Source organism: Aquarana catesbeiana, linkage group LG10 (genome assembly GCF_042186555.1).
Source record: "Aquarana catesbeiana isolate 2022-GZ linkage group LG10, ASM4218655v1, whole genome shotgun sequence".
In the NCBI taxonomy this organism is placed as follows: Eukaryota; Metazoa; Chordata; class Amphibia; order Anura; family Ranidae; genus Aquarana; species Aquarana catesbeiana.
In genome coordinates, this window is record NC_133333.1 from 132,172,874 (window position 1) to 132,244,962 (window position 72,089).

At 41.6% G+C, this 72,089-nt stretch overlaps 2 protein-coding genes across 2 annotated transcripts; one reads left to right on the top strand and one right to left on the bottom strand.

Moving 5' to 3' along the window:
- Positions 1-16,339: 16,339 nt before the first annotated feature.
- LOC141110899 (uncharacterized) lies at positions 16,340-55,696 on the bottom strand. Its single transcript, XM_073602673.1, has 3 exons — positions 54,581-55,696; positions 30,146-30,341; positions 16,340-21,606 (listed from the first exon to the last, which is right to left on the bottom strand). The coding sequence occupies exon 3, from the start codon at positions 18,325-18,327 to the stop codon at positions 17,212-17,214; it is 1,116 nt and encodes a 371-aa protein (XP_073458774.1). The 5' UTR covers positions 18,328-21,606; positions 30,146-30,341; positions 54,581-55,696; the 3' UTR covers positions 16,340-17,211.
- On the top strand, positions 24,144-57,223 carry IL11 (interleukin 11). Its single transcript, XM_073602674.1, has 5 exons — positions 24,144-24,567; positions 44,234-44,397; positions 47,151-47,237; positions 52,706-52,864; positions 54,544-57,223. Exons 1-5 carry the CDS (start codon positions 24,561-24,563, stop codon positions 54,709-54,711), a joined length of 585 nt encoding a protein of 194 aa, XP_073458775.1. The 5' UTR covers positions 24,144-24,560; the 3' UTR covers positions 54,712-57,223.
- Positions 57,224-72,089: the final 14,866 nt, after the last annotated feature.

The window sequence follows — 72,089 nt, forward strand, 5'->3', positions numbered from 1 at the left end:
CTTTCCTCGTGTGTTGAACGCCGTAGGAAACCTCTGCAATAGTGACGTCACACGTCCAGTGCGGGAAGCTTGGCACAGGTGCGCTGCGGGCAAACCCGCCCCAACCCCACGCATCTATACAGGGGGAAGGGGAGGGCGCAAGGAGCGCAGTTCCCGGAAGTGGACAGCAAAGATAGGAGCCCTGCATGTCCACTCCACACCAAATAGAGGAAGAAAAACGAAAGAAGCCATGTATATGATAGGATCAAGCACCTAATTATTAGCTAAAAAGCTAAAATGGGGATACCATCTGTAATAGCGCGCCTCCATCCCTATATTATACAAAGACAAGAGCGGGTTTATATAAGTAATTTATTGATTTTCACTAAAAAAGAGTAAACACTTTTAGGGGGGCAGAAAGCATAACCTCTTCATCAAGGCTTCAGTTAAAAAGAGAAGCTCATGCAGATGCTGCCGGCTAATGACTCTTCTAGTTCAAAAATTAACTTCCCTACATACCTTAACACAAGAAAGCCCTATTTTTAGTCAATTCAAGGTTCTTACTTTAACGAAATGAAGGAGAAATGTTTTCTGGCCTCGGAAAAGCATTGGCTGCTTTTTAGTCCAAACCAAAAATGTATTTGAACTTTTTTATCGTTTGCCTGGTGCTCCTTACATTGTTGTATGTTTAAAGTGGTTGTAAACCCTTACATATATCCAGTGACTGGCCTCAGGAGATAAACAGAGATTAAACAAATCATCCTTTATACGTTGTACCTGTTTATCTGCATTTTTCTCTTCTTTACATCTGTTGAAAGTTTTGAATCCTTAAGCCTTGTCTGAGCGTTTAGAAAAAAAATGGTGTGGAGAGCTGAAATTACACAATGCAGAGCTCAGTGAGGAGAGATAATTGGTGGGAAGGGACACCCCCGTCACATAGGTACAGAGCTAAGGCTGCCAATCACAGGCTGTGTGTTGGAGGTCCCTCACCCAGCCACCTTTTTTTTTCTTAGTGTCAGAAAAACTTGTCACAAGTGATTCATGCTGATAGCAGAGAAATGAAGAAGAAGAAGACAGAAATGACACTTAGTGCTTTTAATTGAGAAAAGTCCACACTATAGAGGGATGTGTTTTGTTCATATTTCATGTGTGAGATTTACAAGTACTTTAAGGTGGGTAAGGACAGAGACAGAAGCTATGGCAGAGAAAGAGTGCTGCAATCCCCAAATGATGCAAGAAGCAAGCTAGTGACTCAGTCTCTATGTCTGCACTTCAATGAGGTTTTGATCTTTTCCCATGCTACTGAAAGTGTTTTCATTGCTGCACGTGTCTCAATAAGAAAGCTTTCCCTCATTTCCTGTCTTGATGATGACTACCATTTTCACTGGGATGTCCCAAAAGGCACACAGACGGGCAATGAAAATCTGATTCTAATCCTTCCTTACTCCATCCAAAGAACAAACATAAAATATTTTGGCTACAGTTCCTCTTTTGATACAGAACATCACAGCAATTATACATTTTTATTATTACTGTTTTTGCAAGTCTTTATATTTTTTCAAAATAATTTGAAAAGTAAACAGATATGCTCAAGTATACATAGGGGAAATCAATAAACCTGCTGTGCCACTTTTCTGGTGTCAATCCCTCTTGTTAATGTATTGCTCCAAATTCACTAAGCATTTGCGACACTCTTGGTTCTGACAGTGACTCATCACCAAATTCAGGTTGTTCTAAAATGCGCCCCTTTTACATTGTGGTGCAATAAATGTGTTAAAATTCAAAAGAAAATACTGACAGTTTGTATCTTATAAAAGCGGAGCTTATTAACCGCTTCAGCCCCAGATTTTACCCCCTTCCTGACCAGAGCACTTTTTGCGATTCGGCACTGCATCGCTTTAACGAACAATTGTGCAGTTGTGCGAAGTTGCACCCAAACAAAATTGACATCCTTTTTTTTCCACAAATAGAGCTTTCTTTTGTTGGTATTTGATCACCTCTGAGGTTTTTATTTTTTGCGCTATAAACAAAAAAAGAGTGACAATTTTGAAAAAAATGCATTATTTTTTAATTTTTGCTATAATAAATATCCCCCAAAAATATATTAAAAAACATTTTTTCCCTCAGTTTAGGCCGATACGTATTCTTCTACATATTTTTGGTAAAAAAATTTGCAATAAGCATATATTGATTGGTTTGCGCAAAAGTTATAGCGTCTACAAAATAGGGGATAATTTTATGGCTTTTTCATTATTAATTTTTTTTTTACTAGTAATGGCGGCGATCTGCAATTTTTTATCAGGACTGCGACATTAAGGCGGACTTGTCGGACAATTTTGACACATTTTTGGGACCACTGGCATTTTTACAGCGATCAGTGCAATAAAAATGTATTGATTACTGTAAAAATGTCACTGGCAGTGAATGGGTTAACCACTAGGGGGCGATCAAGGGGTTAATGTGTTCCCTATTGTGTGTTCTAACTAAAGGGGGGAGGGGACTATGCAAGGGAGATGACAGATCGCTGTTCATACTCTGTATGAACAGACGATCTGTCTGTTCTCCCCTCAGGGGACCTGAAAATGTGTGTTTACACACACAGATCCCGGTTCTCGGTGTGACCCGAGCGATCGTGGGAGCCCGGCGGTGATCGCGACTGCCGGGCACTCGCATCAGCTCTGTGGGCAAGCAGGGGGTGCGCGTGCTCCCCCTAGTGGCCGTAACATGACGGCGATTCGCTCAGTCGAGCCATGTTGCCGCAATACAACTGTGGCAGCTGGTCGGCAAGCGGTTAAGACCAACTCTCTTTTGGCGTAAAAGGATAAACTGGAGCAGATAGATTTTATGAAAGTGTCCTGCAGCATGTGCTAAATCCAAGTACGAGTTCTAGACAAGTACATGAATTTGGCGCATAAAGCCACCCTTTTAGAACACATAAGAGAGCAAGATCTGTCTACCCCAGGCTGTATGAATTTCAGGGATAGTCTTCCATGTTTTTAATATATAGTCACAATAATTCAAAATATGTTTTGCCTACACCTCCCTCTGTCACAAGGATTGGACAGGAGTAAATCAAGATTCCAGCCAAACAGCTAAATACACAGATGGAAAACATGTGCATGCCAAAATATTTGTTATTCTGTTCAGTCAGTCTTTTAGGGGAATACGGTATATACGAATTTAATTCCGGGAGCTATATTAGCAGCATACAAAAATTAATCCAATCACTTGACCTCCGGAAATTGTGCCCCCTTTTATGACCAGGCTATTTTTTGCGATACGGCACTGCATTACTTTAAGCCCTCATTCACACTGAACCTGGGTTTGAAATTGTGCTGAACTCGCACGGTTTCAAAGCCGCATTTCAGTGCAAGTTCGGGGGCGATGTAAAAGACATCAGTACGGGTTCATGCACAGATGTCTATTGGAATCTCGCCTAAAGTCGCCAAAAGTAGTGCAGGATCTATTTTGTAAATCGGTGCGGTGCCGCAAAGTCGGCGTTACACCGTTTGGGACAGAAGGCTTAGATTTGGCAAGCGTTTTTCCACATGTCGAATCATGCCGATGTGAAAGGGGGCTTACTGACAATTGGCAGTCGTGTGACGCTGTACCCAAATAAAAATTATGTCCTTTTTTTCCCACAAATAGAGCTTTCTTTTGATGGCATTTGATCACCACTGCGTTTTTTAATTTTTTGCGCTGTAAACAAAAAAAGACCAACAATTAAAAGGAAACTATATTTTTTACTTTCTGTTATAAAACATATCCAAAAAAATGTAAAAAATCTAATTTATTCATAAATTTATGCCAGTATGTATTCTGCTAAATGTCTTTGGTTTAATAAGCGTAAATTGATTGGTTTGTGCAAAAGATATAGCGTCTACAAACTATGGGACTTTTTTTGTATCTATTTTTTATTAGTAATGGTAATGGCGGCGATCAGCGACTTATAGTAGGACTGCAATACTGCGGCAGTCATTCTGACACTAACTGACACTTTGTGGGAACCATTAACACTAGCACATTGATCAGTGCTAAAAATATGCACTGTCACTGTACTAATGACACTGGCTGGGAAGGGGTTAAACATCTAGTGTGATCAAAGCATTAACTGTGTGCCTAACCAGTGTTTATGTGAACTGTGTGAGGTGCTTTTACTAGGAGAAGGGATGGAATTTATTCCCATCCCCTCATGTCAAAACGGCGATCTGCCTTATTTACGTAGGCAGATCACAGATCTGTGTTGCTGCCTGATGATCGGCGGGTGTCAGCGAGAATCGAGTACCCAGCATTGGGTACCCAGCCAATCGGCTTCCGCTGTGTGTAATCGCACCGGAAGCGAGCCGTCGGTGGCATGCATGCGTTCCCCCTACCCGGAAGTGCAAGATCATGTATATATACATGATGCGCCCTGTAAAACTGCTATAGGGTGGACAGCAAGTGGTTAAAATAGTACTCCAGTTGTGGTTAGACTATCTGCTTTTATCTGCTTTTATTGAAGCCTGAGGGTGGGTGAAGGAGGATAGCCCTTGGAAGCCACACATCTAGGTGTTTTGTTGAGATAAGTGGAGTGGCAACCTCAGCCTGGACTCCGACCAGGCCACGTCCCCATCGTGTTTCACTCCGCCCCCCGGAGTTTAGTCATTGGGATAGGGAACTCATGCATATGGGGAGTGTTTAAGCATCACTTACAGTCACTTATTAAGTGTAAAAGAGCAACAGGTGTGTGTGATTCCTAGTGATTTGTGTATGGTTTTTTTCTATTATTAAAGCCAGCGTTCATTACTACAAGAAACTAGTTCGCTAAAGCAGATCTAATCCTTCAGTATATATATATAAAAATATATAAAAAATATCGCTGTCTGTATTCTTGTTGGAGGAACCTCCACAATTAAGACACAGACAGCAGTTGTTATCGGTCTCACTTCCCCATTCTAAACACAACACTTTACTGATTTTTAAAATACAACTCCAGAAAAAACGTTTTTAACCTCATGAGCTCTGGAACATTTTACCCAGTTCATGACTAGGCCATTTTGTGCTATTAAGAACGGTGCTATTTTAACTGGTAATTACGCGATCATGCAACGCTGTACCCAAACAAAATTTATATCATTTTTTTCACACAAATAGAGCTTTCTTTTGGTTGTATTTGATCACCACTGGGTTTTTATTTTTTTACGATATCAATGAAAAAAGGCCAAAAATTTTGGAAAAAAAATATTTTTTACTCTGCTATAAAACATATCCAATAATTTTTTTTAAAACCTAATTTCTTCATAAAATTTGCCTAAAATGTATTCTGCTACAAGTCTTTGATAGGAAAAAAAATCCCAATAGGTGTACATTGATTGGTTTGCGTAAAAGTTATAGTGCCTACAAACTATGGTACTGTATATACAGTACTGTATACTGGAATTTTTCATTATTGATTATTTTTTTTATACTGCCGATGGCGGTGATCAGCGACTTATGATGGGATTGCGATTGGAAATCTGACACTGACACTGGGGGGAACTGACTAACTGACTCTGACATCACCAGTGACATTAATACAATGATCAACAGTGAGAACAATATACACTGTCACTGAACTAATGACACTGGCTGGGAAGGGGTTAACACCTAGGGCGATCCAGGGGTTAAATGTGTACCTAGCTATGTGTAATGTGTGTAGTGTTGTAGCTGCATCACTGAAGTCCTGCCTGGTTCCATATTCGTTATTATTCTACTTCAGTGGGCTGCTTTTACTACTCGATCTCTCAGTTTCTCCTCCTGGCTTTGCTAGGATGACAGATCGCTCCCTCTGTACAGAGCTCTGTGTTGTTTATCAACACAAAGTTTTTGGCTGTGATTATACACAGTCAATCAGCAGGTTTCAGCAGTGGTTTATTTTGGTTTTGTGCTGCCCTAGACAAGACTAAAATCTGGCGCCCACCCATCTAAATTCACCCCACCCCTTCCTTCTCAATTTTCTATTTGGGGACTCTGGTGGATATGTGGGGTCTCTGGTTGCTATGTGGGGTCTTTGGTGGCTATGCTCGGTCCCCACGCTCACCCCATACACCCCCAGTGCCCACAGTCACCTCATACACCCTCAGTTCTCACATAACTCTGGAGGACAATTGTTGGCTGGGTGATGTAGTTGGGTTGCTGTAAAAAAGTAGAGATCCCTCCCTGGGGCAGGGAGCTCACCTGAGTCCTGAGCACTTAGTAAAGAAGTGTTGAAACTTGTACAGAGTCCAGATGTGCATTGATGAATCAGGAAGCGCACAGCTGCAAGTCCGCAGGGCAGGCATCCTCCTCCTCCCTCATTTTCCTTCATGGTAATAGGGAAAGGTATGGCCACAGCCACAGGTTAGGAATAAGGATGTGGCTGTGGAAGAGGAGGGAGGAGGAGCTACGGCCATGCCCAATCCCAGTGTGGGGCAGGGACAGTGCGGGGAAGGAGGGCATGGTCTCAGGTTTCACCGGATGATTGACAGCTTCACTCAGCCTGCTGTCAGGTCCAGCGTGAAGTCAGCGGCAAACAATGTTGGGAATGGTGCATGGATGGTAAGACGACAGCGCCACCTCCTGAAAATTGCCACCCAAGGCAAACCCCTTGTTTGTCTTGTGGTAGATACGCCCCTGGGCCCCAGCCATGAATCATTGGCAGGGACTTGCTGACAGGCTCCTGCTGTGTATAATCGCAGCAGGTGCAGGGTGGGGGGCATGCATGCCAGGAAACCCGGAAGTAGGTAGCGACATATGGGTATGTCCCCTTCCATACACCAGCCGCCCGTCAGCAGTACTTTACGGGCGGAAGTGGTTAATTCAGTTTTGAATGTGGTGAGGAAGAGGGCACATTTTCTGTAATGAAGAAGCAGATAAAACATTTGTCTTGGTAGTAATATAGAGCGAAAAAGAGGGGTATTGGGACTTTACATGAAATCGTGGTTTGGTAAGACCACGTATTTCCATCCCTGTCAATGTGAATAAAAAAGGGGGACCAAGCAAGCTTGCAGCAAAGCAAACGAGCCAGCGACTAAGAGGTGGGACTTTAAATGAAGCATCTGGTTTGCAATTGAATGGATTGATGGATAGATAAAATGTTTAATAGAGCATACACAGTAGATAGCATACATGATACTGTTGTAAGTTTTTGTAAAAATAGTTAAACATGATAATAACATTGACAACATCTAGTAAACCTGTGATAATAACAAAGTTCACCAATAAGATATAATGATAAACAATTACTGCGAGGTAAAGCCTGCAAGACCTATGGCCTCAGTATTCCTGTATATTGATTGGAGCATATGCCATATATAAGTTGCATCAGATAGGATAAAGATTAATTAAAGCACGGCATCTTGTAGCTCGACGCGTTTCGTGGCTATTTGCCACTCATCAGGAGAAAATGTGTGGTGCATCTGTAATTTAGAAGTGAAAAGGTAATCTATCATGTATCAGCATGAAAAACGGATGAGGTACAGGTAACCCCCCCAAATGCATGTGCACTCACTGGAATCCGTGTGCTGATGGCACACAAGCCGAGGGCGGTGAACCATCCGGCAACATCATAACCGGGAGCTGATGCGGGCAGCTCAACAATGACCACCACCATAGGTGGGTCCGAGGCTATGGAGCACTGGAAGAGTGAATAATGGATGACCCCCAAAGTGAGATTGCTAGGAAAGAGAAATGGTGGGTGCGAATGAGAGGGGTGGATAGTGACTGTATGAAGGGGGAAGTGAAATGGTGCAGAGGTAAGGGAGTTGTGGGTAGTGACTAAGAAAAGCGATGGAAACCGTGAGGGAAATGAAGGAGCACCCGCCAAAACACTCAACTCAAAATCAAAGTGATAAGTGAAGAAAAAACATGGATTATAAGTGCAAGATTACCTGAGGCTATATGAAAGGGACAATTTGCAGTGAAGTGCATGGGGTCCGATCAGTGAAGTACCCCAAGTGTTGGATCCCCCGGAAGGATGTCTATTTGAGCGCCACCGAGGGACAGCCCACCAACAGCACGCATACACGGTGAGCAGGAGGGAGGCGCCACAATCCGGGTGACCTGCGTCCAGGATGTGGCGCCTTAGGCAACTCTCCCATCGCTCGCAGACATGATGACATCACCACTGCGGGCGTAACAGCACCACAAAGTCGCCGCACGTCCGCAGCGGGAGGCATGGCATCGATGCGCAGTGACAGCCCTCCCACTGACTCACAAGAGACGGGGGAGGGGAGGAGGCCGACAGTGCGCATCACAACTCCCAGAACAAATGATGACCAGGCGGCCACACAACCAAGCGGCACAAATCACCAGCACAACCGGAAACCAGTGTGGCACATGACAGAAGTCCAAATTAAAGTAGTTAACTAATAATTAGTTGAGTATAGCATAATCATGTAGATATAATTGTGAATCTGATAGAACATGGGAGGCCAACAAAGGGTCGAATAAAGCAGTTATGAGTATAATGAAACTAAAGCAATAGAGCAATACCAAGTGCTTCCATCCCTAATTATAATAATATAGAGCGAAAAAGAGGGCTATTGGGACTTTACATGAAATCGTGGTTTGGTAAGACCACGTATTTCCATCCCTGTCAATATGACTAAAGAAGGGGGAGCAAGCAAGCTTGTAGCAAAGCAAACGAGCCAGCGATGAAGAGGTGGGACTTTAAATGAAGCACCTGGCTTGCAATTGAATGGATTGGTGAATAGATAAAATGTTTAATAGAGCATACACAGTAGATAGCATACATGATACCGTTGTAAGTTTTGGTAAAAACAGTTAAACATGATAATAACATTGATAACATCTAGTAAACCTGATATAATAACAAAGTCCACCAATAACATATAATGATAAACAATTACTGTGAGGTAATATCTGCAAGCCCTATGGCCTCAGTATTCCTGTATATTGATTGGAGCATATGCCATATATAAGTTGCATCAGATAGGATAAAGATTAATTAAAGCATGGCATCTTGTAGCTCGACGCGTTTCGTGGCTAATTGCCAATCATCAGGAGAAAATGTGCGGTGCGTCTGTCATTTAGAAGTGAAAAGGTAATCTATCATGTATCAGCATGAAAAATGGATGAGGTACAAGTAACCCCCCCCCAAAATGCATGTGTACTCATTTAAAGTCCCACCTCTTCATCGCTGGCTCGTTTGCTTTGCTGCAAGCTTGCTTGTGCCACCTTTTTTATTTGTCTTGGTAGAATGGGGAGGTGCTCTATGGTTGTTGACATCACTGTTGGGAAGTTTCCTGTCACTTCTAGTGTGGGCACAAAGGGGAGAAAGGAGATGAAATATCTCCAACAGAGAAAAAGCAATAAAGTAACTTCAAGAAGATCTAACCCTTCCCTGCTCTACCTAACGCTAAAGAAGATGGCTGGAGCTTATTTGTTAAATATATAGTTTGACTAGAGGCTTTTAGTATTTGTGTTCAAGAGATGAAAATAAAGCGTTTATCGCCTATCCAACATGACAAAATCTTTATAGGTTTTAATATTGGTACAAAAGTGATGACTCTATAGCTGTAGTGAAGTAATAAGAAAATTACTGCAGCTTTACACATTCATAACTTGCAACAATATTTACCAATGTAAGAAGATCTGAAGGAATGAAATGATGATCATCTTACACCAAATGTGTTACAGTCCAGAGGGAAAAGTGACATATTTCCTTCCACCTATTACCTTACTAAGCTGTAAGTTTAAGTTCTTGAGAAGGTGTTAAGTGTGAGGTCATTGGGATGTGAGCAACCACAATCACAGATAGAGGGATGAATAATGTCATTTTGCAATGTTACCCTGGTGGTGAAAATCTCTGGAATACCATAGCTAGGAATGTCTAGCATCAAATGATTCAACCATTAATAAATTAGTAGCAATCCTAGTTGTGGCAATTTAGGCATTTCAGCTACAAGAGGATATAAAATATAGAACTGAAGAAATTAGAAATTTGTACATTTGTAAATTTTTCAAAACCCAATTTATTTTGGTTAGTTAAAAGAAAGGATATTCTTATAGCCTAGTTTCAGCCAAACTGTTGTCACAATCGCAATTTAGGGCAGATTTGTATTGCTGCTTCTTGCATCTCCTGCGATGAAATGGGGGGTTGTTGGTGGTCATTAGGACAGGAAAGCACAAACAGGAATACAATATTACCAGAAAATCTAACTGTACTAAAAAAATGTTTTTGTTTTTTGTCTCTGCCACTGCCTAAGAGCCGGTTCACACAGGGGCGACTTGTCAGGCGACTTAGCCGCCTGAAAAGTCGCGTTCCGTTCTGTTCAATGGAACTCAAGCGGCTCCGACTTAGAAAAAGGTTCCTGTACTACTTTGGGGGGCGACTTCAGGCGACTTGCATTGACTTCTATACCGCTGAAGTCGTGTGCAGGTCGCCTCACAGAGTCGGACTGCAAGTCGTGTTGCCCCTATGTGAACTGGCTCTTACTTGAAATTAGGGGACCCACACAGGTTTTAAGTGAAAATTCACTTTAGGTCTGCTGGCCCCTCTTGTTGATGCCAACACCTCAGATACTTACCTTTGTCCTGAAGTGGGGTTCTCAGCAATAAAACCAGCTTCTTCCTTACTGCCATGTCCTTCTCTAAGCCATGACAAAGGGCAAGTTTTCAATGAGACAGACTCACTAATTAGCTGTCTTTGCCTGAGCTACCAATTATTGACTCTGCCTCAAACAGAATCCCGGAAGTTTGAATACTTCTAGCTAAGCAGTTGCCTTAAAGGGTAACTCCACTTTTGTGGGGGAAAAAAATGCAAATTTAAAACAATATATATAGCACATACAATAGCGTCTCAAGTCATAATGTAATTGAATGCTATTAAAAATGACCTTACCTTTTCAATCTGCAGCTCTGCGCTTTTCTGTAAAATGCAATGCATGGCTACCTGGGAGCATTCTGTCCCCAGAATGGGTACAGAACACCCCCCAGAAACATAATTTCCTGCCTGTGTGATTGGCTCACTGATTTTCCCAGAAATCTGCGCTAAGATATAAGTCAGATTTCAGGCATCCCCTGCAGCAAAAAAAAAAAATCAGTTTTGGTGAGATACTCTCAATAGGAAATCACGTCTAAAGGGACGCAGACCCTGCAATTTTCCTCATTAGAGTCCTGCAGGTGCAGCAGCTGATTGATAATTATGAAATCACTGCCATTAGATTTACTTTCAACATGGAGACAGGGATTTCTTCAGAATAATCAAAAGGTAGGCATCTGCAACAAAGCTTGTTAAAATCCTTGCAGTGTACATAGATAACCCAGAGGGGAATTTTTTTTTCAACAAAAGCAGAGTTACTCTTTAACTGGCCCAGAGACCAACACTTGGCCACAAGCTGTGGTTGGAGATGGACGCTACTTACAAAGGCCTAGGGCTTGTTTACACTTGCTCTGATTTAACACACATTAAAGCACCTACCTTCTCAACATGCATTTTAGATGTTTTTGATGCTTCTGTGATGCTCTTTTTAAAGTTTTAATGAAGCATGGCAAATGGCCTGTGTGCTGATTTTTTATTTGTTTTAAAAGGGGCTTAGTAGAATACTGGCTCAGTAGTACCCCCAGCTCAGTAACACCCCTGCTCAGCAGTTCCCCAACTCATTAAATCCCCCACTCAGCAGATCCCCTGCTCAGTAGTCAGCTCTGCTGATGCCCCATTCAGTAGTACCCCAAGCTCAGTAATACCCCTGCTCAGCAGATTCCCGGCTCATTAGTATCTCCGCTCAGCAAATCCCCAGCTCATTAGTACTCTTTTTCAGCAGATCCACTGCTCAGTACTATTCCCGGCTTAGCTGATCCCCCACTCAGTAGTAACCCTCAGCTCTGCTGATCCCATACTCAGTAGTAGCCCCCGGCTCTGCTGATCCCCCACTTAGCAGTAACCCCCTGGCTCTGCTAATCCCCCACTCAGTAGTAACCCCCAGCACTGCTGATGCTCTGGTTTGCTGATCCCCCTCTCTCTCTATCTTCAGTCCCCATTTACCTCCTGCTATATTGCCCCCATGCTGTTTACTACATGTGACATCTGCTAGTTTCTCCTGCTCCAGTTCCCCAGCTTTGCTGATCCTCTGCCGCTCAATATTCTCTCTCCAGTCCCCACTCAACTTCCGCTACAGCTTTCCCACCTTGCACACCATGTGTGCCATCTGCTAGTTGTTCTGCTCCAGGCTGGCATGCCAGAAGACCTGAGTTTTCCTCTGCTGCGGTTCAGTAACACTTACAGGTCTTGTCCCTCCCCAGCCTGTGATTGGACAGTGAAAGTTGAAGTAGCACACTGATCAGCTCATCTCTCTGTTACACTGCTCTCTCCTCCTATTAGCATGGAGAGACCATGGAGACCAGTGGGGAACCAGACAGTGTGTCGGATGCAGAAGATTCTTCATCAAGCTTTAGTTCCTGAAAGGAGAAATGATTAACAGCATGGACAGCAGAACAGGTATTAAATTGGTTCTAAAGGCTGATGTTTTTTTACCATCATGCATTCTATGCATGAAGGTGAAAAACCTTCTGAGTGCACCCCAGCTCCCCCAATACTTACCTAAACCCAATCTCAATCCAGTGATGTGCATGAGAGCAGCTGCTCTCACACGTCTAAGTCACAACCAGTGAGGAGGGAGCAAGGGCAGGGGCTAAGCCCTGTTCTGTATGTCAATGGACACACAGAGCGGGGCTCGGATGCGAGTAAGCCCAAGTGCCCCCATAGCAAGTGGGTTGCTAAAGGGGCACTCAGCATGGGGTAGGAGCCCAGAGCACTGGTGGGGGACCCAAGAAGAGTAGGATTTGGGCTGCTCTGTGCAAAACCATTCGCCAGAACAGGTAAGTATAACATGTTTGCTATTAAGAAAAGAATCCTTTAGTACCTCTTAAACTAGCAACAATTGCTTCAAGAAAGCAATGCAGGTAATCATTCTTTTATAGCAGCAGAAAGTGGCCATTGGAAATCGGCTCTTCGCTTAGCAAAGGAATCTCTGCTGACTTCCATCCAGCTATGTGCAAGCAAAAATAAATACTTTTTTTATTTCCTTGCACATGATTTGGTACTCTTTTCAAAGTTAATGTTCACTGCGCTCACTAAGGTAAGGGAGAATTCTCTTGCAATGGGAACAGCCTATTTGCCTTTAGTAAATCAACCCCCATGACTCAAGGTGGGGAGCTTATCCCATGCCACCCCTAGAGGGTTTCACCTGAGAAAATGTTTACTTTACCTTGTGGCAGAAGTGGTCTTTTTCAAATGTATACAAGGATATTCTTTAAAAAAGACAAGGTTGGTTTGCACACATCTCAGGAGGGATTTTGTCTCACTCCTCTTTGCAGATCCTCTACAAGTCATTAAAGTTCAGAGGCTGATGTTTGGTAACTCGACCCTTCAGCTCCCTCCACATATTTTCTATGGGATTGGCTAGGCCACTCCAGGACCTTAATGTGCTTCTTCTTGAGCCACTCCTTTGTTGCCTTTGCCGAGTTTTGTTGGTCATTGTCATGCTGGAATACCCATCCACAACCCATTTCAATACCCTGGCTGAGGGAAGGAGGGTCTCATCCAAGATTTGACGGTACATGGCCCCGTCCACCGTCCCTTTGATGCCCTGAAGTTGTCCTGTCCACTTAGCAGAAAAAAACCCCAAAGCATAATTTTTCCACTTCCATGTTTGATGGTGGGGACGATGGGGATGGTGTTCTTGGGGTCATAGGCAGCATTCCTCCTCCAAACACAGCGAGTTGAGTTTTTGGTTTCATCTGATCACAATACTTTCACCCAGCTCTCCTTTGAATCATTCATATGTTCAATAGCAAACTTCAGATGGGCCTGTACATGTGCTTTCTTGAACAGGGGGACCTTACGGAAGCTGCCTAATTTCAGTATTTCACAGTGTACTGTGTTACCAATTGTTTTCTTGATGACTATGGTCCCAACTGCCTTGAGATCACTGACAAGATTCTCCCATGTAGTTCTGGGCTGATTCCTCACCGTTATCATGATCTTTGAAACTCTACGAGGTGAGACTCTGCATGGAGCCCCAGACCAAGGGAGATTGACAGTTATTTGTTGTTATTCTGTTTCTCACTGTTAAAATAAACCTACCATTAAAATAATAGACTGATCATTTCTTTGTCAGTGGGCAAACGTACAAAATCAGCAGGGGGATCAAATACTTTTTTCCCTCACTATATAAACGTTATCTCAAATAATAACTCCATGTACAGCCAAAAAGTTATTGCATCATCATCACAATGTAATTATGTAGGTAATAAGTATATAAGCAGAATCATTGGCTTGCTGAGATATGCCTCAAATCAGAGTCCCCAGCAAACCCAACAATCAGAGGAATTAGTTGGTATTTCAGTCCTGGGTGATCTATGGGAAGATAAAGAAAGTCATTTTTTATCTTATTCCTAGAAGTGCTGCACTTTATATCCTTTCTATTCACACAGCACCATCTAGTGGCACAGGCGTGAAAATTCACATCTGCAGGAAGGCAAGGGATTCCTCTTTTTATCTATTTTTGTATGACTCAGATCTGCATGCTGGGATGTGCAGAAAGGGAGGAGAGCCACTGAGAAATGCTTCATGTTTAAGCTTTTCTGCATATCAGGAATGGTTGCCATCCAGAAAAAGTGTTTTCCAGAAGTAGTGATGTTGTTTTTCTAAATCCACTGAGATTTTCTAGAAGGGACAGTACACATGTTTTGTTTGCTGTAGTTCTTCTTTAATAATTTAAAAGCTAAACAGCTTTGTCATGCTCAAAAGCTATCAGCTAGAGCAACTCAAAGTAGAAGTATACAATAAACCTAACAGGCATATTTTGTTTTTTAACTTAATCTTTTTTATTGCATTACTGCAATCTATTATTGAAGCAATCAGTACTTCCAGGGAACCGGCTTCTAATAATCCTTACAGGGGTCTCAAACTGGTGGCCCTCCAGCTGTTGCAAAACTACAAGTCCCATCATGTCTCTGCCTGTGGGAGTCATGCTTGTAACAGTCAGTCTTGCAATGCCTCTTGGGACTTGTGTTGGGTAGTTTCGCAACAGCTGGAGGGCCATCAGCTTGAGACCCCTGCAACATCATTTACCTCTAACTTATACCTTTGGGTGGCCAGAACTCATAATGTCACATGTCATCCAATACAGTCCTTCATTAGGGAACTACAGCACTGCTTTACATAAACTGTCATTTCTGTGCACATAGCTTTCATTTTAAGGCAATACTAAAAAAGAAACATAAACAATAACAAAAGATAACAAAAGACAAATCTAAAAGTGAAAGCTTTAGCATTTGCATTACAGAAGAAATCTACCAACATATGATTAAATATAAGAGCAACAAATCGGTTTCATTTGCAGCCACCCACACGTTAAATTTTTTTTTTTACGAGTCTGAAAGACAAAACAAATTGTTTTACAATATCCAGGAGAGGTCTGAGTCAGATTCTACTTTTTAGTCTGCGAAGCTTCTCACAGCCACGGGAAATCAGTGGTAATTAATACCTGTCTTTCTTCTTACAAGCTTATTGCAGGGCAATATACTTAAACAATCATTAATAACCAATAAAGGGTGTCATCCACCCATGACTAATTCTCGCATTGATGACTATCTAAGCATGTCTCTGCTTCTGTGAAATCCCTTTGATAATTTAAAGAATATACATCAGGTGAATGTAAAAACCTCTGTTTATTTAAAGTGATTGTAAAGGAAACATTTTTATTTAAAAAAAAATAACAGTATATACTTACCTTCTCTGTGAAGTGGTTTTGCACAGAGCAGCCCCGATCCCCTGCTTCTTGGGTCCCCCACGCCGGCACAGTGATGTGCCCCGGGTCTCGTGCACTTCACTGGGTTGAGGCTTGGGTAAGTATTAGGTGGGAGCTGCACACTGAAGGTTTTTTACCTTCATGCATAGAATGCATGAAGGTAAAAAAAACCTCCAGCCAACTATTTTAAAGTAGAACAAAAGGCAAAACTTTTTTTTTTCAATTTGGATAAAAAAAGGAAGGGTTGTAACCCCTCTCAGTTTCTGTGCCAACTGTGTCCCATTTGGGGACATTTCCCTTGACTTCCTATTCCATAGACAAAACAGGAAGTGAGAGGAAATCCCTGGTTGTTACCACTAGATTTCCTCTTTGTTCATGTTCTGATAACAACTCAGAATTCGGGATATATACACAGTTACATATACATAGTAGGTGAGGTTGAAAAAAAGACACAAGTCCATCAAGTCCAACATATGTGTGTGATTATATGTCAGTATTACATTGTATATCCCTGTGTGTTGTGGTCATTTAGGTGCTTATCTAATCATTTTTTGAAACTATCGATGCTCCCCGCTGAAACCACCGTCTGTGGTTAGGGAATTCCACATCCTTGCCGCTCTTACAGAACAGACAGCATACTCCAGGTGAGGCCGGACCAAAGTCTTGTAGAGTGGGAGAATTATCGCTTTATCCCTGGAGTTTCCTTTTAAGCTTAATGCATGCCAATATTCTGTTTGCTTTGTTAGCAGCAGCTTGGCATTGCATGCCATTGCTGATCCTGTCATCTACTAGGACCCCCAGATCCTTTTCCATCCTAGATTCCCTCAGAGGTTCACCCCCTAGTGAGTAGACTGAATTCATATTTTTGCCACCCAAATGCATTATTTTACATTTTTCTACATTAAACCTCATTCGCCATGTAGTTGCCCACCCCATTAATTTGTTCAGATCTTCTTGCAAGGTTTCCACATCCTGCAGAGAAGTTATTGCCCTGCTTAGCTTAGTGTTGTCCGCAAATACAGAGATTGAGCTGTTTACCCCATCCTCCAGGTCGTTTATGAACAAATTAAATAGGATTGGTCCCAGGGCAGAACCCTGGGTACCCCACTTCCTACCCCTGACCATTCCAAGTATTCCCCATTTATCACCACCCTCTATACTTGCCCTTGTGGCCAGTTTTTAACCCATGTACTCACCCTATGGTCCATGCCAACAGACCTTACTTTGTACAGTAAACGTTTATGGGGAACTGTATCAAATGCTTTTGCAAAATCCAGATACACAATGTCTACGGGCCTTCCTTTATCTAGATGGCAGCTCACCTCCTCATAGAAGGTTAATAGATTGGTTTGGCAAGAATGATTCTTCATGAATCCATGCTGATTACTGCTATTGATACTGTTTTCATTACTAAAATCTTGTATATAGTCCCTTATCATCCCCTCCAAGAGCTTGCATATTAGTATATTGATGTTAGGCTAACTGGTCTGTAATTCCCAGGGATGTATTTTGGCCCTTTTTTAAATATTGGTGCTTTTCTCCAATCAGCTGGTACCATTCCAGTCAGTAGACTGTCAGTAAAAATTAGGAACAATTGTCTGGCAATTATTTGACTGAGTTCCCTAAGTACCCTCGGGTGTAAGCCATCTGGTCCTGGTGATTTATTAATGTTAGGTTTCCCAAGTCTATTTCTAATTTTGTCCTCTGTTAGCCATGAGGGTGCTTCCTGTGATGTGTCATGAGGCCAAACACTGCAGTTTTGGTTACTGAAGTCCCTTGATTCCCTCGTGCTGACTGAGGAGAAGAAAAAATTCAATACCTTCGCCATCTCCCCATCCTTTGTAACCAGATGTCCTTCCTCATTCTTTATGGGGCCAATATGGTCTGTGCTCCCTTTTTTACTGCTTAAATACTTAAAGAATTTCTTGGGATTTTTTTTGCTCTCCTCCGCTATATGTCTTTTGTGTTCTATCTTAGCCACCCTAATTGCACCCTTTAATATCTTGTAGCATTCTTTGTAAAGTCTGAATGCTGATGATGATCCCTCTGCCTTGTATTTTTTGAAGGCCTTCTCCTTTGCTTTTATATGCATTTTTACATTATAGTTAAGCCATCCAGGACTTTTGTTCGCTCTTTTAAATTTATTTCCCAATGGGATGCACTGGCTAATGCCCTTATTTAATATGCTCTTAAAGCAAACCCATCTCTCCTCCGTGTTCTTTGTTTCTAAGATTTTACCCCAATTTATATCTTCTAGCAAGGTTTGTGGTTTAGGGAAGTTGGCTCTTTTGAAGTTCAGTGTCTTTGTGTTACCCTTGTGTTTCCTATTTGTGTGATTTATACTGAAGCCAATTGACCTGTGATCACTGTTTCCTAAATTGCCCCATATTTCCACATCCATGATCAGGTCTGTATTGTTGGTAATCAGTAGATCTAGTAATGCCTTGTTTTTAGTTGGTGCGTCTACCATCTGACCCATGAAATTGTCCTGCAAGACATTTAGGAACTGGTGAGCCTTAGACGAATGCATGGTTCCCTCCACCCAGTCTATGTCTGGATAATTAAAATCCCCCATTATGATAACACTTCCCACCCTTGCTGCTAATCCAAATTGTGATCAGAGATCTGTCTCCCCCTTCTCCCTCAGGTTAGGGGGCCTATATCATACTCCCAGTATTATTTTCCCCTTAGCTTCATCCCTTTGGAGCTCTACCCATAAGGATTCCACCTCCTCCTTAGCTCCCTTATTGATGTCACCTCTCACATTCACTTGTACATTATTCTTGATATATAGGCATACCCCTCCCCCTTTTTTACTCTCTCTATCCCTGCGATAAAGGGAATACCCTTGAATGGTTGCCAGCCAATCATGAGAGCTGTTGAACCAGGTCTCTGAAATTCCCACAAAATCTAAATCCTCCTCGTTCAACAGTGTCTCTAGTTCACCCATCTTGTCTGCCAGGCTCCTGGCATTGGTGAACATGCCACGTAGTTTAGACCGGTCACATACTGTCCTCTTATTGGGTGTTCCAAGATTGCAAATAGGACTTGTTACTATACTTACCTCAGGTTTATGTGCTTTAGTCAACCTACCACGAATGCCCCCAATACTACCCTCTGGAATATGTTCATTGCTGACTATCTCTACCTCTGGACCCTCCCCCTTGTCGACTAGTTTACTTTCACTCTTGCTGAATGATGGTAAACAGGAAAGGAAGGTTGATTTCCTTAATGGGGATGCAGAAAGCAATACAAATCATGCGGGTGTTGTAATCTCTCTCCACGCTATAACTAAAATTAAAAAAGTGGACCTTTACTTTAACCATGCAGGGCAAAGCAAAAGGTTTATTTTAAAAGTCAACTCCAAGCTGGGTGTCTTCAGTCCTTAGCATCACATAATGATGTGGTGTCGCTCTGCAACATTATCCTGTAAAGCCAGGCCAGTGTGGTTGAGCCTTGATGCCCTGGGCTCACACAACATGGGTTCAATGACTGGAGCTGGACTCTGGAGAGTAGAGAATTACCTTAATGTTTCCACTATAATGTAACTCACTCCAATTCCGAACATTATATGAAACTGGGAGAGAGTCCACAGCACTATGTAGGTGGGGTGGCAGGAAACCCAAGTAAAGGCAAATATAAGGTGCTACATAGGCCACTTTAAATGACTCTATTAGTTTGTTCTGCATGGGCAAAGCAGAGAGTTCACTTTAACGACTGCCAAAAACTGTAATGCCAAAATTTCCTGCATCATCAGGCTAAGGGTGGTTATAAATGACCATGTCTTCCCCATAACTTGACAGGCCAATGCAGTGCTTGATCCAAAACTGAGCGATCTACACCTACTCTAGGGAGAGACTTTTGAGAAAGTCAAAAGCACTCATTATCACTCTAATTTGCAATGGTGCTTATTCCTCTTACTTCAATTTGAAAAGGGAAGAATGCGGTAGACAGTACATGTGCATATGTGCTGCATTTTGTTGCATGACAAATAAGTCACAGTACCTCAGTCTCCTCCAAAAAATGAGAACATCTACCACTGGACACAGGCTCCACCTCTGATTGGGCTTAATTCCTACCATCACTTCTATCACTTTAATCTCTGTTCCATTGTAAAAGATTTCCCTTTAGACCAGAGTCTCCTCTACCCTGGCTAACCAGATTTATCATCTTCAAACAATCTGACAAGCCTGAAGTGAAGTGCTTTGGGGCAGGACTGTACATGACGGGAGAACATAACTATAACCACATGAAAATGTTTATTTCTTCTGGAGTTTCTCTTTAATGTTATTTTCTTCTATTCTAACAAATACTTTTCATTATAATTCTTATTTGCAAAGTATGTCAAATTTTCTTATGCCTTATGCCCCGTACACACGGTCGGACTTTGTTCGGACATTCCGACAACAAAATCCTAGGATTTTTTCCGACGGATGTTGGCTCAAACTTGTCTTGCATACACACGGTCACACAAAGTTGTCGGAAAATCCGATCGTTCTGAACGCGGTGACATAAAACACGTACGTCGGGACTATAAACGGGGCAGTGGCCAATAGATTTCATCTCTTTATTTATTCTGAGCATGCGTGGCACTTTGTCCGTCGGATTTGTGTACACACGATCGGAATTTCCGACAACGGATTTTGTTGTCGGAAAATTTTATCTCCTGCTCTCCAACTTTGTGTGTCGGAAAATACGATGGAAAATGTCCGATGGAGCCCACACACGGTCGGAATTTCCGACAACACGCTCCGATCGGACATTTTCCATCGGAAAATCCGACCGTGTGTACGGGGCATTAAAGTGATGGTATGCTTATTCTCCTAAAATATTCCATCCACATTCACAACCCAATGGTCCTGTAATATATTTTTATTAAAAAAAAGTTTCCTGCTGTGTTTTTTTTTTTTGGCTATTGGTAATGTTCACCGTGAGGGGTGCATTTTGGCTGCTGACATGTACATTGGTCTATGCACACTACAAGTCCCATAGTCCATCTCGAAAACAAGAGGGTAGCTATGTTTCTACATACAATGGGACCACGGAGAACAAACTTTTAACAGGAAGTTGGATCACAGCAGCACTAAATAAATAACAGAAAGTTTGGAGATTTGGAGGAGCCTGAGAGCAATAGATGGTACTTTTTTCAGTTAATACATACTTGAATAATTTTTTTTTTTTTTTTTTTTTAGCCAGAGTTTAGTGTCACCTTAAAGTAGTTGTAAACCTCAGACATGAAATATGAACAAAGCATATCCCTCTATAGTGTGTACCTGTCTCAATCCAGAGAACTAAGTGTCATTTCTGCCTGCTGCTTCATTCCTCTGTTATCAGTATGAGTCACTTCTGACAAGTTTTCCTGACACCAAGAGAAAAATAGTGACAGGGGAGGGAGCTCCAGCTGATTGACAGCCTCAGCTCTGTTTCTGTGTGCTGAATAAAGAGGGTGTGTCCCTTTCCTCCAATCAGCTCTCAGAGCTCCCCTCACTGATGTAACTTCAGCTACCCACCCTTTGCTTTTCAGAGCTGAGAGAGCCTGTGTAAATTCTGGACTTTGAATGGATGTAGAGAAGAGAAGACTGCAGATGAACAGGTAGAACTTATGTAGGAGGATTTGTTTCATCTCTGTGTATCACCTGAGACCAGTCACTTCACTGGGTATATGTGAGGGTTTAGAACCGCTTTAAGCAGTTTCACATGAAAGGTGTATTGTGAAATAATTAATAAAGACATAAAGGAAAGTATTGTGGTGAGGTGGAAGAGGGGCCTATACCAATTTTATTTCAATTCAAGCATGAACGCCAGACTTCAGGTATGTCATATTCTTCAAGAACACAGCACAGCCAATAGTAGCCTATAATGGAAAAATACATAAAATAAGCATTTTAGACATTTTAGTGCAAATAATATTGAAAATCATCAATTTTGGCATCAAAGTAAGGTATAATCTGCAGTTGTATTGCAAACCAAAAAAATTACAAAATGTTATATAATTATCAGCAGCAAAGTTAAATGTTAACTGGAAAACAAATACATAAGAATCATTCTGTGTTAAGAGAATGGCTTTCTGGGAAACCAACATATAATCCTGAATCTGTGAGCTGTGATGACAAGTGTATCTAAACCCTGAAAATGTACCTAAACCCAGGGAAAAAATTATAGTATTTCAGCCTACTGGTCCTTAAAGTGGTTTTGAAGGCTAAAGGTTTTTTTACCTTCATGCATTCTATGTATGAAAGTAAATGACCTTCTGTGTGCAGCAGCCTCCCCCCCATATCTTACCTGAGCCCCCTCCAATCCAGCGATGTTCACGATAGCCTCAGCTGTATGGGGACTCATTGGCTCCCACTATTGTCAATCACAGCCAGTGAGCCAATGAGAAAAGAGCAGGGGAGCGGGGCCGAGTTGCGGCTCTGCATTATTTGGACGCATGGAGCAGCAGCTCAGGAGCGAGCACGCAGCGGCACCCCCAGGGCAAGTGGCTTTCTCTGGGGCACTGCTGGAGGCAGGAGCCAGAAGCTGAGGATTGGAGCTGCTCTGTGCAAAACCACTGCACAGAGAAGGTAAGTATGATATGTTTGTTATTTATTTAGGTTCACCCTAATGCGATGCGGTTCACACTAATGTGTGATCTGTGCACATTTCCCATACCACCCTTGAGAGCTGCGGCAGGTGTCAGTGCTTAATGATACCCCAAACACATCACAAACGCAGTGCATTTGCTGGGACCAGATCGCAGGGTAGAAAACAACCATGCTATCCTGTTGCAGTGTGGTTCCACATGCAGTTCATAGTGTGAACCGAGTCTAAATGTGGTGGCTGCTTTCATTTTCTTTTTTCACACAATTTTTCCTTTATTTTTATTTTAATCCTGTCATACTGCCAATAACACACTTCCTGTATTAGGGTGATAAATGTACTGAGCAGTATTGTCACCCTAGCAAAGGGAGTATGTTGGGACTACATAACATCTCCCTCTCTTTTCCAGGACGGAGGTGTTTTATAGTGCAGGGAGCATAGGTGTGAGCATTCTATTGCATTAGGGTGTGCACCCCAGAGCTCAAACACACACGTGTGTGCGTCTATAGTTATATAACCTTTGTACATTGATCTCCCAGCTAGCACAGTGAAAGAGAAGTGGCAGAGGTGGCTCCCTCTTACCGGCTCTTTTGGCAGAGCCAGTAACAGGGAGATCTTTCCCATCTGCCCCACAGAGTAATAATGCTAATGCACACTGGGTAATTAGGGTGTGCCCTGGCACAGCCGGCACACCAAGTGCGTGCACCTATGACAGGGAGATAGCAGAAAAAATACTAACTGACCAAAGGCAGAGTACAATAAGTTACCAGCTCACAAGATTCCTGTCTGGATGAACAGCTATTTCTCTTTAACACTTATCAAACAGACAATAAAATAAAATGCTTTCAATTGTATATTTAACAGATCAAACGGCAGCAAATAAAAGAACTTTAGTTTTAGAATTTACATAAACTTTAAGGTGTATTAAAATGGTCTCCCAAGCTATAATGTCACATATGATAAAACGCCACTTCAGCATGCCTTATGTCCCATTGCAGTGTGATAAATAGGGCCCAATATGAACAAGCATTCATCACAGAAAATCCAATTTATCTGAATTAAAAATGATTTATTATTTTTACCAAACCATATTAATATCTATCTTAGCAATACCAGCCTCTTTAATATTGATCATCAAAGATAAATACTAAATAGCAAACTGCGGACAGGCGCCCAGGTCCAGGTCGCAGATATCTGCAGAAAGTTTCAAGAATAATTTTGTGCCAATCCGCAGTTACCCATGCAGACATGTACCAAAATCAATTTATAAAATGTATAAACTTTGTGCAAAATTATTTCTTTTTTCAGTGCAATCAACAAAAACGTTTCATTTTTAACCGAATAAATGAATATGGATTTTGTTATGCCTGGGAATAAGGAACGGAACTACTAATCCTGCCTGTAACTTCTTTTAGAAAGTTTAAACTCAGCTTTTACTTTTTTTTTTTTTTTTGCCATCTTCAGAATGAATATTTTCTAGCATATCCGTGATTAAATGATTTGCTGATCTAGTTTGTGTGTACCCTAAAACACAATCCCCTGTATGAGATGACAGTTTTTCAGGAGAGAATCATGGCACAGGGATAGGACAGTGTATCTTCAATGACCTTATCAACCTTTCCCCCCCTCTTTGCTCCATCCCGAAGCCTCCCTCCTTTCTTCGACGTACGTACATCTTAAAGAGAGCAAGTACATTTTAGGAGAGTGTGTCATAGCTGTTTAATGCATGCCGCCCATGCAAATTTAACTTTTAGGAAGGAGGGGTCTGGGTAAGGGTATTTTTTTTTCTCAATGGAAAAGATGTGACTCAAGATGTGTCATCTTTTGAAAAAACACACATACAAATAGTGCGACTTGCTTTCCTTCATCAGTGGTGTATATAAACCCCCAATTTGTAGTGGTGTAAGTTCACAAGCTCACACACACATTCCCACTAAAGTCACTCACACTCACTGTCTCTCTGAATGAGACGTTGTCATTAGTGAACGCAGGAATTCCTATCTGCTTTGGCTGCAACTCCTACCTCAGAGCTGGGCAGCAGGTGAATTAAAGTAGAACACTGACAGACAACGAAAACACCACTAGAAAGGATAAAACGGCGGGACATATTGCCGAGATAGCCAAGAGAAACAAATTAAAAAAAAAAAACAACAACATCCAACATTTTCAAACACCACAACAAGAACATTTGCAGGACAGAAAACAGCATTTACCAAGCAAGAAAAAAATATGAGAAGTAAGTGAAATTTTTTTTTTTCTATTTCTATGTTTTATTTCTGCTTTTATCTCATGTTTATTTATATGTGCATTTTGGCTATTCTGGCTTTAATACTGTTATCAGGAGGACTTGGTCCTAAAATGTGATATATGCCTTAGGGAAATAGTCTGAGACGTTATTCAGTCGGATGTTGAAAGGCATCTGAAATGTTGTGATTTGGGGCATCATGAGGAGGACTACTGCTACATGGTACCCAGAGAGTCAGAAGTCACCTCTGCTGCAGCCAGCACTTTCTGAACTCATAGCGCCGCCTGCTGGCTGCACTTTACATTCCACCTTCAGCTGCTACTTTCTTTCCAAAGGGAGCAAAGCCAAATGAATGCCCCAAGTCATTTTAGGAAATTGTAGATTATTAGACCCGTTGTAAATGACATCCATTACTTACAACGTTATCTAAAGCTGCTGTCAGCAACAACCAAATTCTGTCATTTATGCAGATAAACTAATTTGATTTGATTTTTTTTATTTAACGCTGGCTGATCGCAGTGTTTTCTAAAGCTACACTTGTCAAACGACATTGCCAAGTAGGATTCTGCTGAACTCTAAATTCTATAAATGATCTCACTCAGTTGTCTGGTACAAGAGTTTAAACTGCAGTAAGGAGTTACTGGCGTGCATTCCTTAGCCGTTATTACTAAACATCTGCAGTAATAACAAACAGTTTGCTGGCTCCCTTATCATGTGGACACTGAATTCTCACTATTATCCCTAGTGGGTTTGAAGGATTAGCATAGCATGGGCTTTTTTTTTGTCTGGCATGATGAATGCAGAGAGGAGACATCCTCTGCTCATTCTGAGCTCGCTGGAGCAAGTTAAAGGGACAACAACCAGACTGGTAGGTGTGCAATCTATTCATTAAGACGGATGCAAATATATACCATATGTCATTAAGTCTCAAGGCTTATGCGTAACAGAGAATTCCTTTCTCTGTTTGTATTATTTGTAGTTTGAATGCATAACCTACTGATACTGTTTATACATGCTATATATTGCATTTTTAGCTGTTGGTATTATACATTTTGTTATGCCTTTTGATGCAGTTTAGCTAGTTTATTGTACAGGCTTATTTTACTAAGGGGGATTGTAAAGTTCAAAGAACATAACCCTTAGCAACCAATCATCTTTTATTCCTCTTTACATAACTTTAGATATCTGCACTGCTTTAATAAATGTGCCTGTATCTGTTAACATGTAAGGCATGCATTTTGAGGTTATATTAGGTGACTTCTGCTAAGTACAATAGCTACTGCTATAAATAAAAGGAGATTTTCCACAAAATACATCAAACAAAGACGCGAGGCTCTGAAATCCACCGTCTCGCTCCCAGTATTGGATGTGTGGGTACTTAAGCATCTGGAAATGCCATCAAAGAATTACTGATGGGGATTTCACAGCCAATAAGCTACAGCGGCAAAGCACTACCTATCAGCAAGCAGATACTGGAATATACAACAAGCAGTGCTTTGCCTGGCTGTCTGGCTCAGGGAAAGCACCATTAACAAATTAACACAGGGCAAACAGCCATTGTAAAGATGAACTTCACAAAATAGCTTTTCTCACTTGACTGACCTCCAGATGTTCATTTTTTTAAAAAAGCACATCTCTTAAAAATACATTTCTTTCTCCTTCTTAAAAAGAATAGTGCCAAGAAAAGGCATTCGCGGTCATCCATCCCAGCAAATCAGCTTTCAGCCATTTATAGAATAATGAAAAACCATTGCCAATAGGTTGCTATGAACTAACTGCACTTTGCATATTGTTCCTTGATAAAAAGAAACTTTTGGGTTGATTTACTAAAAGAGTCATTTTTTTGCACAGTCCGGAGAAAATAAACATCAATCTTGTTCACTGGAAGTTCTTGTTTTAATTTCCACTGTACATGACTGGGTGTTTGATGTCAAGCTACTTCTTTTCTAAATCACCCTATTTGTCGAGAATAAGCTATTTACAATAATTTGAAAATTAATCCTAATTAAAACCAACCGAAACAGAGATGTAGAGCGTAGTACCTAAACTTTTTTAAACATGCGTGACTCTTTAAGGCAGTAGAAGGGTTAAGTATGAAATTCACAGCATGTCCGCTAAGCATGTGAGCATTTTTTTGGCGTATTTAACAAGCACATTAAGTATGTGAAGCAGATAATCATTATTTTGGGATCCTTAGAAGTTAAATGTTGAACCTCCCTAAGGAATTCAAAATGCTGAAACTCTCCTTTTATTGTAGCAGTAAAAACGTGCAAAGGAAAGTACTTAAAATCTCAAGACATTTGTTTTTCAAATTTTTTTTTTTTTTTTTTTTTTGGGGGGGGGGGGGGGGGTGAGAATCCACTCCTGTGGTCATTAAGGGAAGATTATAGGTGAAAATGCTTATTCCTTCTGTTACTCTGACTCAAAGCTACAGATCCAATTAAACTGATGACAGCAATCAAACCAGGCTGTACTTTCCCACTGTAAACCCCTTCACGTATTCAGTTGTATAATCATTTTAAAAGTCTAAAGGGGCTCCTGTGCAATATCTTCTGTTATGTTATATTTTTGGCTGGTTTAACAGCTAGTCATATATGCCTTTTAGACAATACCTGTATATAATATAATATAATTTATATTGACAGTTTACTTTATTTTTTATTTTTCTATACAGTTGACATTTCAATAATTTGGCAAGTATTTAGTTCATGCATGTTCCAAGTATAGATCTATTCAAAGTGAACATGCTATAAAAAGCATGGAGGCTGCCATTGAGGAACTCACTAAAAATTCTAGTTGACTAGCTACTTTGAGCCACTGGTTCAGAAGAAGCATGGAAAATAGGATTTCTGACTTTCTCCTGACTTTTCTGATTTGCATATTTGTTGCAGGTCAATGACTTAAAGACACTGAAGCTAGGGTGTCAGCATAACAGCCAGGCATCTAGCATTTCTGGCAAGGAAAGGATAGCAATGACAGCTCCGGTATTTCTCATATGACAGGTTTTCTTTAGGCCAGACATTTGGCTGTTCAGAAGAACATGCTGGGATGAGCAGTGCAGTTGTGGTAACAAATGTTTGCACGTGCTACTCTCAGATAGATACTCACAAATAGATACTCACAGATATACCCATGACATGTTGACATATGGGCATTGGGCATATTAGAATGAAACACATATAATTTATTATATATATATATATATATATATATATATATATATATATATATATATATATATATATATAATAAAATGATACACACTTCTGCCCAAAATGCCCAATGCACATACGGTATATGCATAGACATGTTTGTATTTTTGTGAGATTATATTTAATTATAAAAATGACTCATATTACATACAGCACTGAACTTACATTTAGGTTTTATCTCCTATAACACCTGGAATAACAGTGGTTATTTTGTGAATCTTTGCATAGCGTTATGCTGACGTGATGTGATATTAGTACGCTAGAAATATTCTGTCAACGGTTTCAATAGAAGTGACACATGTTCACACGTAGCTTTTGACTTGTGGTGTATTCTGCTCTTGGCTTTTAAGATTAAAACACTAATTTTTTTCTCTCTGCCAGCATGATCAGTTGAGTGTAAGATTCTTGACTATACGAGTATACCAAAAAAACATGCATATTGCAATTGAAAATATAGAAAAAACAGTTATTGTAGCCAGGCCTATTCCTTACATCTCATCTGGCAATGTGTAAAAATACCACACACACACACACACACACACACACACACACACACACACGGTGAGAGGATCCAGTGAGGGTGGGGTGCCTTGGTAGCTGACTCTGGGAGATAATAATTATTGGTTATTGGCTAGCTGGATTGGGGGTCCTTAGTTGACTAGGCCTGTCTACACATGAACCAATACCAGTTCTGAAATGTCTGTTTTAAATTCTTTTAATTCCGAAACCACCAGGTATTCATATAGACAGGTGCTTAGTACCCACTGAGGAGCTTTCACAAGGAAAATTTGGGGCCCATTTACGCTTTTCAAGTATATTATTAATGAATGTTGAATCCCATGTTAACATTCCTTACATTAGGGCAGCTCATTGAAATGAATGAGCTGCCAATGCACCCTAATGTAAGGCAGGTGCATTGCCTTAGTGGGTACCATGAAGCTTTAGTGTAAAGGGGTGTTAATGTTTGACAAGAGCCATGTGTGGTCCTGGAAACAGCTTTGGGTAGCTGAAATTTAAAAAAAAATGAACTCTTCAAGCTTGGCTTCACCCCACCAGCCTTCCAAGGTTGCCTACTGATTTTTTAATGAGCTAGGAGGCTCACTAACTAAAAGGGAGGTTCAAGAGGCAGAAGAAAGTTGGATCATGTTGAGTATTTCATATATCTTAACTTGCCTCAATCTATGTATTGTTCTGACATGCGGTTTCCACTGATGCTAACGTTTGCACAACATTAAGCCCGAATTGCTAAGTTTTGTGACAAGGTAACTTTAATGTAGAACACCATGGCAGAAAAGGTCATCCTCAGTTTATGATTGGCATATACAACATTTTTATGTTTTTTATAACAATTCTAAATATTTCCGTACAGAATTCTAATTCTTGCCATGTTCAAGTCAGGGCAGAATGATGCAGTGAACTTCCAATGACAGATGTGGCTGATGTGTGATGTTGACTCAACCACCAGAATTCAGGTTCCCAACACTCCTTAGGTTTGATAGACAGAGGTAGCGGGTAGATATAGGAAACTATTTGACAGCAAAGCTTTGTAGTGATGGACCAATAGGAATGTGTGGAGGGCAGGGCTTACCCACAATTCCCAAGACTAACAGGAAGGGTTGCAGCCTTGCCTGTCAGAACAGCCCAGGATTCAGTCATGGTAGGAAGATTTGGGTGGCTGCTGCAGGGATGCTACCTCTAAGTGCCTGTAGCAATTTTCCACCCTTTCCTCTCCAATAATAAGATACCTCCCTGAAACACTACAATGGAGAAATAATATAATTATATAATTCATGGGATCCATCCACGCTCCAAGCAAGGGATGCCACATCAAATTTAGAAAGGGGATACATCAACTTTGTCAATATTTATCTGCAGTGCCACCTATTCCGAATATTCAGTAAATCATCTTTGGCCAAGGGACACCCCACTGACAACACAAGGGCTCTGAAAACATAACATCAAGCTGAGATATCTTCTTTCACAACGTCTGTAAACATTTTATTGCCTGCCTGGAGTTCTGCTATAAAATTGCAAAGAAAGTATTTAAAAATAACAGTTTTTTTTTAATAACAGATACAGTAACCCTGATTTAGATGTTGCCACACAGCATACCAATTTTGACTTTTTTTATTATAAACTGAAACATCACAGATTGCCAACATCACCAAACCAAAAAGCCCCGTACCCCTTATTTCACTACAAACTATATGTATCTCTGAAGTCTTCCATTATGCCTGCTGTCTTTTCAGCCTCCTCCTGTATTGTTTATGTGACATCACCAGCCACACAGACCTCCCTGGTCACTTCTCCGCTGATATCCCCCCAACAGAGTTTACATAATAAACTTCTCTACGTACCTTTTAAGAAGGGGCTTGCACTGAGCTCCTTTCCAGAGGGCCAGGAAACTGTTGTGTCTGAAAGCAGCAGGAGAGGTGGAGTCCACCCTGCAATCAGCTCTGTCCCAGCTGTTCACTGCTCATAGCCAGCACACTCCCTTCCCTCTAATGTGATCTGTCTGTACACTTTATCCAAATCAACGCTCATCCAGGTATTCTACACAACAGGGAAAATGACACAAAATATCTAAATATATTACTGGTGCAATATAACATTTCTGTAGGATACAAAATTAGTTAATCTTCAGTAGTAGTGTGGCATCGTTCAGCAACTTGTTGAAAGTAAATAAGCTATTTCATTTGAGGTATTTTCATTATATAAAATAAGTGATGTTTGCTTTAAAGAGCGTTGTGCATGGCCTGCTACCTCTAGAGACTGTTTCACCCCTCCTCACTTTTTTGTGATGAAAAGGGTGGACAAGGCACAAAATATTGATTCAAAGTACACACCCTTGCCTCACTTCTGAACACACGGACTTCCAAGAGTTAAACCCAACAGTGCTCTTTTTCACCCTTACTTTTCCATTATGTTAGCATTTTTAAAATACCCAATGCAAAAAATTTACAGTAAAATAATCACTTTAGTATTTGAAAGTTTATTTATACAGGTCTTTACATAAGACCTAAAGTTTGCAGTTTCAATTCAAAAGAGGGAAATTTGGAGTCCCTCCAAATGAGAGACTGTTACAGACATGTTAAGCCTCTGAAATAAAGTACAAGTCACCCAATTTTCAGACCCCTTTTTCTACTTTCCCAGCCATGTTTGAAAATTTCCTGCCCGCTGATCCTGGACTTGGTCCATGAGAGTCTTGCTGTTTCTCTCCACTTTATTTTGCAAACACGCACCATGCCTGGGGAGGGGCAAAACACAGGTTCACTTTAAGCTGATCTGTTAGTCTGCAAACCTGAAGTCTGAAAAATGCCTCTATTCTTACACAGCTAAATTAAAATGATGTTATTTCTTTTTCTGTGTCATCAGTTAGTGTAAGCTGACTCTCATTTGGATCCCTGAATAAAAGTTTTGTTAGAAAAGGCACTATGCTAATACATATGATGCCCTGACGTTCCTTGTCTCTGGAGTTCTGGAACACTGAGACTTAATGGCAATATATAAAATTGTTTCTCTTTCCACTATGGACAGAGAGCAAGCTGTACTGTGCAGCATACACAAGAAAATACACAGAGGTGTGCCCCTCTGTTATTTGTCCTGATTGGCTAGAAGCCCACTCATGTCTTTCACTGGAGTTTGTGATCCAAGCTTGCTGTCATAAAAACTGCTACTTTGAGTGACTATTTATTTTAAAATAGGTTGGGAAAAGGTTTGTAGAGGAATACAATGAGCATTTTCACAGACCTACAGAAAAAAGTTAAACATTAGAAAACAATCCTAATTAGAAATGTTTTATAGAGGTTTTCAAGGTGAGAAACCTCTCTCACATCTAACACTGAAGCCACTGGGGGGTAGTCTTCCAACCATTAGCATAAAACAGTCATGATACAAATCCACAACGTATACCTGTACTGCTCAAAATGCTTGATTGTAACTGCAGTGGCCACAAAAGTGCTGCTAGACTTCACAACATGGTCTACTTCTTTCTGAAGTCGTAATTGAAGTCGTAATTGGTGTAATCTTAGGCACCTCCACAATTCCACATGACAACTCATTGGCTTGAAAATTGGTGGTTCGGGCACCATCTGCCACTTTGTGGGATGAGCCAAGCCAACTATCCCTTGCTGCTGTGTCTTTCAGTATTTTAGCTGATGTTCTGCTGATTTTAGTGGGGCTGATAATAGTGATAGACAGCAGTGGTGATGGGTAAAGAGTAACACAGCACGCTTGGGTTGTATGTAACTTAAAAACAGTCCATGTTTTTACTTTTAATACATGTTATTCAAATATTTCAGAATATAAGTTATGAAGAAACAGAGAATAATGAACAATACACTATGCGTAATTAGGGTTATAGCCACCAAGAACATACGTCAACTCATAAGCGTAACAAAAAGTCCATAATGTAAGGAATAGTGAGCCTGAATCATAAAGGTTGTCAATTGCTGTCAAATACTTCTCCAAATCGAAGTAGATAGGAAAGACTATGTCAAGAAGGGGTAAAAGAGAAAACAAAATGACCTCCACAGCAGGGAAACATAAGGAATTTTGAGAAGAGAGTAGAACTGGAGAGAGATAGAAAAAGGAAAAGAAGGGGAAAGTGGACATTGATAACACCTAGGCCAGGGCTATGAAGCTTGGCATCTAGAGAGAGGTGGACATGGAGGGATAGTCATACTTTATCCATGAAGTTCATACCTTATGAAATTTCTCTTGTTTATCTAAAAGAAAGCATATGATGAGGGAGCCAAACAGATAAAGGAGCTTCATTAAAACTGTCATTTTGATGGCAATCATTTTCCCTATCCATGATAGATGATGATGGGACCAGGAGGAAATCAGGTTTCAGTTTTTGAAAAGTTGGAATGTATTTGACCACGTAAAGACAGTTCATGTTTGCTATGCACTGATTTGCCAGTCAAGTTCACAAATACCACAACTGTACACAATTAAACAAGGCGAATATAATAAAAATAGTAATAAATATAATAATACCGGCAATCATAATAATAAAATGTTTGTAACCAGTCAGTCTTAGTGTACTTTAAAGTACTGTATATATTATATAATTTTTTAGCATGGGGGGGGGTAGATGTTTGTACTAGAAAGGTGGTAATTTTGTTGATGGAGGGGAGATGTGTGTTAGTCACTCCTTACCGCTGCACTTTGTGTTTTATATATTACTGGCCTCTGCACTGTGTGTTACATACTACTAACCTCTGCACAGACACAGTGCATTACATACTACTGACCTCTGCATTGTGCTGTATTTTCTCCTGACCTCTGCACTTTGTGTTACATACTACTGACCCCTAATCTCTGCAATACATGCTACTGACCTCTGAATTCAGCATCACTCATTATTGACCCCTGAACTCTTTAAACCTTCCTTACTTTTTAATGGGGCCTTGCTAGGTTATCTCCTTTAAAAAAAACACCTTGTATTGTGGTGATCTTCGATTTCTTCCATATTGTTCAGGTAGATCTCCATTCTCCACATCTCCAGGGTTAGCCTACCCCAGGTATAAATAATATGATTCACAAGCACATAATGAAACATGTTCATTATATACTCATCTCAATATGCACAGCATAATATACTCAGCACAACATAGAAAGCTCTGTAACAACTTAATTAGCTACTTGAGATAATTAGCATAGCTGCTACACTTCCTACTAGTAGGACATCTTTTAGGACTTAGTCTTGAAAATAAAAGTTTTGTGGTACTCTAATAGGAAGCTGCTCTTTAACAATACAGAATGTTTGCATTACACCTATAGTGCAATTACTGACATTCAACAGAAGATCACTTGTCTAAGAACTAGACAGCTGATTCATGACAGCATCCTATGGTATGGGATTGCTAATGAATAAGAATTGCATGCTAGATTTGTTCTTCTTTCTATTTCATTGTTTGTTAACCATTTTATAAAACTTAGGTAATTGAGCAAAGACATAGTAAAAGAGGAAGTTAGATAGGCAGGCTCTTGACAGGAGATATATAAGCATCTTTGATAACATCACTAGTGTGCCAGGAAACAGAGCACCATCGTCCCAAAGTGGATGTATGGATAAAATACGTGTTCAGTGACAGCCATGCTCCCTTTCATTATAAATAAGGGAACAATTTTACTTGGGTGCGTAGACATTTTTCACAACTATAAATCTTTGTGTTTGAAAACACTGTCCTTAAAATGCTTAGAAGTGCATGTTATCAACCTTTTGATCTCTACAAATGCCAATAGTCTTCTACATTTAAAATATAATTTGTGTATATTGCACTGATTGCAACCAATGGGTTGTGTATGGTCAATTACAGCCAGACTAGATAGAGTAGTAGGTGGATACAAAAGTTATACACCTAAAGTTGTTGCAAATGAAGTGAAGAATAGGAGGACCTGCAAAAGTGCTAGTCACAAAACTTGGAATAAATAACATCTAAAGTCTTTAGAAGGTTTATCGTTTATTTCATGTATTATGGCTGTCAATTTATGGTTTCTGTGCCAAACTGATATACAGATTTCTGTTTAGCAAATGCAATGGAGAACTGCATCGGATTGCAGATTTATAACTGCTTTGAAAAAGGGGACCATTTATTTGTTATCATGGATACTTGATTATTCAGTTATTTGATCCAGCCATTCTGAATACTAAGTTAGGTATCACACAGTTGTAAAATGCATTGAAAGCAGCATGGCTCTTTATTTAAAGACTCAGTCGAAGGATCAGTCTTTGCACACATAAATGGTATTAGCTCCAAATCACTTCCTGTTCTTAGTTAGAAAGCTACAGGGCAGAACAGTGGACATAGAGAGAACATCTTTCTCTGTGGAAACTGGATGACATTGGTGCTGGCAAAGCAGGAAAACCAAACCAACAGTGTATGCAGCCAGCAGCAATAGTGTGTGTGTGCATTAACCTCTACTTGGCCCTCCCGTCAAAAACATATCTATGTGTAGGCATTTATTTAAACGCTGCCTTACCCCTTGAAGTTTTCTTTTTAGTGCTGTAACCTAACATGACAGTAAACAAATTCAAGACTGCAAGCCTGGCCATTTCTGATCCACCCACTCCACCACAGTGATTTCACCTACACCGTGAACTTCTCTATAAAAGCTTTCATTATACTAACAGATTAACTATCATAGAGCACAGTGTAATAAAGGATTCCCTTAAACAGCAGAGCACTTAGAGTATGGCAGCCTACTTAGCTGCAGACAAGCTGTCTCTACTAGTGGAAGAAAACGAAGCGTTCCAATAAGTTTTTCGGCTTGGTTGGAAAAAGAATGGCCCATTCAATGGCACCTCTCTCTAAATGCCCTTTTCCTTGCTCTTAACAGTCCTCTTTCCATAAAATATTTGACTTCATCCAGCCTCGCCTCCTTGGAAAGCGTGAACATCATCAGTGTTTCCGAATTCCACTTTAGCCTTTCTCTGTCACTCTTTTCTCTCCCTCCTTTACATTGCCTTATTTTTTTTACAGCGTGCAGGAATTGCTATGGAGACCTAAGAGAAGTTGAATGTTCTCACATGGCAAAAATGTTTTTTTTTTTTTGGACGCCTCTGCTCTGAATTGCAAAACCCATTCACAGGTCAACCTCGTCCTGCCTAATGATGTCCTCATGGTTCTGTTCTAATAGGTACATTAAATGACTGCTTAAAAGGCATGTCTCTACCAACTAGGTTGACAGAGGGGGATTTAGCTTTACTTTATTCTTTGTCCACAAGGCAGAAACACCTTCTTTTTTTTTTGCTGAGCTACACCAGGCCATTTAAGGTTGCTAATATTCCCTGTGAATGCAGCATGGCTGGTATGACTATTAAATGTGCGGAGCTGGTTCACATAAATCACAACGTTTCTGCATCATTATTGGTCCAATTCTTCTATATAGCCCTAAATTCTAAGTTCAGTGCTCATAATCTTTCAGTGGACAATAATCACTTTATTAGACATCTAAAGTGAAAAACATATCACCGTCTACTACCGCTAGCAGAACTTTTTGATGGATCATTGAGCTGACATTGTAGCATGTACCTTGCAAACCAGTTGACCATGTCCAATAATTACATAAAACATGGTCAGGAATTTTGTTGATCACGGGGAAGAACTGAAAGATCGCTGCTAACACCTGCCATTAGTACATGTCTGTACCCCTTAGCTCCTGACCACACATACAAAAAAGTGTTCCTGCGGAGGCTTCATGTGGAATGTTCTTTTTGATTAGTTGACTTAACTGCACACTATGGGTTCAGTGGAAGGATATGCCTGTGCCTGGTCAAAGCACATCTCGAACACCTGATGGGACTTACCCATAGACATGGGAAGAACTGGCAGTAAATAGCATTCAGTGTTTCGAGTTTGCTAAGCTGCTTACAATTGAAAGATTAACCATAGCTCCTGAAAAGTAATAAAGCACAAATTCTTGCATACAGAGAAAGCTAAACTACATTTATATTTATTACAACACTTTCATAAAGTGTGATAATAAAGTTAATAGAAAAACAGTGCAGGATAAGTAAAGACTACAGTGACCTACGCAGTTTTTTTTTAAATAGGTCTCACTGAGTTTGAGCAGACCACAGGAGATCACAGTGACCAACAGATAATCTAAGCAGACCAGTTTTTTATTTACCAGAACTGTCAATTGTGGTCATATATAACGAAAACCTTAGCCAGTGTGAATATAATATACCTTGTAGAAGCTCTGTTACTATAGGGAGCAGAGATGGGAACTCTAGAAATAGAAAATTATGCAGGAAGGCAGTGGATGCTGCACGTAGGGTTGCCACCTCATCCCTTTAAAACCAAATGCATATTAATTACACAGGTTCTGCGACTGCTTAAGGTGGTAACTAAATTCACTTAGTACCTTATCTGCATTAAATTAGCCACAGAACCTGTGTAATTAATATGTGTTCAATTTTTAAGGAATGAGGTGGCAACCCTATGCTGCAGCCCAACTGTGCCAAAACATATCCTGTTAGTTCTGAATACAACCTCACTTTTACAATACACATTTATTATTTAATATTTCCCTTTGTTTGGAGTCCTCTTGTATGGTTGTCTTCAAAAGATATATATAGATATATCTATATATATCTATATATATGATAGCCTCACATAACTGTTAAATTACAGTGTTGTGACCCCACACAGTGATCTGTACTGTAATCCTGACAAGTAGGGCCGCCTAACTGCCTGTCATCCCATTACTGAGACCACACACAGCCTGAATATGCATCTGTATCCCGGCCTTATACACCTCCCTGCCGTGCCAAGACTCAGCCTCTGCTGCTCACAGACAACACACTAGGCCTTTGTTGAGTGGCATAGATTTCAAATTACAGTACATTAAATCTTCTTATGCCAGCCCAAGAAAACAAGTTTTCATGCTTGTGCATTTGTATTAATATTAATGGTGTTAGCCCACTGACAGTAAAAACCAAGAGCAAAGTAAATACATGCCAGTGATCCTGACTGAGTACTCTTGAGTGAAGTGCAAAGGCATCTATGATAGACAGATTTAGTAGCACTTAATAGTTACGATGCCCGCCGTCTTTATGAGGCTCCTGGGACAGAGTTAGTGAGTGGCAGGATGTAATGTAGAGGTAACTGCAATTTAATCCTATTAAGTACAGCATGTCAAAATGACAGCGGGCAACCTGAAAAGAATGCATTTTATGCCAGACTTTATCCATTAAGGAGTTTAGTTCTGTCTGTTTTGAGGAGGTTAGTCCAAAATGAGACTTATAATGCTGTACAACTGGCAACATTGCCAACATGACATTGCCAGTAGTATACTGTAGTAGAGTTAAAGTGACACAATTAAATATGCTAGTAAAATAAAATGACACTGAGTAATTTCAGTGGCGGCTGTATTTTTGTTTATTGCATGTAAAACTGCTTAATGACTGCTGGCATCATGAAGACTGCCAATTCTTGGATGTGCAAAAGTAACACATTCTGTCCACTGGTAACATGGTAACAGCACTTTAAAGGGGACCTCCAGTCAGTAAAATATCACTACTTTATTTTTCCATTTTATATGCAGTTATCCCACTGCACATCAGCTGATGCATTGTAACACAACATTGCTGGTGTGAACAGACCCTAAAAATCACAACAAGGACTAAAGTCAAATTGTAGTTAGTTTCTAGAAGCATAGAAACGCCTGCTGTGTTCTTAGATTGGATGCAAGATTTTGGTGCAATAGGAAACAAATGAGGTTTCTGTGCCTTTGTTGTGAGCGTTAAAGAATAATTTCTCCACAATACCTATAGCTACAGAGGCAAATGAGAGCTTTTTTGAAGTGCTTTTACTGTATGTTCAGAAGATGTAAATATTTTAGCGTGCTTAGTCTGGACACGGGTTTGCTTTAAGCTGTAGAAGTACGTCAGCCAAAAACTAATAATCATTCTTAGCAGGTGGGTGGAGATTTACACTCACTGCAATTCTGAATGGGTTAGGGGCCACAGCTGGAACACATTACCTCACGTGGACTGATTTTAATGCAGAAGAAGCTTCACATGAAGGCTTCTGTTTCTGCTACAAGCCCAAAACATTTTAGATAAGTACTTCATCCTATATGCATTCAGAGACATGAATAAACAGCCATAGCATATTTATGGATAATTCCTATGATATTTCTTGTTTTCCTCTTTTACATCCTAGCTTAGGCAACACTTGAGCCAGGAAGATTATTGACAGCTGTAAGTTAAATAAGACACTCCAGCAGGAGTGATTGGAAACAGGTGGACCCTTGCATGAAAAAAATATAACTACCTGATTGTGCTTTCATTGAGCACCTGCTTATGTAATACTGAGGAACCTGTAGTATGTCTTAAAGTTATCAAAAAAATATGCATGATTAGACATGGAAGATAAGGGGCAAGAGCATTAGCTTTATTATTACATCTGGATGGGGGTAGCTGTGAGGAGCTGACAGTGTTGTTCGGGTCCAGGGTAACCTGTCTTTAGACCATTTGCAGTACTGCTGGAACCCATTTCCACACTAGTACCATTGGATGATCACTTAAAATCCTTCCCTTGTGCTAATAGGAAAACCGTGCTTATCTATGTATCTAATTCAATATTTATTTATAAAGAATATTCCTATGCAGTGATACTGAGCAGACTCCTGATAATGATTGTTGCCAACTTTATAACTAATAAATGTAAATGACAAATAGTTACTGTGTATGTGGTGTTGTCAGAAATACTAAGGGCAGCATACTGGGAACCACGTGCAAGTGGAAGGAAACTGTATATCTTGCCTGTGTACAATATATGAATAGTTGGCTCCCTTCCAATGTTTAAGTATGATTTAAAAAGCCAAGAGGGGAATCACTGATGTTTATAGCAGGTTCAGATTAGTCTTTGGATTTACTAGGGCAGTTTAGGCAAACAAAGCTGATATTAAAAGCTTGATTGATTTTCTAAAAAAAAAAAACGATGCAAATAATTGGCATTAATAAAATGATGGTGAATAAAAAAAGAAGGCATTGAATAACTGGAACAGTACTGTCATGAAGGGTAACATGGCCTTAGGGCATTCTATGGCATCTCCCTCGTTGGTTGCACAATCGATGTACTGTATATTTTATTAAAATTTGCAAAACAAAACAGTTTTTTAACTATAATGTGGTGTAATGTTATAATTTTCAATGTGGTGTCATTCAAAGGATTCACATGAACACCAGCACTCTTATACTACAACAAATGACTATAAAATAACATACAATAAGTACTACAAAAACTAAAAGTTATAACAGAAAATACTACAAGTAAAACCAGGGTCCTGTACAGAAATAATAATATATTTGGTATTGTTTTGCTAAGGCAAATTGTCAGGACCTAGATCACCTGCTGGTGGCACAATGATTCCCACAGTGGAAGGGTATAGTTTCGGTGGCCACCAGCACGTGTCTCTCAGTAGCCAGCTGATCCCAGTAATCAGTCTCCTGACCTTGATCCTGATTCCTGCCCTGATTCTGTTCCAGTATCTGCACCCTGTACCCTGCTACGTCATATCTGCTGCCCTTGTTCATGATCCCAGTTCTGACCTTCTTGATCAATCACTTTGTATCTCCTGTCTTACCCTGTTTATCAGTGTTCCCCTTTTGTACATATTGTAATACAGTTAGGTTGTTAGTTATGTATTTTGTCACTTTGTTTACAGTTTCATTATTAATAAATCTTGCTTTAATCATACACAGTCTGGTTTCAGTTTCCTAAGTACAGCTACATTGAACTGGTCACCCCTGCTGTTACTGGATACCAGCACTCGATATCCCATACACAGATACTATCAAATAAATAAGCATGCTTTCCATGCCAACTAAATTGCTTATGTTTTTTGACGAATGATTATGTCTATGGAAGTTGATGATTCCAGCATTTTGCATTGCAATGGATAAGGACATATGAATACTGTAACACCTGAGAGAAGTTATACCCTAACATTCTGATGGTCTTAGCATTAGGAGGAACTCAAATAGGTTCATGGTTGAGGTCATGAACAAAGTATTTGAAAGTTTTGAACAGCTGTGATTAAAGTGGACTTTTCACATAAATGTAAACATAATTGTTTTTTTTTTCTTGAAAATTAGTTAGAACCCCAAACAGTATATATTTTTTTAAGCAGAGGCCCTAGAGAATAAAACGGTGGGTGTTGCAATTTTTTATGCCACACAGTATTCAAGCAGAGGTTTTCCAAATGTTTTCCAAATGCAATTTTTTTTTGGAATAAATACACTTTAATGGATTTTAATGCTCAAAACACAATATAATACCCAATTGTTTGGCGTTTATTAAACACTGGATCTCTACTCTGCCCTTAAGCATCTGATCAAACTGAGATCAGTTTGATCAGATGCTTTCATGGGCCAGTAACGGCCTGTTTACATTAGACCGAAACCGTAAGTGACAAAATACTCATCACTTCCGGTTTCTTAGACCATAGAGATGATCGGGGAAGTTCTGATCCTCAGTCATCTCTATGGTAAGTCGTCTTGCTCCCCAGTGGGACAGAAGAGCCCAGGAAGGCGTCACATATCAAAGTGATCCAGCTGCTCTGATCACTTTTACTTTATTCAGCACTGCCAGCTGAAAAGATTGATACCGGGGTCATGACTGCAGCTACAGTCATGGCCCCGGTATAATCACTGAAACCCAATGGACATCCATTTGAGGGAAGTAGTTAAAGTTCACCTCTACCTAGAATGGTTCAGCTTTGGGGTGATTCCTCTGCAGATTTCTTCTTTCTCTCAGAGATTTCACTAGCAAGATTTTCCTGCAGGAGTTTCTGTATAAACTGTTTTTCTGTATTGCTGACATTTATACCTTCCCACTGTTTTTAGGTAGACATGGGGCTCTCTGAAATGGGCATTTTTCAGACCTATTCAGAACCAATGATTTTTTGTAAACTAGCAGAAGAAGGACACAAACACAAAGTGGCATCAAACATACATATTGTGTAAGCTAGGCCTAGGAGAATCTGTGGAAGAACATTTCAGCGATTTAAAATTTCTCAGAATCCCTTCTGACCAAAGGCTTATTCAGGCTTTGTATGCTATAGTGCTAATAAGGGTCAGACTGCAGAATGCACCAGCTATTTTTTGTCCCAAGGTAAATGCTAAATTGTCAGCTGTCTATCCGTGGGAGGAAAGGGTCAGGAAAAAGCGTGGTTGAATAAATACAACAAGAGTAGTGGATGTGATGGCCGGAATAACATCACATGAGCTTAATCATTGTTGCATAACTCATCCCAACTGAACAAGACACAAATAAATAAATAAATGAATGAAAAAAAAAAGATATTGCATTTGTTTCCTGTTACTGATGTGGCAGCTGAGCTTGAGTATTCTGCCAAAGTTGCCAGGAAAATACGTCATCAAGAGGAAGGGGGGGGGGGTGTAGCTAAGAACAAAGCTTTACAAAAGACTGTTCATTCATACATGTTTCTATTATTCCCATAGTTGTGCAAAAGCTTTTTGGCACAACTGGGCAGATAATCATTTGCTCTTTTGGTTTGGAGGACAATTCAGGAAAGAATATGCTATTTTTGTATGATGCAGTGATGAAACACAGGGAGGATAGACAACAGCTCTAATGTACAGCATTTTATTCTATTTTAATCTTTGATTTATATTTGACTTTTATATCTAAAAACATTTGGATTATTTATTCTTTAAATTTGGTAAGATGCAACATATTTTCATAATTTGCACATAACATATTTTGTTTCTAACTGAGACAGCCATCCGAATTGTAAAAATGCACTCAGAACTGAATGGTCCTCAGTTGCATTACTCCATGTGTCATTTGTGCACATAAAGTACCTTCTAGTGACCTTCTTTAGTTGATTACTATAGTTGTTACTACAAATATATTCTGTGGCTTAGTGGTTAGCCCTGTGGTCTTACATTTCTGGGGTCATGGGTTCACTTTTCACTAGAGCTCTGTCTGCATGGAGGTTGTATGCTTCCCTGTGTTTGCATGTGCGAAGCTGTGGTCTCAGTCCAAGAACATACAGAAAAGTTGACTAGCTTTTAACCCAATTCCATGTAAGTGTCTATATAATTCCAACTCTGTCTATATAACTGATACAGGTATTTTATTGCTAGGGAAGGAACAGAATGGTTTCACAAACTCTGTAAAGTCTTACATAACATTTTAATAACTAAAATTTTAATAACTAAGTAATAGAATTGTAAATAATGCCAGTGTACTACAGTATATTTATTGTCAGAGGCATCTGTGTGCATGTTACCATTTCAACACCACAAGGATGTCATAACAACATACTGGATTCCACCAGTCTCTGGGACCTCCAAGTATTAATATTGATGAGACTGTCCGGACATGACTTTATACAATACTATATCCCACAATAGCACTGAATGGTGTAGAAATAATAGAGGGGTACAGTCAACAATACGTATATGTTTATACATCTTCCTAGTTAACATTTCTTCATAATGCCTTGTCATGGACATAGAAAAAAAGAATACTGGGTGCTAGTATTCTGGATAGCCATTTAGTCTTCTCCTACAAATGTAGCATCGAAAGCCAAAATTCCTCACTTTTTCATGGACGGCAAACAAACAAGCACCCTCATCAGGACCAGCCTGGAAATATTGGGGTGGATTTAGGCAAATAGGTTGGTTACTTTGCAAGAGAAGTTGCACTGTACAAGGGAATTTTCCTCAGAGCTTAGTGAATGAGGTAAAATCGTACTTTGCAAAGCAAACCCAATCATGTGTAAGGGAAAAAATGCATTGGGCTTGCACAAGATTGGATGATGAAAGTCAGCAGAGCTTCACCTCATTCACTAAGCTCTGGGAATAATTGCTTTGCAAATTACAACTTCCTTTTTACAGTAAACAGTTTTTTTTACCTTTAGTAAATCAACCCCATTCTCTACTAAAAATCAATATTTAGAAATGATCCAGTATCAGTCAGGATACAAATTGTCATAAACAAGTGTTTATTTAATGCTAGACATTCTTTAATACAACTAAAGGCCATGGTGACTTAAAGTACTCCTTTCATCTTCAACACAAGTACATGTGAATGTATTTGCTATTTTAGAAGAACTGGCTTAGTTTGGCAGTTTAGAGAAAATGTGCCCTTTTTAGTCTGCAATTAAAATTTATCATGTTCCATACTTATAAGATTTTCTACATCCTCGGTGTTCCCCAGAATGTAGAAGGAAAGTTGCAATCTGGGTGGATGACAGCCAACATTCTGTTACCCAGCTGTTCTAGACCACTTAAATAAACAGCATGGCCCACACACCTCCTTCTCTTTTAATTAGGTGGCATGTTTATAACAGTGGTTATGGCACAGGTCCCTTATTAGTTAGACCCGACCAAGTGAGACTTTAAATCTGACATGGTTCTTTTATCATGTTACTTGCCCACAATATATCCGGTGGCTTTCCATTGGCTTGTACCAGAATATTTCAAAATTAATTTGCCCTTGCCATTATGAGAAAATATGTAATGAAAATATATTTGGTAATGTTATTTTTTCTAGTGCAGATCAAGGCATGGCTAGATCTGGGATTCCATGGTTCTAGGCTATTTATACAGCTTTTTCCTGATGATAACTGTATATATTGGACAACTAACAATGCTTAGATGAGAGTTGTTTCAGTGAAGATCCTGGTGGTATACATAAACCTGTGTAATGGGAACTAGTAATATGACTTTGGAATTAGACCATATAGACATAAAATGTCTAGTTAGTCTAATTGAAAGGTAACTGAACATGCAGATTTGTCAGAAGGTATGTCAGCATTGTTATGACTTCAAATCCCTTGTCAATGTTTTATTCCTATACTGCATGGAATATTAAAATAAAAAACAGCTTGAAAAAGTATAATAATAACTATGTGCGTATTTACTTTCTGCTAAAAACTGTATTTTTTTGCAGGCTGTTTGTATCAGATAGCTCTAGCTATTATGAGTGTGTGTGAAGGAGTATGGGCACTTCCTCTCCCAAAGCCAAAACCTACAGATCCCAAATCAGAATTTGACAGCATCCTCCACATGGCCAAACATCTGCTAAGCGACACCAAGCATCTCTACACCAACTTTGTAAGTACTTAATCATAACATAATTGGGTTTTCATTGCAAGTAACTTTCACTGCCCTCATTAAACTGGTAAAGGGGTCGTTAGGACCTCATACCCCTTTTATCAAGGCAATAAAAAGCTAAATAAAACTCACTTCACTGTTAAAAAAATAAAATGAAAAATAAATCAAAAATCCCTATTGATCACTTAGGATTTTTTTCTTCAGTATTATGATGGACAGCAAAAGCTTCCACGTCTGTAAATTATGACTTATACTCACTGTTTCAAATTGAATGAGACAATTGAGAATGACAGTATGGCATTTAACCATTGGGATTTTCCCAAAAGCCCATGGCCCAGGTGGAATTTTGTTAATCTTCAACTCAAAACTCCCAGCTGCAAACATGGGGGAACTTTGCTCCCCTAAGATTAACCACTTAGCTGTTTTTTACAGCATAGGCAAGCCAACATAGCTTTATAGTTGAAGAGAATTATAGGAGAATTCAATAATGGATAAAAAAATCACTAGCACATATACATGTCAGATTGACTGCACTTGTCACTTATTGTTTTTGTGATTTAGAAAATCAACTCCCCACAGGGCATGTTTGATGGGAAATGGTTGACTGCTAGTAATAACTGCATTGTTTGCTAGGACCAGTATGTCATTTGAACCTACTGGATGTTTGTCTGAGACTGTCTTCTTATTTACAATTGCACCAAACCTTCTGGAACATTAAGCCTTATTTGCAAATGGTGCATCAAAACAAAACACAAATACAGTTAAATACAGTAACTATACAATGAGGGGCATATTTATAAAGCAAAGAATCTCACATTCACCAAAGATTCACTGCAGGTAATTCTTCCGGGTGCATGTCATTTAAATGACAGAGATTGATTCACCATCAGTGAATGTTTGGTTAAGGCCACCTTCACTGCTTTATAAATATACCCCTCAGTTGTGATTTGCCTAAAGTTCTCTTTTTATGGTTCATTGGGAACTTGGCTAGGTAGACTCTGCAGTGAAAACAACTAAAGCATCCCTTCAGAATTATACATAGATCCTGTGGTGAAAAGAACCTCTATATGGTACTGTTCAAGGCAGAAATCTTAAAAACCGTCTTTCTTTTCAATGCTGAAGGCGGTTAAACAGATAACTATTCCTGGAGAGCCAGATGTGGCTTTTTAGAACATAAGGCGTATTCTGTGCTATGTGCCTACTCTCCATGCAGTAAGAGTTGTAATTTTACAAAAAGCCCCACTTTAGCCCCGACCTTGCTTAAAGGGCAACTAAGCCTGTAAAGTTCAGATGTTAGAATATGAAGAATATATTTAAACCGTTATGAGGACTACATTTGACATTATTAGTTGTGGTCAATTTTTATCCAACTCCAGCCAGAACTTTTTTTTTTTAGTTTTGGATAGAGTATGCTCCATAGACCAGAAACAGTCCACAATTCAAGACCATTGGAGCACGGGGGTGCTGGACCTGTAATGTGCTGGGAGGATCAGAGGATTGAGTCAGCATATCTTTCTTGTCCTTTCCCCTAGACAAAATGAACAGTTTACCTGTACTATGTAGCACAGCCCCACTGCTTAGGAAAACTTTTTTTTTGCCTGGAGATGCTTTAACTTTCTGCTGCCATCTGTGACCCTTCTCACTTCCTATTTGATGGGAGGGCACAGAGATAAAAATAATCTTCCTACTAGAGTTTGGAAAGATCTAATGCCCCGTACACACGATCGGCCTTTCCGACAACAAAACCGTGGATTTTTGTTCGAAGGTTGTTGGCTCCAATTTGCCTTACATACACACGGTCACACAATGTTGGCCAGCAATTACGAGCGTAGTGACGTACAAGACGTACATGATATCTCCATTACGAATGCTAGTTTTACAAGACCGAACGCTCCGGGCTCGTACTTGATTCCGAACATGCGTGGACTTTTTTCCAACAGACTTGTGTACACATGATCGGACTTTCCGACAACAAACATTTGTTGGAGGAAAATTTGAGAACCTGCTAGCCGACATTTGTTGGCGGAAAGTCCGACAACAAATGTCCGATGGAGCATACACACGGCTGGACTTTCCGCCAACAAGCTCACATCCAACATTTGTTGTCAGAAAATCCGATCGTGTGTATGGGGCATAACTACTGTCTCTGTCCCCACTAAGATTTTTTCCCCCATTTTGTCATTAGACAGAAAATGAAGCAAGGGCATGGACACAGGCAGAACATTTAAAGCCAAATTGAAATCTCACACCTTTTTATCTCTTGGGAATCCTGTACCCTTGCATGGTATGCTCTCATGCTGATTTCATGCAAGGAAATGCAATAAAGTACCTTTTTAAGGTATTATCTGCTGACTTCCCTTGTACTGCAGTGCTCTATGCTGGCGGAGTTGAGTAACAGCCACACCACTAAACACAAACTTCCTCACATAAACATGTACTGCAGAGAAGAGAAGGGGGTGTGCCTGAAAAATATATTGCATTATTCAATGCACTTTGGTCACTAACAGGCAACTGCTGCCATCTAACACTAAGAAAATGGAGGTTGTTAGTACAAAGTCAGTCTTAAAGCATATCTATTTCTGTGACTTCACATGGGCTTTAAAACCTGACACTAACCCTAATCCAACAGATTAACATTACCTATGTTTTGTGCACATTTTAAAATACAGGGTTAATCCTTATTGATAGCATCATGTTATTATAATAATTCTCATTTATTATACACATGTATAAATTGTATCTTTGTTTTTCAGAAAGCAAAATACCCATATGAAGGGGAGCACAAGCTGGAAAGTTTACCGGTGCTGACCATAAATGCTGTGGAGCTGTCTAGTATTCAGGTAACTAAAAACATTTAGAACTGAAATTCACATATAATAAAGACTGGGATTTCTGTGATAGAATAGCTTGTTTGCCTTTACAATACTGGTGTGCAGGCATGTACTGTTTTCATAAAAGTGATCAAAGGCTCTCCTTCAAAAAATGTTTTAGTTTTGGGTAGATTTCATCTTGACAATTTTGTTGTGTTATATTTTCATTTTGTTTTCTACCTAACTATAGTTGTAAATACTTAGCAATATTTGTATTAATCAAGAATGCATTATACCATTCAATTTAGCACACAACCAAGTTAAGCTACCCATAGATGGATTGAAATTCATACAAATGAGCAGGCACCAGACAAATTTTGATCCATCTATGGCCATTCCCACTTGACAGAAGTCGAACTAACAATCACTTTATGTTAAACAAGACTACTGAAAGACTTCTTTTGATCAGTGACTTGCAGTAAATTGGTTGCAGTCGATGATCAGTTTAGGAGTAAGAATACAATGTCCCATCAGGGAGTATTCCTCCATCCACCTCTCATGTGTGGATGGGGGACTTTATTATTTATTAATAAGTCAAGGCACCCTTTTGAAATTATGGACAATCTTGTGGCACCCCATTCTAAAATGTAAAAAACTAAACTAATAGTTTTGCAGCAACATCCACACACGTAGGACACCCGACATTACAGGTAATTTATTCCTACAAAGCGGATACATATTTGCACACTACTGACTAGTACTAGTGTGCAAATATGTATTTGCACACTGGTACATACTAGTAATCCAATGTTTCTCTTCTCCTTCAGCTTCTCTCCTTCACTCAGCCAATGTGACCCCGGTGCTGATGGAGAGGGGTGGGAAGGGAAAACAAGTATGTTCTGCAGGCACCTGATGTCCTCCTTATCAACAGATGATGTAATTAATTGATCGGAGGCCAGTAGCTTGCAGGTTGTAATGGTGCACAATGTGGCTTTGTGTAACTAAAAGGCAGGCCTTATCCACCCGCTGGCTTGTATACAATTTTTGGGCAATTTTTAGGTATAATGCCCAAAGTGAAGAAACCTGAAGGTACCCCAGGGTGCCTGGGCACGCTGGCTGAAAAAGGCTGCTATACAGCACCCAATCTACTGCTGTGGTCATTGTTGCATTGTTAGGACTGACTGTCAAAATAACAAAATTTGGATGGAGCCGCTGTTGGAACAAAAATTTTATAGCAGGCTCCTTCATCAAACGTTGATCAAATGATTGACTTTGTCAAAGGGAGCCAGGCTAGCATGGCCACCCACTGAGAGAATTTCAGCTGGTTCCTCAGGAACTGAACAAAATTTGCACACTGTATGGTCAGCCTAAAGATCTCCAGAATGTGGTCCCTACAAAATAGCAGTAGGTGGGTGTGTCCATCCTCTGAGTCATTCAGCTATGTATGCATTTTAATGTGTATGCAACCCGAGATCCTGATATTTAGGTACTTGCATATCTCAGCATTAAGCCAGCTGACTGCAGAGCACAAAACCCATATTCAGCATCTATTAACTAGAAGGAATACACATGAAATATCTATATGCCAGATTTCCTTATTTACCGTACTAAAATAACAAAAAAAACATATTTTGCTTTTAGTTTGAGAAAGAAAAACAAAAATAAAAAACTGCCGTATATGGGAAAACACTATTCATTCCTATTTAGGGGTAATTAAAAAAAACTCCTTAAACCAATTAGATCTTGCAAGCCAGCATAAGTTTGTTAAGCCAGAGTAAAACCAGAATCTTAAATAGTGCACTTAATTGGTGTTAAACATTGCTATATTGTTTTTCCTGCGCGGCGCTCATGTCCCAAAACAGATTAAAATTTAATTTTCTGGCACACAGACCACAAAGAAGCTCATTCAAGTTCTCTTGGATCATATGTGGCTGCTTTTCAAGTGAAAAGTTTTCAGCATTCACAGTTTGCCAAATCAAGACTAGCCAAGCCTCTTTTCCATGTCTTTATAACATGAAGCCATAATCACTACCGTTATCTTTAGCAGAGCAGTTTACTTCCTTTGTTTATGCGATTTCTGCTAAGAATTTGGCTCTGCGATGGTTGAAGTCATAACCCGACTATCTTATAAACAGCACTCGTACATTGGGAAACAGTGATATTTCATGTAAGCCTGTCTGCAGAACTGTGTCATTTACGTCAACAATAAGTTGCGGGTAAATGCTTTTCTCGGATGTTATTTTTTTGGAAGTCATACAAATTATCAGTGTTGTGATCTCATTAATTACCAGCAAATCACAATGCTGGGAAAAAGGACAGTTTGGATACAGATAGTGTTAAATGAGATAGGAGAGGTTATTCTGCAATTATTCACGGAGTGCAAACACAGTTCTATTTTTTGAAGATATTATTACTGTAAAATGATATCATTCTTGGAAGAAAATGACCCTTCCAGATTCAGCTGTGTCACTGGAGTTTGACAGTAATTTGCCATTGGGGGCAACTTGTTTTGCGTAAGTGGATGATGTCACAGGAGCATGAGATATATATTGCGTGGAATATCATGTTCAAGCCCTTGATGTCATCGACAGCTGGAACCTTTTGGAAACAACTTGCAAACAAGGGCCTTCCTGCGCAAATCCTGACCCCAGGAAATCAATGCTTAGCAAACCTCCCACTATTCATAAGCAATGTTCATCCGAGCAAGCAGAGGAGTAGAAATTATTTCCTGTCTCCGCTTACTGTCATCTCCGGGTGTCTGAGGCAAACATGCATCCAAAATCACAACGGGGAAATAGTCAAAACAATACATCCCCAAATCAAAATAAGAGCAAAATCTCCAGTGATGTGAACTTTGCACGGACACGCACAGCTGAACTTGACAGCAAACGCTGTGCATTAGACTGACACCTTGTGGCCATAGTAGTATTACACCCTACAAAGTACAACAGACGTCTTCTTAAAACTGAAGGCATTTCACATGTCTCCGATTTATTCCGCACTTTGAGGAGTTGTGGGCACAGTCATGTACAGCAAAATATATACATCATACATTTGTTTAATAACGCAGTGCAAAGAAGAGCATTGATCTGTGGTAACTCTTGGCAACAGATCACAAAAAAAACAGTAATGAATTATCCAATTGTGTTTATAGAATTGACACCTCAATGACATTCTGAAAATTTCTACCTATGTTCTGTAGGAAGATGCTATACATTCAATAAACACAGTACAAATTGTGTCACAAGGATTGTACAGTATCTTTTAAACTGCAGTAATCAATAGTAAACAGTCAAGCTCCTTTTTAATAAACTAATATTATAATTATTGCTATGAGTTACTGCACTTTAAATGTCATTGCTATTTGCGCTGCTTTATTAAATAAGCCTGGATGATTTTCAGGCCAAATTTTTACTGCAGGATCTGCGGCTAGTTTGTTCTGTGCCATTTTTCCCATATTAGTCTTAGCCATGGAGAAATGCGAACCTTTTTTTTTTTAAATAGGGCCCTGTGCCTTAAGATTTTCCATGCATTTGAGTCAGTTTCTCCCTGGGCCTCGAAACAAGGTAACCCTTGATCTGCCAGCACTTTTCTCATTTCCACCAAATGAATGTATCACTGTGTAGACTTCATTTCCATGCGCGCACTGGAAGCATGGGAATAATTCCCAACTTACTTTAGCAATTTCTAATGTAATAAAAGTGTTCCACACTCTGGCATCTTGGGAATTGGCCTCTCATCAAGGAATGTTTCAAAGCTGATATTAACACCGTTTCTGAAGCTTTCTGCCTTAATGCATAAACATGCAATTGCAGAGTGATTTTTAACCCCTCTTGGTCAGCTAAATATCTGGATTTCATGCCGCAAGTCTAAGGGGTAGCTGCAGCTAAGCAGCTTAATGCATGGCTGAAACATAAACAGACACTATTTTAATTGCAAAAGATTTGTAGAGGGAAAAAACGCTGCACCTATTCATGCTTTACTAAGTATGGTAATGCTGTATATTGCATTGCCAACATTTTGAATACAATTCCAGTGCACCTAAGCAGTGCAGCAGACGTGCAAGTTGCAAATGCATTGAAAGAAAATGCTGTATGTTAAAATATGCATTGTAGGGCATTGGAAGCCCATCCAAATTGTATGGTCTACATCAGGTTTTCTAAACCAGGGTTCCATGGAACCTTAGGGCTCCTCCAGAGGTTGCTAGGGGTTCCTTGAGCAAAGAGCAATTTCTGCCCCTCAGATAAGTTTCCACTGACACCATTAATCTTTTTAGCTATCTGTAAGGGGGTAATTCTTCCCAATGACCACAAGTGTAAGAAGCATTCTTCTCAATGACCATCACACTAATGTATCATGAGTTTTAGATATAGTAATTTTTAGCAGGGGTTCCCCAAGACTGGAATGTTATTTGAAGGGTTCCTCTGTGCTGAAAATGTTGGGAAAGGCTGGTCTACATAAATGCAATCCATCAAAAATCACAAGATACAGCATGTAGGAGAAAAAGTTATGAAACAGAGAACAAAGAAAAACAGAGCAAAAGGGTAGGAAACTTTCAGGTTGCTTATTTGAAATGAAGCAAGCATCTTTTTGCTGTGGGTAACAGCCAGTTTCCTTTGCGCTAGCATTTAATCCCTCTTTGATGTTGCTACACCTCTAGCCTGCTCCAAGTAAGCCCCTTAGAGCCCTTCCCTCTGCCATTCATCAGCTAGCACAGCAGCTCCTTCAGCTCCATGCTAGCTTTAAAAATCTGGCTGGTGGTAGCTGCTTTTATAAAGACAGATTTCAGGTAATTAAACCCACTGAATCAAAAATAGTTTTACAGTGTTGAAAACAAAGCATAAAAATGTATAATTATTTTTACATATCTGCCTGGAGTTGTTCCTTAAGAGAAGTGTTTATGGTAAATCCATGAATGTCGAGGATGCAAAACGTGTTACAATTTTATGACATTGGCATTCACTGAGAACCATAAATTGAAGGAAAGGATGACATAGAGGAGGCAGCTGACCATGGTAAAAGGAAAAAGAGGATATGATGTGATTTGCAGAGTGGTCTGTAGATGTGATAACAGATCAGCAAACCATTAACACGATCCAGCTGCCAACATCTATCCAGCAGAACCATGACGTAGATGGATTATACCAAGCTGTATTTTATAAACAAAGTTAAGACGACATATTCGTTTGTGGAAGAATTTTCCTGTACTGTTGGTTTAAAGGTCTAATAGGGTAAAAGAACAAGTAAATACATTTGGCAGAGATGTTTAGGCTTACAAAGTTATTTTTTCACTCAAAGGAAATTACTAGGTTAATGTGGCCTTTTCCTGTTCAGTGGTTGGAAGAAAAAGATGACTTGACTGTAATAAGTTTTTATTCCCTATGTGTGTTGTGTTATTCAGATTTTCATTCTTTGTGACACAGACATAGGCCATTACATTGTTAGGTTTGTGGTTCTTTATTTATTTTTTTGTAACCAATGTAAATTTTGTTTTTTAGATTCCTGCTGGTCTTACGAAGCTCAGCTCTGAGCTCTTCATATATCAGAAGCATTTTGATTGGTTGAAGAAAGCTGCACATGTTGTTCGCCCCTTGGATCACGAGTTTACCAGCATTCATAATCGCATTGACAAGCTGGTGAAGAAAATTGATACTTTGGTATGCAAATGTTTATTGCTGCCTTCTTTGGTTATGGTTAATACATATGGTTAAAATATCTCATACCTTATATTTTCCTATGTCTAGCTAAGTCGACTCTTGAAAAAGATGCAAGTCATCTCTTTGAACCAATTTCTGTAGCAAAGTAGATAGATGTCTGCTTTTTGGTTGTTTTTCACTGGCTTTCTCAGCATCTGGTATGCAGCACAGTGGGCTCGCAAAACTTCACATTTATTATTGCAAAAAGAACATAATGTATAAAAGATTGGTGAAATGAATATCAGTTGTATAATGCAACTCCTACAGATGCATGCTGAGAAATACAAGATTGAGAGCAGACTCTAAAACGCTAATTTTTTTTTCTAACAGGTCACTGCCTTAAGCTAATATTAGATCATCATAAAGGTCCAAACTGTTAATGTACTGCTTTTCTGCTTAAATAAACATTTAAACCCACATCTCTGCACACTCTGATAAATCTCACAGCACAAAGTGAAACAAAAAACCCAATTACCAAAATCTAACATGTCTCACCCAAATAAAGGGCTTTGTCAGGGTTGAATGAGTGTCACATAATAAAGTGGATAAATGTGTTCAAACACAGACATTTAATGGCAGCTGCCATTTTCTTGCTTTCAAAGGCAAGACAATGGCGGCTACCACTACATGTGTGTTTGTTTGAGCACAATTTTTTTTTTTTTACAAGAGAATGAGCACAATTATTTACTTTATTACGTGACACTTATTCACCCCAGACAAAGCCCTTTATTTGGGTGAAACATGCTGGGTTTTGGGGATTGGAATTGGGTTTTTTTGTTTCACTTTGTGCTTCATTTAACAGCTTGGACCTTTATGATGAGCTCAGGTTAGCTAGAGGCAGTGACTCATAAGAAAAAGTTTTATTGTTTATTCTCAACTTCTCATTTACAAACATGCATGTGTAAGGGTTTCCTTATACAACCTACATTCATCTTACAAATCTTTTGTGCTTCATTTTATTTTTGCAATTATAAAAATGAAGTTTTAGGGCCTGGTGGGCTTTATGTGTGGTGAGACATTCTTGCTCTTGTGTAAAAAAAAAAGTCAGTGTTGATTTCCATAGAGTGGTCTACTTATAATATTATTTTGATAATTCAAGCACATTGTTAAGAGTTTTCATCAATAATCTGCTATAGCTGACAGACACCTAAGGCTAGTAGTTGGTACAAAAGTTGGACTATCAATTCCAGCAAAGCAATGGTTATTAAAGAGCAACCTGTTTCCACATCAGTTTTGGCTAAAAGCAAGAGGAATCTGCGTCTTATTTCCTTATGGATCTACAGACTCTTTACTTTTTGATTAAAGCCATAGTTATATAACCTAATATACAGTGAATTATAACTATCATGCCCCTGAGGCTGTAGTCAAGTCATAGGTCCCCACTACATACCTTAATGTAAGGCTGTAACAAACAAAAGCAACATAAACTGGCCTTTTATCACCAGAACAGGTGTTCCCACTGGAAGATTTACCCTGTTCAACTACAACATTTTGGATTTTCTATTACTTTTTTGTTTCAATGACAGTAGTCAGGACAAGAGAGGGCGAATCACCCCAGTGGTGCACAGACAGCAAAAAACATGTCATTTTTCCTATTATAATCCAACATTGGAACTAATTGCTATTATTATTTCTTGCAGATGACAAGACTTAACATTGCCCGTGCCAGTGACTCACCTCTGCCACAGCTTCCTAACACAACAACCCAGTGGGGGGTTGTACAGACCGGCCATGCAGTTTTCCACCATTTCCACCTCTTCCTGGACTATGCAACTCGTGCCCTTGTACTTATGAAAAATAAGTTGTGAAAAGAACTTTACCATTCATGAACTTCTGCCTCAGGACAAGCCAATGTGCTGCAATAATAACAGGCTGCCTGAAGTAGAGGGGAACTCTGCTTGATTGTTCATGATCTATGGATCTTATGAAACGCAATTGCCTAACTTCTACTGCACCTGATTTTCAGGAATGTGCACGGTGACACTACAAATGTTTTTTTTTTTTTTTTTTATTTACATGTAATATGTTGATCTATAATTCCTATTTATACTGCCAACTATTTATTTATTTATTTATTTCCCAGGTTAATATTTAAATATTTTTTTTAATTTGGATTGGATGTCTGACCTCAATCTAAAGAAGAGTCTTGGCTGGTTTCTTAACAAAATGTTATTATAATTATTATATATTTAAGTAGCGGTGTTATATATTTAAAAAAGGTATTGGCGTTATGGATACTTTTACCTTTAAGTCTTTAAGCATATTGGCTGGCTCCGTTTTTGTGTCCATTGTTGGTCATGTTTTTTTTAGGTTTTTTTTTTTAGCAAAGATTACTAAAACACTAGAAAAATAGAGGAAAGCATTTACATTTTTATACGTCTTCTTCCTTCATGAACATTCCAGCACAACACTGTAATAGAATGCTCACTGTTTATTGGGTAAATGACTTTTATGATCAGGCAAAAATCCTGAAATCTTTCTTTGATTACTTGCATTGACTTCTGTTAGACAGAACTTGTGTTATTCACTATGGTACCGGGATCAAGTAAATGAAACTATGGAACTGAATTATATTCAGTTGCACCTGCCCATAGACATAGGATGGCTATGACTGTTGTTGCCATTTTTGGCTTGCAAGTCTTCTTTCTATGGGTAAAAACAGACACGGTCAACTTTTCTCAGGGAAAAAAATGATTGTACAGTTAAAAACCTAGCGATTTCCCTGTAATAAGTCAGCTGCAGTGCCTAAGAGCAAGCCGATCGTGGCTGCACATCCAACTGCTCTCTAAGGTTTTTGGGCACATTACATTTTTGGATGAGACGTTTTTGTCTCCAGGATGTAAAAACATAAAATGACACAGATAGCATTTATTGCACAGATAGGGGGACGGGGGAGTCTAATCTATAATTTAATTTTAATTGACCTATCACAGCCGTGTCTAAAAAGACATGGCGAGAAGTGGTTAATCTGAATGTATAATACTGAATGTGGGGGATCGATGATATTGCGGTTACCTTCAGCTTTACTCTGTTGGCCCTTTAAATTTTTTCAACAAAGTGCCTCTCAGGTTATCTAAGGAAAAAAAAAAACCCTTGGCACGACTGTAACGCAGTACAGTAAAACATTTCAGACATCATTACATAAATGATTTTCATATACTTTATGCTTGGTTAATGTGCCTGACGTTTGGTTCACAGTCTTTCTATGTTTTTCCTCTTATTTTCTTTCTCCCTCTCACTTGTGGACTGTTCTAAAAGGGTGTGACACACCAAGCAGCCCAGCACTCAATCCTTCCACTTAGAGATGTGCAGAAATATTATGCCTTGTTATAACAAGCTGGCTTTTCTCAGCCAAGCTGTGTGACAGATCCACAATGCCAGGAGAATTTTATGAAGTGCTAGGGACACCTTGTGGCTGTGTGGGTCATTTCACATTTATTCCAAGCGCAGTGTACAAGTGCCTGGAAATGGATAGACATACTGTACCTTTTATTTGAGGATTGTCTTACTACTTAATTTTAAGTTGATTGAACAGACAGCTTTACAACCTAAGCATTTAAAATTATTTGCTGAATTGTTTTTGGTCCTTTAAGCTTTTTTGTATGCTGGCCAACTTAGGGCACATTTTCATTCAAACCAATAAAGGAGACTGGAATAATAATCAATATTGCATTGGAGGGACCAAAAAAGTAGCATTTTTACATATGCAGAGATGATCCATGATGCTGGAAAATATGGTTTGAGAGCCTATCCTCTTCTTCCTACTGTAGGTAGGATTTGCATTACCTTTACTGCATGTATGTCTGGCTGCAAGAACTAAGCACCAGGGACTGGACTCATTCACTTAGCAAAGGGATGCTGTGTCTAGTTTATCCAAACATGTGCAAGACAAACTCCTTTTTTAAAAAAAAATAATTTTCCTGAAAAAAACAAAGATTGCATCATTCTGTCGTGCTAGTTTGCCCGTCTTCAATACCTTGAGTCACTAACCCAGTACAATTATGCAGACAAGGGGTTCTGGATGAAAAAAGTATTGAAGAGGGTCAACATAATAACCAGGCAACCAGCATTTTCAGAAGGCCTGCAGCTGTTTCTTTCTGTAGTTCTACTACACATAATTGGATAATCAAAGAGAACACAACTTCATTTTGCTAAATGAACATTTTTTACTATTTTATTTAATTAACCCCATAAAGTCCACTGGCAACAGTTGGATCTGTCATTTTAATGAATAAAATATTCTGCCACGTCTACCGACCACTGCAGGCTTTTGTTAATACAACCAACAATGTCTGCTGTTCATATAATATATATATATATATATATATATATATATATATATATATATATATATATATATATATTTTTTTTTTTTTTTTATGCACTTGCCAAATAATTTGGGGTTTCCAACACTCCATCCATGTCTCATGTTGGAGACTCTTTGATGTCACATAGTTAAGATGACTTACGGTACATGATGTTAAATCATTTGCATGTTTGAACAGTAACTAACATTTTTTCAATTTTAATGTTTGGTTTTTATGTGTATACATAATGCTAAAAAAATCAATGCAAATTTGGTACATGTCTCTAAGTCATTATAGTGTTTGAATGCAGAATACTGGTATACTGTTCAAGAAGCCTTTGCACACATTTTTTAGTGTCATTTAAATTGTTACTTTTCTGTAATGTTATGTTATTTATAGTGGTAGTTATCTGTTAACCAATTGGAGTTTTGGAACAAGCACCTGTTCTGGGTTTCAATAAGCCTTACTGTAGTGATTTTAATTCTATTCCTATGTATAAAAGCCATAGACATATACAGATGTACAAATGTACAGGTCTTTCATTCGCTAAAAATACTACTTTATTTATTGCAAAAAAAGTTTTTCTGTGCAGTAATTTCATGACAGCCAATGTAATGTTGATTTTAACTAGTTTAGTACAACCCGCAGAAGCTGGTTTTTAATTGGCTGCTGTGGATTTGTGCACACTGTAGCATTAAATAAAGACATCGTCATCATATGATACAGTACCACACTGTATCTAGTTTAGACGATTACGATTTGAAAATGGGTACTATTTTGTCTGTATTTTTTAAACACATAATAATTAATATTTATTTTTATATTCTACTGGCTCAGTTGGTACAATTTTTTTTTTTGGATTTGCATTTGCCTTTTTGAACTAATATTTCATATAAAATTAAGTAAATGATAAAATAAGAGCAGTTTTCTGACACAGCTGATTTTCTGCCTAGTAAACCTGCAGGACAAGTCCAACAATTGTGAGCCTCCTGTAGCTCTATATGGTTACACAGTGCATAATGTGGATTATCTAATTTTCTGGGAATGTATGAATAATTTACATTTGTGACTATTGGGAGAGCTCTTTTATGGAAATTCCTTTTTTTTGTTTTACGTTTACAGGTTCTTTGATGTTGCTGTTTATATAAATTGTGATTGTTGGCAAAAGGTAAAAATGAGACTGTAAGCCACACTACTCAACAACTTGCTTATTCTTTTATTAGCACATGTCACATACCTTGGACAATTCAGGCTAAGCATATGATGGAAAAATGTTTAAAAAGATGTTACCTATAGTAAAAACTGCATGCCAAAATCATCACTAGATAAGAAACTTAGGCAGCTGACATTATATGCAAACTTTGTATTAAAAAGTCGAGATTTGCTCCACCAATATGTAGGCCCTCACGGGTCACGTGGCCAAGCTCAACCAGAAAAATCCAGGATTGTGACAGTTTTCTAGCAGAATCCAAGTTCACAGCATTATCTTATGAAGCTGCTCCTATATACAGGCTGATAGGTGACATGTCAGCATATCTGGTCGTAGTAAAGAACTTAAGACTGGTTGTTTAGTAGTCAATGTCTATCTTTTATATAACACTATATGAGTGTTGATGTGTAAGAAGCGTTGTACATAGGCATTACAGAATGTCTCACTTGTACCAATGATAGAAGCTCTGTGTAAGAAACATACGGGGCTGCTTTAATTTGATCACTTTGAACTCTTTTGTAAATTATTTAATTTATTACATTTTGTAATACCGTTATTTATTATTTGTAAAAAAAAAACAAAAAAAACAACTTTTTTTATATTGGATTGAATAAAATAATTCTTGGAATATTTGCCTTGGTTTATTCAATGTTTCCATCTCTTTCATTAATCCTGCAAATACAAACTGCATTTTTCTTCTGATCGTAACATCTTTCAACCGGCATCTGAACATGACTGAATGAATAAGCATAACCTACCTGCAACAATTTGCATAGTTACACATTTATTTTTGTATTTTATTTTATGGAAGAGATAGCCTTGTGTAAAAATACTTTTTATTTACTGTAACGACACCCCGAGTATGAAAGGGGTTAAAGTCGTTTAGGACATTCCATACCCAAACACAAAGGCAGCTACCGAACACTCCAATCAGCCGAACAAGGAACCCATACAAATAATCCACCCCAAAAACGAGACACAGCTCTGTCTTCAGGTTCCAAGCAGGAATGCATCTTTATTCAAAAAACACATGTTATACAGATCCCACTTCAAAACATTTCCCCCCCACCCTTGGAAAACAGGGCGGGTTAAACTGTCCAATGACAATGGACACACAGGTCAGGTGTGCTTAACTTCTCATCAGTAAACAGTCTTAACAGGGGGGCTGCTGGAGGAATCCCCCCTCCCTCTTTCCTCACAGCAATACACATCCTGTGATCCAAGGCAGACAAACACAATAGAACATTGGAATACAGCTCCACCCCAAACTAGCAAGGCAAACAGTACACAACACAATGAGACAGCACACATTATATATACACACATATACAGCATTGAGTCTCTGACTAGCACAGATCATAGTGGGGTTTTCATTCACCCTGTGCCCCTATTAGTGACTCCCATCACAATGGCATATCCAGGGTCCCCAGAGTCTGTGTGTCTTGGGGGACATGGACCTGAATCTAAAGTAACGCCACCTCCAGGGTCCCCAGACATACAGCTCACAAAGAGCACCGTCCCCCCAAATGCCAGGGCCCATAATCGGTTTGCAGGAGGCTAGCCATCAGTCCCCTCCAAAAGCCTCTTTTCCGGCTAGGTCTGTCACATTTCTCCCCTTTTGGCAGGAGACTAACACAGGAGGAGACCCCAGACGGGTTGACTCCGAAGTTAGTCAGTAGTTCCAGTCCCCAATGCCGTTATCCACAAAGTACCCCAAATAAATTGTTCCAAACAGAGAATTACTCACCCAGCCAACCTCTGCATCTCTCAGAGAACATCCCCGCCGCTGGGGAGAGGCCTGGACTGGCCCTTCTCCCTGGAGTCTTTTCACCTGCTGGAGAGAAGACAGGGTGACTGGGCTCACTCCGTCACGCTGTTGGGGATCTGGGCCGACCGTCCAGCACCCCTGGGGTATACAAGTGGACACTGAAGTCCCATCCACTTTTGGTAAGTGAAAATCCCCCAGTGCTTGCAAAGCATGGCTGACATCCTCCTGTCCTAGTGCCGCACCAATTTTTGGGGTTGTGTCAGTAAAGACCGAAGTCCCTTCCACTACCACAAGAGCTCCCTCTTCTGTTAGGTGAGGGCAGAGGCTTGCAGCACTCTGCTCTGTTGCCAGCTCTTCTGCTGGATTGGTGGCATCATTCTGGGGTGCCCTATGCTGCTGGGAAGGGACCATCTCCTTCTCACCCTGGGCCTCCGGAACCGCCGCAGGTGTAGGGCAGAGGTCTTGGACCCTCTGTCCGGTGACCAGCGCTTCAGCTGGGGAAGTTCCTTGTAACTCCACAAATACTGCTGTTGGTGCTGGGCAGAGCACAGTGAAGCCTGGCCTTAACACCAGCTCCCCCACCGGAGGCTCACCTGGCTGTTCCTCCCCAGCAGAAAAGTCCATCAAATCCCCTGTGTCTGCAACTGGTGTCTGGGGATAGAAGTTCACAATCTCATGTCCGTGGAACCCAGAAGATGCTATCAGTGCTGGGCAGAGGTTAGCAGAACTCTGCCCTGTTGTCAGCACTTCAGCTTTGGAGATGGCAATCTCCGGAGTTTCCACTGCCGATTCTCTGGCATGCTGCTGAACGCATTCTAGCAGTTTCCTGTATGCCCTTTCCAGATGCTGTTCCTTCCTTAGCAAATAGTCTAGATCAGGTTTAAGCTCTGAGACTCTTGCAAGACTGAACATAGCCTCTCTGTATTCTCGCAGGTCCTCCAGAGTAGGTTCCCCTTCATCGCCATACACAAAACAATCTGAAAGGCTCTCCCACAGCAATCCAGGGCCACCAAAGTCATATCCCTCCGGAGAGCATTCTGTTGTCTCCCCTAAATATTCTGCCTCCACGTGCCATTGCAGAGCCCGATACCGATTGTCCAGCTCTATTTCTTGCTGGACCAGCCTGTCCAACTCAGTCACCCATTGCTCCTGGGGCCGCTCTCCCAGGAATTGCATCCGTAACTCCCGTTGTGCACTGGCCTGCTGCTCTGGGGTTGGAAAGCACTTGCCCTGTTGTGTTGCAGCAAACTGGAGGGCTCTAATCCAGTGTCTTACCCGGATCTTCTGCCTGAGCTCCAGGTATTCATCCACAGACACAGTCCTGGGGATTGCTGAAAGGACGATCCGCAGCAGCCCGGGGAACTTTGATGCCAGATCCATATCTCTGCTGGGGTGACTGAAGTCTGCTATGCTGGGCCTTTTGGTTATGTAGGGTCTTTCAGCTCTATCCATTTCGACTAGTTCTGCGATAATGTCCCTCTTCTTACGGTTGTTGGCCGGTCGGCCCCGGTTCTCCAGTAAGGGTAGAGCGCTTTAGCCGTTCATATTGTGCTTCTATTGGCCTGTGTCCTCTAGTAGCTGTCCTTCTGGGCTGTGGGAATCATCCCACTGCTAGCCACCAGTGTAACGACACCCCGAGTATGAAAGGGGTTAAAGTCGTTTAGGACATTCCATACCCAAACACAAAGGCAGCTACCGAACACTCCAATCAGCCGAACAAGGAACCCATACAAATAATCCACCCCAAAAACGAGACACAGCTCTGTCTTCAGGTTCCAAGCAGGAATGCATCTTTATTCAAAAAACACATGTTATACAGATCCCACTTCAAAACATTCCCCCCCCCACCCTTGGAAAACAGGGCGGTTTAAACTGTCCAATGACAATGGACACACAGGTCAGGTGTGCTTAACTTCTCATCAGTAAACAGTCTTAACAGGGGGCTGCTGGAGGAATCCCCCCTCCCTCTTTCCTCACAGCAATACACATCCTGTGATCCAAGGCAGACAAACACAATAGAACATTGGAATACAGCCCCACCCCAAACTAGCAAGGCAAACAGTACACAACACAATGAGACAGCACACATTATATATACACACATATACAGCATTGAGTCTCTGACTAGCACAGATCATAGTGGGGTTCTCATTCACCCTGTGCCCCTATTAGTGACTCCCATCACAATGGCATATCCAGGGTCCCCAGAGTCTGTGTGTCTTGGGGGACATGGACCTGAATCTAAAGTAACGCCACCTCCAGGGTCCCGACATACAGCTCACAAAGAGCACCGTCCCCCCAAATGCCAGGGCCCATAATCGGTTTGCAGGAGGCTAGCCATCAGTCCCCTCCAAAAGCCTCTTTTCCGGCTAGGTCTGTCACATTTACTAAAAAATTATTTATTTTAAATGTTGTATGTGACAAATAAGTTAGATGTAATAGAAACAGACTGGCAATTCCATAATGCAATATCATTATTATTGTGTGCAGTAAGGGCGACCAAGATTTTTAGGGACTAAAAAGCCGCTTCAGTAACGTCAATGTACAGATGAGACACTGGGGGTTATTTACTAAAACTGTAGAGTACATAATCTGGTACAGCTCACAGGCCTGACCACCAACATTCCCCACTGGCTATCCCACCAAATCCATCCACTGGCCATCCCTCCGAGTCCTTCAGTGCACTTTTAATTTAACACAGTTACAAATTAATATACGAAAATGAAAAGTGTATTTCAAGTCATCAGTGCTTTCAAGATTTAACAGCAAGGAATTATATTTTGGCCAAAAAATATGAAGCCTGCCACCTACTCTAAAAAAAATATATATATATATATATTTAGCAAACAGACATCCCAGTCCAGCACCTGTACGCAATCAGTCCTCTCTTCACACCTGTACACACTCAGCCCCCCTCATACCTGTGCGCACTTAGCTCCTTCCTCACACCTGTACGCACTCAGCCCTCCTCCCGCCTGTACGCACTCAGCCCTCCTCACAACTGTACTCACTCAGCCCCTTCCTCACACCTGTATGCACTCAGCCCCCTTTATGCACCTGTACACACTCAGCCCTCACCTCACAACTGTATGCACTTAGGCCTCTTCTCATGCCTGTAAGTACTCAGCCACTTCCTCACACCTGTATGCATTCAACCCCCTCCTCACAACTGTATGCACTCAGCATCCTCCTCACAAATGTATGCACTCAGCTCTTCTCACGCCTGTACGCATTCAGCCCCCCTCACACTTGTATGCACTTCAGCCCTCCTCACAACTGTACTCACTCAGCCACCTCCTCACAACTGTACGCACTCAGCCCCCACCTCACACCTGTATGCACTCAGCCCCTTCCTCAACCCTGTATGCACTCAGCCCCTTCCTCACACCTGTATGCACTCAGCCCCCCTTACACTTGTATGCACTTTAGCCCTCCTCATAACGGTATGTACTCAGCCCCCCTCACACCTATATGCACTCAGCCCCATCCTCACACCTGTATGCACTCAGCCCCTTCCTCACACCTGTATGCACTCAGCCCCCCTTACACTTGTATGCACTTTAGCCCTCTTCACAACGGTATGTACTCAGCCCCCCTCACACCTGTATGCACTCAGCTTTCCTCACACCTATGCACACTCAGCTTCTTCCTCATGCCTGTATGCACTCAGCCCTTCTCATGCCTGTACACACTCAGAGCCCTCCACACAACTGTATGCACTTAGCCCCCCCCTCACACTTGTATGCATTTTAGCCCTCACAATGGTACGTACTCAACCCCCCTCACACCTGTATGCACTCAGCCTTCCTCACACCTGTGCGCACTCAGCTTCTTCCTCATGCCTGTATGCACTGAGCCCTCCTCATGCCTGTACGCACTCAGCGCCCTCCTCACAACTATATGCACTCAGCCCCCCTCACACCTGTATGCACTTCAGCCCTCCTCACAACTGTACTCACTCAGCCACCTCCTCACAACTGTATGCACTCAGTGCCCTCCTCACAACTGTACGCACTCAGCCCCTTCCTCACACCTGTATGCACTCAGAGCCCTCCTCACAACTATGCACTCAGGCCCCCCCTTACACTTATATGCACTTTGGCCCTCCTTACAACGGTACGTACTCAGCCCCCCTCACACCTGTATGCACTCAGCTTTCCTCACACCTATGCGCATTCAGCCTCTTCCTCATGCCTGTATGCACTCAGCCCTCCTCATGCCTGTACACACTTAGCGCCCTCCACACAACTGTATGCACTTAGCCCCCCCTCACACTTGTATGCATTTTAGCCCTCCTCACAATGGTACGTACTCAGCCCCCCTCACACCTGCATGCACTCAGCTTTCTTCACACCTGTGCGCACTCAGCTTCTTCCTCATGCCTGTATGCACTGAGCCCTCCTCATGCCTGTACGCACTCAGCGCCCTCCTCACAACTGTATGCACCTAGCCCCCCTCACACCTGTATGCACTCAGCCCTCCTCACGCCTGTACGCACTCAGCCCCCTCTTCACAACAGCTCCCTCCTCACGCCTGTATGTACTGAGCTCCTTCCTCACACCTGTAGGCACTCAGCTCTCTTCACACTGGTACGCACTCAGCCCCTAGCTCGCACCTGTACACACTCAGCTCCTTCTTCACACCTGTATGCACTCAGCTCCTTCCTCACACCTGTAGGCACTCAGCTCTCTTCACACTGGTACGCACTCAGCCCCTAGCTCACAACTGTATGCACTCAGCTCCCTCCTCACAACTGTATGCACTCAGCCTCCTCCTCTCACCTGTATGCACTCAGCCCCCACCTCACACCTGTATGCACTCATCCCCTCCTCACACCTGTACGCACTCAGCTCTCCTCACACCAGTATGCACTCAGCCCCCTCCTCACAACTGTATGCACTCAGCCCCCTCCTCACAACAGTATGCATTCAGCCCCCTCCTCACAACTGTATGCACTCAGCCCCCCCCACACTTGTATGCACTTTAGTCCTCCTCACAACGGTACGTACTCAGCCCCCCTCACACCTGTATGCACTCAGCCTTCCTCAAACCTGTGCGCACTCAGCTTCTTCCTCATGCCTGTATGCACTGAGCCCTCCTCATGCCTGTACGCACTCAGCGCCCTCCACACACCTGTATACACTCAGCTCCCTCCTCACAACTGTATGCACTCAGCCCCCTCCTCACACTTGTATTCACTTAGCCCCCTCCTCACAACTGTATGCACTCAGCCCCCCCCCACACTTGTATGTACTTTAGCCCTCCTCACAACGGTACGTACTCAGCCCCCCTCACACCTGCATGCACTCAGCCTTCCTCAAACCTGTACGCACTCAGCGCCCTCCTCACAACTGTATCCACTCAGCCTCCCTCACACCTGTATGCACTCAGCCCTCCTCACACCTGTACACACTCAGCCCCCTCTTCACAACTGTAGGCACTCAGCCCCTTCCTCACACCTGTATGCACTGAAGCCTGCCACCATGACAAGGTAGACTCTTTTGAGCGGGACCCTCCTCTAACACTAACTGCACTACCTTTTCAATTCCCCCCCCCCATCTATCCTGCCCTAGCATATCTAAGAAAACAAAAAATAAACTTCAAAACAAATGTATTCAACAAAGAGACATCCCAATCCATCACCTGTACGCACTCAGCCCCTTCCTCACACCTGTATGTACTCAGCCCCCTCCTCACACCTGTATGCACTAAGCCCTTTCATCACAACTGTATGCACTAAACCCATTTCCTTACACCTGTACACACTTAGCCCCCTCCTCACGCCTATACACACTCAGCTCCTTCCTCACACCTGTATACACTCAGCTCCTTCCTCGCGCCTGTATGCACTCAGCCCCTCCTCACTCCTGTATGCACTCAGCCCCTTCCTCACACCTGTATGCACTCAGCCTTCCTCACACCTGTATGCACTCAGCCCTCCTCACACCTGTATGCACTCAGCCCTCCTCACACCTGTACACACTCAGCTCTCCTCACACTGGTACGCACTCAGCCCCCTGCTCACAACTGTATGCACTTAGCCCCCTCCTCAGAACTGTATGCACTCAGCCCCCCCCTCGCACTTGTATGCACTTTAGCCCTCCTCACAACGGTACGTAATCAGCCCCCCTCACACCTGTATGCACTCAGCCTTCCTCACACCTGTGCGCACTCAGCTTCTTCCTCATGCCTGTATGAACTGAGCCCTCCTCATGCTTGTACGCACTCAGCGCCCTCCTCACAACTGTATGCACTGAGCCCTCCTCACACCTGTACCCACTCAGCCCCCTCTTCACAACTGTAGGCACTCAGCCCCTTCCTCACAGTATGCACTGAAGCCTGCCACCATGACAAGGTAGATTCTTTTGAGCGGGACCCTCCTCTAACACTAACTGCACTACCTTTTCAATGCCCCCCCATCTATCCTCCCCTAGCATACAGTATCTAAGAAAACAAAAAATAAACTTAAAAACAAATGTATTCAGCAAAGAGACATCCCAATCCATCACCTGTATGCACTCAGCCCCTTTCTCACACCTGTACCCACTCAGCCCCTTCCTCACACCTGTATGTACTCAGCCCCTTCCTCACACCTGTATGTACTCAGCCCCTTCCTCACACCTGTATGTACTCAGCCCCATCCTCACACCTGTATGCACTAAGCCCTTTCCTCACAACCGTATGCACTAAGGCCATTTCCTAACACCTGTACGCACTCAGCTCTCCTCACACCAGTATGCACTCAGCCCCTTCCTTAGACCTGTATGCATTCAGCTCCTTCCTCACACCTGTACGCACTCAGCTCTCTTCACACTGGTACGCACTCAGCCCCTAGCTCACAAACTGTATGCACTCAGCTCCCTCCTCACAACTGTATGCACTCAGCCTTCCTCCTACCTGTATGCACCCAGCCCCCTCCTCACATCTGTATGCCCTCAGCCCTGATCACACCTGTATGCACTCAGCCCCCTCCTCACACCTGTATCCACTCAGCCTTCCTCACATCTGTATGCCCTCAGCCCTCCTCACACCTGTATGCACTCAGCCCCCTCCTCACACCAGTATGCACGCAGCCTTCCTCACAACTGTATGCACTCAGCTCCCTCCTCACACCAGTATGCACTCAGCTCTGCCCCCCTTGTACACAAACAGCCCCCTCACTTCACTTGTAGAACATCACTTACTGTAAAGGTGGTCTTCCTAGTCCCAGATCTTGTTTTCACATGTCGCTGAGACACAGAGAGGAACTGCAGTCCAGAATACAGTACAGTACAGAATGCAGCACACACATGAACAGTGCATATGCAGGAAGTAGCCAGAGGTGGCAGTAATGAGCCCGATGTGAGCTCAACAACACAGAGCAGCAGCAGCTGCTGACTCCTCTTTTGCAGTGCACGCATATTGAAAGCCAGTGCAGCCACGGAGCGCCCCTGAACCTGCCTTCTCTCGGCCCTGCCAGGCAGCTGGGCCCCTCTGGACACCCAGGCCCCCTACAAGTGTATGGGCTGTCCCCCCCTGATGGTGGCCCTGCTGACAGGAGTTCTAATCTTTCTCCACTCTATCCAAAAGAATTTTAAAAAAATGACTTGTAAACCCTAATAGAGGAAACTATGTAAGTCCCAAAAACTAATATGGAAAGTACCCCAGTCAGGACTGCTGTTAGAAATCAGCCTTCCTGACAGGCCTTCCCCCAAAATATTAAAACAATATTTTTGCTAAAAATACACAAAAATTATTACGCAAACACAAAAGGATTTACACATAAAGTGTCCTTTGGTATAAATTTGCTTGCATATGTTCAATCTTTAATAAAAAACAGACTTGTGTTCACATATCCAAACGACTGCTTTGAAACAGCATCCCCAGAGAGGGACAAAAGTGCATATAGACCATTGGTTAGTCTTATCCCCCAGGTTAGGGCACATTGGATGAGGGGACTATCACTAATGCATGTGGATGACCGGAGCACATAGTGGTGAACACTAATTAAAGAGTAAGTAAACCCTGATAGGTTTTACTTCCTTCCTTTGCCCCTGCAAAGTAAAAGCATAATATGCTAGTACAGGGCTCAAAATGTCAAGTCCTGAGCTACTAGCCAGGCCTTAAGGGTTACTCGCCACCAGTTGCCCCACCCAACCCCTACCATGCCCCGCCCCTAATCCCAACCCTATACACGCCCTCATAAATTCTCATGAAATGACACTTAAATGTTTTATGCAGAATAAAGTTACACAAATAAATATTAACAACAACTTTATCACCTGTGCCCATCAATGCAGCCTCATCCGTGCCCATCAATGCAGCCTCACCCGTGCCCATCAATGCAGCGTGGCCAGTGCCCACTAATGCAGCCTCACCCGTGTCCATCATTGCAGCCTCACCTGTGTCCATCATTGCAGCCTCACCTGTGTCCATCATTGCAGCCTCACCTGTGCAGCCTCACCTGTGTGATTTATGAGGGTGTGTATAGGGGCAAGAGAAAGAGAGCGTGGAGGAAGAGAGAGGGCAGCCGGATCATCATAGCGGAAGAGAGCGTGGAGGAAGAGGAGATCCGGCTTGATCACAGAGAGGGGTTTGCCCACTGTAACAACTTATATTGGAATTGGCATCACACACAGCCCCGCCCTCCTGACCCCGCACCTATGACAGACAGAACGCGCCCTGGCATTGGGCCGGCATCCTGTCTGTCACAGGTGCGGGGTCAGGAGGGTGGGGCTGTGTGTGACGGCGCGCGGACTGCAATTCTAATGTAAGCTGTTACAGCGGGTGAACCCCGCTCTGTGATCAAGCCGGCTCTCCACTTCTTCCACGCTCTCTTCCGCTATGATGATCTGGACACCCTCTCTCTTCCTCCACGCTCTCTTTCTCTTGCCCCTATACACGCCCTCATAAATTCTCATGAAATGACACTTAAATATTTATGCAGAATTAAGTTACACAAATAAATATTAACAACAACTTAATCACCCATGCCCATCACTGCAGCCTCACTCCTGCCCATCAATGCAGCCTCACCCGTGCCCATCAACACAGCGTGACCAATGCCCACTAGCGTAGCCTCACCCGTGTCCATCATTGCAGCCTCCCCCATGCAGCCTCACCTGTGTCCATCATTGTAGCCTTACCAGTGTCCATCATTGCAGCCTAACCAGTGCAGCCTCACCTGTGCCCATCATTGCAGCCTCATCAGTGCAGCGTCTCCTGTGTCCATCATTACAGCCTCACCTGTGTCCATCATTGCAGCCTCACCAGTGCAGCCTCACCTGTGTCCATCATTGCAGCCTCCCCGGTGTCCATCATTGCAGCCTCACCTGTGTCCATCATTGCAGCCTCATCAGTACAGTCTCACCTGTGTCCATTATTTCAGCCTCACCCGTGCAGCCTCACCTGTGACTATCATTGCAGCCTCACCTGTGTCCATCATTCCAGCCTCACCCATGCAGCCTCACCTGTGTCTATCATTGCAACCTCACCTCTGTCCATCATTGCAGCCACACCTGTGTCCATCATTTCAGCCTCACCCATGCAGCCTCACCTGTGTCCATCATTGGGTCGGCATTCTGTCTGTCACAGGTGCGGGGTCAGGAGAGCGGGGATGTGTGAGACGACGCACGGACTGTAATTCTAATGTAAGCTGTTACAGCAGGCAAACCTCGCTCTGTGATCAAGCCGGCTCTCCTCTTCCTCCAAGCTCTATTCCGCTATGATGATTCGGCCGCCCTTTCTCTTCCTCCACGCTCCCTTTCTCTTGCCCCTATACAGGCCCTCATAAATTCTCATAAAATGACACTTAAATGTTTTATGCAGAATTAAGTTACACAAATAAATATTACCAACAACTTTATCACCGATGCCCACCAATGCAGCCTCACCCATGCCCATCAATGCAGCCTCACCCATGCAACCTCACCTGTGTCCATCATTGTAGCCTCATCTGTGTTCATAATTGCAGCCTCACCTGTGTCCATCATTACAGCCCCACCTTTGTCCATCATTGCAGCCTCACCTGTGTCCATCATTGCAGCCTCATCAGTGCAGCCTCACCTGTGTCCATCATTCCAGGCTAACCCGTGCAGCCTCACCTGTGTCCATCATTGCAACCTCACCTGTGTCCATCATTGCAGCCTCACCTGTGTCCATCACTGCAGCCTCACCAGTACAGCCTCACCTGTGTCCATCATTCCAGGCTCACCCGTGCAGCCTCACCTGTGTCCATCATTGCAACCTCATCAGTGCATCATTGCAGCCTCACCTGTGTCCATCATTGCAGCCTCACCTGTGTCCACCATTGCAGCCTCACCTGTGTCCATCATTGTAGCCCCACCCGTGCAGCCTCACCTGTGTCCATCATTACAGCCTCACCTTTGTCCATCATTGCAGCCTCACCTGTGTCCATCATTGCAGCGTCATCAGTGCAGCCTCACCTGTGTCCATCATTTCAGCATCACCCATGCAGCCTCACCTGCTTTCATCATTGCAGCCTCACCTGTGTCCATCATTGCAGCCTCACCTGTGTCCATCACTGCAGCCTCACCAGTACAGCCTCACCTGTGTCCATCATTCCAGGCTCACCCGTGCAGCCTCACCTGTGTCCATCATTGCAACCTCACCTGTGTCCATCATTGCAGTCTTACCTGTGTCCATCATTGCAGCCTCACCTGTGTCCATCATTGCAGCCTCATCTGTGTCAATCATTGCAGCCTCACCTGTGTCCATCATTGCAGCCTCACCTGTGTCCATCATGTCAGCCTCACCTATGCACCCTCACCTGTGTCCATCATTGCAGCCTCACCTCTGTCCATCATTGCAGCTTCACCCATGTCCATCATTCCAGCCTCACCCATGCAGCCTCACCTGTGTCCATCATTGCAACCTCACCTCAGTCCATCATTTCAGCCTCACCTGTGTCCATCATTGCAGCCTCACTTGTGTGCACCATTGCAGCCTCACCTGTGTCCATCATTGTAGCCTCACCCGTGCAGCCTCACCCGTGTTCATCATTGCAGCCTCACCAGTGTCCATCATTGCTGCCTCACCAGTGCAGCCTCACCTGTGTCCATCATTGCAGCCTCACCAGTGCAGCCTCATCTGTGTCCATCATTGCAGCCTCCCCAGTGCAGCCTCACCTGTATCCATCATTCCAGCCTCCACTGTGTCCATCATTGCTTCCTCACCCATGCAGCCTCACCTGTGTCCATCATTGCAGCCTCACCTGTGTCCATCATTGCAGCCTCACCAGTGCAGCCTCACCTCTGTCCATCATTTCAGCCTCACCCCTGCAGCCTCACCTGTGTCCATCATTGCACCCTCACCTCTGTCCATCATTGCAGCCTCACCCATGTCCATCATTGCAGCCTCACCCATGCAGCCTCACCTGTGTCCATCATTGCAGCCTCACCTGTGCAGCCTCACCTTTGTCCATTATTGCAGCCTCACCAGCGCAGCCTCACCTGTGTCCATCATTGCAGCCTCACCTGTGTCCATCATTTCAGCCTCACCCATGCAGCCTCACCTGTGTCCATCATTGCAGCCTCACCTGTGTCCATCATGTCAGCCTCACCCATGCACCCTCACCTGTGTCCATCATTGCAGCCTCACCTCTGTCCATCATTGCAGCTTCACCCATGTCCATCATTCCAACCTCACCCATGCAGCCTCACCTGTGTCCATCATTGCAACCTCACCTCAGTCCATCATTTCAGCCTCACCTGTGTCCATCATTGCAGCCTCACTTGTGTCCACCATTGCAGCCTCACCTGTGTCCATCATTGTAGCCTCACCCATGCAGCCTCACCCGTGTTCATCATTGCAGCCTCACCTGTGTCCATCATTGCTGCCTCACCAGTGCAGCCTCACCTGTGTCCATCATTGCAGCCTCACCAGTGCAGCCTCATCTGTGTC

What these genes read in the sequence shown, in the direction of transcription:
- IL11 (XM_073602674.1), top strand. An exon ending in AGCATCTCTACACCAACTTT is followed by an intron (nt 44,398 to 47,150) that starts GTAAGTACTTAA and finishes TTTGTTTTTCAG; the next exon opens with AAAGCAAAATACCCATATGA. An exon ending in TGAAGAAAATTGATACTTTG is followed by an intron (nt 52,865 to 54,543) that starts GTATGCAAATGT and finishes TATTTCTTGCAG; the next exon opens with ATGACAAGACTTAACATTGC.
- LOC141110899 (XM_073602673.1), bottom strand. Translation starts at nt 18,327, where the DNA reads ATGGGGGATTTTAATTATCCAGACATAGACTGGGTGGAGGGAACCATG.